This window comes from Coccinella septempunctata, chromosome 8 (assembly GCF_907165205.1).
Source record: "Coccinella septempunctata chromosome 8, icCocSept1.1, whole genome shotgun sequence".
Classification (NCBI taxonomy): Eukaryota; Metazoa; Arthropoda; class Insecta; order Coleoptera; family Coccinellidae; genus Coccinella; species Coccinella septempunctata.
The window spans coordinates 4655322-4727410 of NC_058196.1; the positions used below are offsets into that span (position 1 = coordinate 4655322).

Genomic DNA, 72089 nt, shown 5'->3' on the forward strand with positions numbered 1-72089 from the left:
CAAGGTATGGTTGCATAATTGTGATTCAATATTTTCAACAATTCTGATATTCCAATCATCACATTCTTCATCTTGTTTGCTTTTCTAACTATAGAGCTGTTTTCAATAGGATACATTTAAAAACATATCATAATGTCTCATAGCTCTTATTCAATCTGAATGACTGACTCTCCTCTGAACACGAGTTTTTGGACTGCTGCTTGAAATCGAACTAATTGATTACGGTAGTGATATAATGGAGTAGATCATGGATTACCACTTCGAGGTCAAAAAATAGACGAGATCCGATCAAGTTTGCGACACCGATGATGAAATTCGATTCTCGCTGAATTCCTTATTTTTGTGCCTATCTCCTTTTTACGTACATCAATTTTTTGTTGCTCTTTGTATTGTTTGGCAGTCATGTACCTGTTGAGCCTAATATTAACCCATTCGTTATTTACAGGGAACGCCGGCGGGAGCAGGAAAAACAGTTGAGAGCCAGGATGCAAGAAAATACGGGAGGTACACCACTAGTGCTTCCCCCCCTCTTCGGAAATCCAGTTAAGGTGAGCTTTGAACCCTTTATTACATATTTTTACAAATAACCACTGATGTGCTTTCGAGAAATTCATTGTGTTTTTCGATGAGTCCTATCAGTTTCAAGTACCCTTAGTGATATATTCCAGGGTGTTAGTATTATCACCTTCTAGGAAGAACTGCTCACATCAGGATAAAAACAGAAAGAGCTGTTGATGTATTTACCGTCTGATCTCTCACCTTCTTGAAATGTGACCCAGTCTCACAACGGCCCCTTATGAAATCATCCTTCCGTGCATATTTCAATACCCAATCGAAAGTGTATTTTTCAGAATGTCAAAACAAATACTCACGTATTTCTCATGACCAATTTCCACACATTATATCGATCCATTTTCCACAAGCACGAAAGGTTCTGTGAAATGCAAAAAAAGAGATTCAGAACATCTTAGCGCCCATCAGATGGTATCCAATTTGAATATAAAATGGGCCTATGACCCACAATCCGGGATTGGGGATTCTTAAACGCACCTTTTTTAGTTTCGATCCGCCAGTCAGTATTTGTTCTATCATCTTTCCCTATAGATTAATCACAATATTTTAGAAGTGATATTTTATGTAGACATAATGATATGGATCTCTAAGCCCCAACATTATTTCCTGGAGTCCTCGCGTATAAATCCCCCCATTTTAATTTTTTCGACAACTTCGAAACTTTACAATATCATAACATCTTCGATAATGAAATGATAATTCAAAACTGTATGAGTCATTATAATTTTGAAAAATTATCCTAGTAGCCTTGCTTTAATCATCTTTCAACTGATCTCAATTTTTTTTAATTTTTCTCAGGTTCCTACAAATAAGAATGACCCGTTGGTGAAAAGAATTAACGGCGTACTGGGAGAGTATAGCAGGGCCAAGCATTTATTCGATGGGAAGAAGGTCTTGATCCAGCCTGGTTTCACCACTCTATATGCGGTGCAACCGAGAACACACATGCCACCCCATCAGCCAGCAAACAGGTAATTAAATGTAGAATTCACAAGACCCTTACTGACATTGAGATGTGTCTCAACAACGCTATTTTTCCAACTTATTTCAAATACATATCGATATGTCTCAAGAGAAAGGTGTTCGACCAATGCATCCTACCAGTGATGACGTATGGTGCCGAAACGGTTACACTGACGGCAACGTCCGCAAGGCATCTCAAGATCACCCAGAGGAAGATGGAAAGATCCATGCTCGGTTTGTCCCTGCGTGACCGTGTCAGGAACGAGGTTATCCGCCGAAGAACGGGTGTGACTGACGTTGTGGAACACACTGCTAGGCTTAAGTGGAATTGGGCAGGACATGTTGCCCGTTTGTCAGATGATAGGTGGACCAAACGCCTGATTGAGTGGAGACCCAGAGCCGATAAACGTAGTAGAGGAAGGCCACCTACGCGATGGACCGACGACATTAGAAGAATGGCTGGAAACTGGATGAGGGAAGCTCAGGATAGGAGAGGCTGGGCAGTGATGAGGGAGGCCTATGTTCAGCAGTGGACGCGAATGGCTGAATGATGATGATGATGATGATGATTTCAAATACTTGTCAGGATTGATCGGTAGAATGTCACTGCTTAATTTTTGTGAAGAGCATTATGAAGATGTTATCCTTGACTTCAGTCAAGGAAGATTCAAATCATCTTGATGCACATTTTATCGTGCAACGCGTCATATCTCAATGTGCAGCCCTTTTTGAAATACCCAAACTTTTACTGAACTACTTTATATAAACAGAATACTAATCAATATTTTTCCTTGCAGACCAACTTCTGTTGAAGCCAGGCACGAGTTGATGAAGAAAAATAACCACCACCATCCTGGCTTTCATTTTATGCCCGAGAAGAAACCGATTCAACACAGGCCAGTCGACAGCAGGCCACACGAAAGCGGCCCTTTTCAGGGCCACCAGGTCAACAAAAACAACTACGAACATAGCGGAAACGGCGCATATCAACAAATGATGCGTCGTCCTATGGCCATGGGTCGTCCTACTGCTTATCGAATGACCCGTCCAGCCGGCCCCGTATCGAACCAACAAAGGCCCTCCGACATCAGACCTCACGAACGCGGCCCTTATCAGGGCCACAAGAATAGGCAAATTAACTACAACTATGCCGCCTACAAACAGAAAGTAAATGGTCTATATCCACTAATAATGCGTCGTCCTATGACCATGGGTGATCCTAGTCATAATCAAGTGAGGCGTACAGCCGTTCCTGTACCGGTAAGTATGAAACACCAGTTCTTCTAAAAATTATGCCTCGCTGTGAAATACGAGCTGAAAGATTTTGGATTTATTTAAATTATTCTATTGCCTTCGTAATTCGACGTACAGCATGTATTATCCTCTCAGCATTTCCATCCAATAAATTTTTTGAGAGACTCAGATTAAATAAATTTCGCACAGCTAACGTTCTGAGTGGTAAATAAGTGAACTCTTTTCAACTCCAAACTCTTTCAAAAATCGTAGTAAATTTCATTATCGAAACGAGGTATCCTTAATACTTACACATGATTTTTATTTTACAGGACAGAAAAACTCTACTTCACCAGAGTCCAGCTTCCTCGAACTTCGAAGTAGACAGGGCTCTGAAGGAAATGATCATTATGAAAGCAAAACTTTCGCCTATTGTTCCAATTTCGGGGTTGGATATTAACAAAAAAAAATTTATCCTCCATCATCCTAAGGCAACGGTGAGTTTGATAAGATATTTTTTTCCTATTTCAATCCTACATTTTTTTCATATTGATAGGGAGAAAAAGAAACCACACATCGATCAAAACTAATTCCTTTTTTCAATTTCAGCTATCAGAGATGCCCCTTTGTAAAGGTTCCTCTATCCCGAGTAAGTACAAATAATTTATCTCCACATTTACGCTCCCAACATTCAACTCATCTGAGAAACTAAAATTTCTTTCGAAACCAAATTTCTCTGATTTGTCTTTGCAATGAAATTTCAACGTATACACACAGACTTCATTTCAAATCTTGAGTCAAAATTCAGGGACGTCGAACGGAACATGAAAATCGCCAATCACGTGATAAAATTGAAATACAATATCACAGGAAGCCTGAATGGAAATCCGCGAACGGGCAGTTTTCAGCCGATGTGATGGTTCTAAATAACCTGATTTTCATTCGAAAACTTGTTCGTTTTCACTTTCGGGGTCTTTCAGCTTGTTGAAACTTTTTGTTTCGTTAAGGTCCATTTTTTCATATATGATGAGATTTTAAGGAATCTGAACTACTGAATTTCTTTATCATTTGGCCGACGTTTCGGACATTATTCAGCTTTTTCTCAAGGCTACAATGTAAATTGATATGAAATGTATTGTCGAAGTATTGCACATAATGCTGCTCAGAACTTTAACTAGGAAAACTTCTGATCACCTATGAGGTAATTGGTTGCGAGAATAGATCTAGACCTTGCTGGCTTTCACCAAAATTCGAAATTTTTATCTAGTAACCATTATTTTTCCTTTTCAGAACAGAATGAAAAACTTTCCGATCAAACCTTGCACAACATCTCTGGGACATCAGCGTAAGTATCTCTCCGTCAAACGCTTTCGAACCGCATCCCAAACCGTAGATTCGCATTCAACTAATCCTCAATTTCTCCTCCAGCGATCTCAGAATACAATTGGCGTTGTCCGATATCAGCGACGACGAGGAATAAGACCATTCTGTAGTGAAAAGAACGCTGTCTAACATAACGGCGATACCACCCGCCAATCACATGGACGTCATCCCGCAAATCCTGAAGGACTATCTTGAGAGAGTCAGCGCCCAAAGCAGCAGATTTTTCAGTGCCCATACTCTGTTATAATTATTCAAATAAATAAATAAGCCAAAAATTATATTTTTTCATTCTTGAAACCATCTAACAATTCAAATTTTCAAAAAAATAAAATAGCGATTATGTTAATTTCATAACAAATATTTTTATGAAGTATGTTCACAACAGAAAATAACTGAAAATTTTTGTTTTTGAAAAATAAGTACCCGCTCAGTGAGATAATTTTCCTTTTTTGTATTCAATCAACTTGTTCACTTCCTCGAAATCAACACTTCCCGTAAGTTCATTTTCTATAGAAGAGCGTACCGAAGAATTATTTGGAGTATTCTTGAATTTTTTCGGAACCTTTCTCTTACCTCTTTCTCTTTCAATACATTCGCAGGAATAATTTCTTTTATTAAAACCATTTCTCCACTCATCGTATGGTTTCAAAATTGTGATATAATATTTTCAACTCTTTCAGTATTTTAACTATAACTATCTTCTTTCTGTTTGCTCATCTAAACATGAAATTATTTTTTTGCTATTCATTCCTTTGGACTTTGCATAGTTGACATAATTTCAGTTTCTCAAAATAACATGCAACTTTTCAACGTGCAATATCTCGCTAACTATTCGTTGAAAGGAGGCTACGGAAAGCATTATTTATCAGGAATAAATGCCGGAGAGGAAAGACATAATAACTTGTATATTGCTTTATTTGAGGTTGCTCAAAACACCTCTTTAAATGGAGAATATTCTCGAATCAAATATATAACCTTGAAACGAATTAATTGGGTTATTCACGAGAGTTACATATATAGCATCATTGATTTTTTATAGAACTTTCTGAGCTCTACAAAAGAGGAGTTGATAATTTTTCTTTATCTCTCATATCGTCTATCTGAGCTGAATTTGCATTATCGATTCTGTTTTCAATTGAGAACATTTCAAAACTTATCGTATGGTTTTATAGTCCTGATTCAATATTTTCAACTCTTTCCATAATTGAATGATCGCTTCATTCTTTCTGTTTGCTCTTCTGAATTCAAATCAATATAAAAAATGTCAATAATAATAATACAAATAATATAATCGTCAGGGCATGTCTGGAGCCGGCGCTGGACATGACAGCATGCGGGACGTCGGTGGCAGGATGTTGAGGAAGCGGGCTCCTGCTGCAGAAGAAGCTACAGCTCCAAAGCAACAACAGCAACCAACGAGTCCAATTCAATTGCCGACTCGAACCGCTGAAGGTGCTGCGCAGGATATTCAGCCAGTGCTTACCCAAGCGGGGTTAGTTAGAAAGCGCATGAAGTGGACAACGTCCATGAATGAAACTATTGTGCGCATATATAACTCCATCACGGGACTAGGGCAGAACACGAACAACTATAGGAAAAGGCTCCATGAGGAATTCTGCAACGCCTACCCAAATATAAATGTCACTGAACAACGGGTGGCAGACCAGTACCGCGTAATTCTGAGAAATGAACTAATACCAATGGCCAGAATCGACGCAATTAAACAAGAACTTCAGCGTCCGCCAGTAACAGAGAGCGACACCAACACCTCTGATGAGATTCACATGCCTGGGCAACAACAGCCAGAAGAAATTGACGCTGAAAGTCCATCTTGCAACCCAAGTGAGGCAGAACACCAGGACGATAGGGAATAGCTCCACCGACAAATTGACTCTGAGATGAGGAGATATTTTGCCGAATTGGAAGGAACAGATCCTCTTCATCGAATAGCACCTCCCCGACTCAATACATCCAAGAATATGTCACTCATAATCGACATCTTGAATAAGGACATTTTACCTGAGTACCTACAGAATGGCAGTTCATTGGAATATCTTCATCTAGTTTTTTACTGTGCAGCGCTAACGACGGCTAAAATCATAGGGGCAAAAATTCGCCGAACGAACAACGATGGTCCAAAATTACACAAATTATATGCGCCACCATGGCAGAAACGTCTTCAACACAAAACAGAGAGACTAATAAGAGACATTGGACGACTGACGGAGTACGTGAACGGAAATCGCGGAAGGAAGGTTGTGAAAGCTGCCAAAAAAATCATGGATAGAAACAGAACACACACAGAACGAGAGACTGAGAATGCTTCAGCTAACCACTGCCTCGACACTCTGAAGCAAAAGCTAAGTCTGTATGCAGAACGCCTGAGAAGATATAAAAGCAATTATAGCCGGAAAAGAGACAACAATTCATTCGAAAAGTCGGAAGAAACTTTCTACCGGTCACTCACATCGTCTGATGGAGAAAATGGTAAGTTACCACCAAAAGAAGCCATTGAACAATTCTGGACCGAACAATTATCAACGAAACCTCAGTTCAATGGAGATACCGGATGAATTGAAGATGAAAAGTCTGAAGCTGTAAAATATGAGCCGATGCAACATGACATAATCACAATTGAAGAAGTAAAATCAGCTATCAGAGGACTACACAACTGGAAAACACCTGGGCCTGATGGATTACAGAACTTCTGGATCAAGAAACTTTGGATCATGCATGACAAATTGACCTCCGCAATAAATGATGTCATTGAAAATCCTGAAAGAATGCCAATATTCCTTACACATGGCACAACGTACCTGTTACCTAAAGGCCAAAGGAATACAGAAGACCCATCCAAATACCGACCAATCACATGTCTTCCAACGATGTACAAATTAATCACATCGTGCATTTCAAATCGAATTCACAACCATTGCGAAAGGAATTACATCATCGCCATGCAACAAAAAGGATGCACCAAAGAGAGCAGAGGGTGCAAAAAACAGCTAATAATTGATTCAGTTATCTGCAATCAAGCGTTCTCCAAGCGAAGGAATCTTTACGCTGCGTACATAGACTACAAGAAAGCATTCGATTCCATACCTCACGAATGGCTCTTGACTATCTTGAACATTTACAAGGTGGATCCCAATATTGTTAAGTTCCTGAAAAACGCTATGTCAACCTGGCGTACTAGTCTTCAAATGAAAGCAGCAGATTGCTCCATTACGACCGGACCTATTCCAATAAGACGCGGAATTTTCCAAGGGGATTCGCTGAGCCCTCTGTGGTTCTGCATGGCTCTGAATCCCTTGTCTCATAGATTGAACTCTACGGACTACGGATTTGCCATCAAAAGCGGCAGTAGAACTATGATGAAACTGAATCATCTTCTTTACATGGACGATTTGAAACTCTTCGCATCTACCAAAAAACAAATGCAACAGATGCTGAAAATGGTGGAAGGATTCTCGGAAGACATCAAAATGAAGTTTGGATTAGGAAAATGTCGACTGCTCAACATAACGAGAGGGAAAATAGAAGATGGTACGTTCAAACTCAGGGAAGGTGCAAAAATTGAAGCATCGAAGGAAGGAGACACATACAAGTATCTGGGCATAAAATAGGCAAGAAAAATCAATCAGATCCAGATGAAGAAAGAACTAACGGAGGAGTTCACCCGAAGATTGAGAAGGATAATGAGAACTGGCCTTAACAGCAAGAATCTGATAAAAGCTATCAATACCTACGCTTGCTCGGCGCTGAGCTACTCATTCGGTATCATCTCTTGGACCACCACCGATTTAGCAGCCTTACAAAGAAAAATAAGGACGATGCTCACTAAACACAATAAACATCACCCCAAAAGCTCAATAGAACGGACCGAGCTGCCACGACATCTTGGGGGTAGAGGAATTGTTGATTTGTCCAACCGTATGACCCAGGAAATTGAAGGACTTCGAAAATATTTTCTGAGCAAGGCTGCTTCGTCAGAACTCCATCGAGTAGTTTGTGTTGCTGATACTTCTACACCGTTAAAGCTACAGCAGGACCACTTGGAAACCGTCGAACACTCTGCAGAAAGTAAAATGCAGAAACTGATTGGCAAACCTTTGCATGGGAGGCACCAGAACGAGGTCAACCATGATTACGTCGACATTTCTGCGTCGAACTACTGGTTGATTTCCGGAAGGTTGTTTCCTGAGACAGAGGGCTTCATGCTTGCCATCCAGGATCAGGTGATTCCAACAAGGAACTACATGAAATATATCGCCAAGGATGCCTCAGTTGCGGATGATAGCTGTCGTTATGGCTGTGCGACACATGAAACTATCCAGCACATCACCGGGGGATGTCAGAAGTTCGCGGGCACGGAGTACAAAAATAGACATGATGCCGTTGCGAAGATTCTTCACCAAGAATTGGCACTAAAACACCAACTTCTAAGTTCGAAAAAGGTTTCTTATTACAATAACCATCCGGATGCTGTATTGGAAAATGAACATCACAAGCTCTATTGGGATCGCACGGTTCTCACAGACCGGAAAATAACCCACAATAGACCAGACCTCATATTGCTCAATAAGGATGATGACACAGCACTTTTCATCGATGTGGCGATTCCAAATAATAACAATCTTCTAGATAGGCACGCTGAAAAAATTTCAAAGTACAGAGATCTCGAGGAGCAAACCAGGAGACAGTGGAAGCTGAAAGATGTCAAGACCATCCCTATTGTCATATCATCTACAGGCCTGATACCGAAGAAACTACTGGAGAACTTGAGGAAACTTCAGCTGGACGAAAATATCTATAGAGTGATGCAGAAGGCGGTACTGCTGGGAACGGCGAGAACTGTACGCAAGTACATGGGAAATTCAGAGGAACACCGTCTGCTCCGACAGGAAGTGCGGACGGAGCAGGAATCCAACTTACAGCAGGGATCCGAGGAGCGACCCGAACCCGACCAACACCACGAGCCCGAAAACCTGGAAAGGGCTCCAACAGAGCTTAATCCTTTTGATATCTGAGATGTCTGGGATAAGTGAATTTTCCTCTGAAGAGGAGTGTGAAAGCCGCAAGGCTAAAGTCATAAAGCTCTGTTTTATAATAGGCAGTGATTTCTCTGAATTTCAGGATTTTCATAATTTTCAATAGAGAATTACTCAATTTTTTCGGAACGTTACTGTAACCATTTCTATACTTATATATCTGCAGTATTTTCTTCGATTGAGACCATTTCAAATTTTAACGTATGATTTCATAGTAAGTAAGTCAGTAAGTAAGTATTTATTGATCCCTTAAGACATATATAAATGTATGGGACAAGTCAGAAAAAAATAGCTACAGATTCATTATTATATCATATCATGATACAACTTAAAATTAAGAAAAGGACACAAAAATATAAATACAGATATCACATTGAATCAAGTTTCTGATCACATAAATATTCATTAATACTGTAATAAGCCTTACGACTTAACAGAGATCTAATGGCTTTCTTGAAACGGATTAAACTTAAGGATTTGAAACAAGCTGGTAATTTATTATAGATTTTTATGCCTTGATAAGTGGGTGAACGTTCATATCTTGCTGTTTTGTGTTTAGGAAGAGTTAAAACTTCTACGTTCCGTGTATTGTAAGAGTGGTGACTAGATAATTTATCCATACTCTGAAATTTTTGTCTAATTAAGATCAGCGACTTATAGATGTAGATACAGGGTACAGTTAATATGCAATTATTAGTAAAGATAGGTTTACAAGAGGCTCTCCTGTACATTTCGAGTGAATCAGACGATCTGATATTAGCATGTAACCAGTATATATCTTTCAATCTTACGCTAGCCATTTTGATCTCTGTTATATTCCCGTTCTTTGTATATATTGTAAGGTAAATGAACTTGGGATAGCTCCGACTAGCAAAGAGCATGAAACCACCTTACCTTTTTTTTATTTGTTTTTGATAGATAGATGGATGGATGCTTCTACTCCGGACAATAACAGTCTATTTGAACAGATGGGATTTATTCCACTCTTATAACAATTATTAAGATATAGAGAAATATACAACATATATAAACAAGAGTTGGCCAAGCAAGGAATATTAATTTAACAACAAGTTCAATTATTCACAGTTCGAATCACATGTGATCCCCATACATATGTGTGAAACTTATCTTGGGAGTTTCATGTCGAAATTTCCATGGTGGCTGGTGGTCGTTGCCAAAGATAACCATCTTCTCTGTTTCTCCTCAGAAATAATGTGTCTGTCGCAGTCTCCTTGTATCTTCAAGATCAATCTCTCGAAGAGTCTTCAGCAGAAATGTGGAGTTCTAACTCTCTCCAAAAATGTGTGTCTTTCCAAAAAGATGTGTCTCTCCGAAAAATGAAGGAATGTGAAGTTCTCTCAAAAAAAAAAAGAATATAGAGTTCCAACTCTCCACAAAAAGCTGTTGAAAACAATTTCATAAATATTTGAATCGGTAACGTTCCACAATCTCCAGCGATCTCTGACAATATTCATTCACATAATAAGTAGTAATTTAAGAGAAGAAAAAATGTCCATGTGTTCACAGGAACACACTGGCACAGATAAATTGATAAAAAAGACTCAAAAATATACGTCGGAGAAATCCAGAAATTGTGAAGTGAAAAACTAATTAATGAATAGAAAGCAAGTTGAAACAATTTAGAAGGTAATTTGATTCATTAGATATTTCTGGGAAGCATGTGAAGAACTACGTGTGAAAATGGCGGCTGAAAAACTTACGGTATTTCTAGTGATTCCTTCTACATAAAACAAATGAATTGATAAAAATCAAAGTGGAACAACCTTTGTCTGGTCAATATAACAAAGACACTTACCGATTCTTATAAATCGCCACACATAAATAACTGACTAAGAACTGAATTTTGTTCGGCAAGGTCAGAATCTATTCTTTAAAGAAGTTTATACAACGCTGTCCGAGACTAGAAAACGAGAGGTTCCCGGTCACTGCAGAATGAGCTAGTATGTGCGCAGCGCATGGTAGGGGTCGATATCATCGATCGAGCACGTATACAGGAGCTCTCAAAGTCATTCGTATTAAATTTTCAATTTGGAGAATTGTGCCGTTACACACCCCCTTTACCCGGTAAAAAATTTTGAAAATTGAGAAATTGAGAATTTTTTTTTTTTTTTTTGATATATATATAATTGACAGCTAAAAATTATAATTCCGTCTAAACATTGACCAGACAATGGTGTATGAAGTTAATATTTCTGTAGGGGACAGTGCGAAAGTATAGTGTAAACTCGAACACTTTATAAAATATCTAATACGCCACAGTGTTAAGTGAAACAGGAGATACCAAGGTACCTCCTGGACATACCCTTTAATGAGACAAAATAGAACAAAAAGTAATGAATTTTTATGGTTATTAGTAATTATGCCAAAAAAAGAAGGGTATGAGGGTTTACTTATACAGAGGATATCACCCCAAACTCTGCCGCCGAATTAATGCTCGACGTCCATCCAAGTGAATTAAACTTTCCGCCCCCAATACAAATCTGCTTTCCGCAACTTGACGGAGTTCAGGAATCCATGGATCATGACTGTGACTGAGAGCCAGAGAGGGTGTTAGGTAGGCTTTCAAGGACAGCATTGCGTTCACTTTTGGTCAAAGGTCACCTCGTGTACTGTCCAGTCCCAATCACGACCCAAGAAATCCATCCCCTCATCAAGTGCATCCATCAGAAGTGCAGAGGAAACTTTCAGTTTAATTCTGTAAAAAAATATATGCTGTATTCAACATTGAAAGTTAACGAGATATAGCTATAAGATATTATCGATAGCAACAAAAAGAAATAGGAACAAATGAAGAATACAACAATGTCAAAACCGGTAAATATTAAATTCCAAACGATAAGGTGAGAGAAATCAGTTGAGTCGATAGAAGGGAAAGAAACATCCAGTCCTGCCCGCAGAGAATTTCACAGCTCTTGCCGTAACAAATTATTGCAAACAGCACTCAATGATTCAAATCAATATTATGTCGAGCTGAAAGAAAGAACGTGGATTCTTGTACGCCGAGAATTTCGCAGCCTTGCCGCAACAGATTAATACGTACAATCCTCAATCGCTCCAATTAACATATAGACAAGATATTCCCCCAACTTCAACACAAACAAACCGAAGACACTCAACTGATGATAGAGATAGGTAGAGATATATGTACTCTTATCGTTATTTCGATGAAGATAAAGGTAAAAATATGTAGTTCTGTTTTTGTCTTGATGTTATAGACTTGACGTGTCGCCATAAGTGACCCTCCCAACCAAGCATGGTGTACCTTTCAAAAAAAATTTCGAGTTGGACGATATATTGAACGGGAAAGGAGAAGGCAACACCACGCCGCCTGAGAATCTGCGAAAAGATATAACTCGAAAGAGAAAAATCTTTCACAAATTCCACCGGCCCAAGATACGTGAAAACAAGAAAACCAGAGAGATAGTAATTGTAGATATAATATTGTTAGATATTGAGGCAATTAGGTAAATAAGGTATACGTCTACAGATTGATCGAGGATAGCAAAAAAAGGAAACATAGGTAGTGGGCGCCAGCAAGGATTACTTGCGATATGAATCTCACGATTCATCAGTTAGTCACGGAATCCCAGAGATCCCTTAATTAAAATTGAGATATCCAAAGTACATTCACAGTTACGCTCAAATTCATAAATATTAAATATTGCATAACAGCGATGAACCCCAGCGAATTAACAGGCATTCAGACCCCTTTAAGAGATGAATATGAGTAAAGAGAAGGTCTTGTAATGCCAAAAAAACAATAGAGGGAAGGAGTAATAAGAAAAAGATATAAAGGTACAGACAAGGGAAATGATCAATCTGCAGCGTTATCGTCTGATGGGTCAGCATCATCCTGTGTAATATCGAGTTTAATATGTGAAACATGGAAGTCCCCGAGATTATTTCCGTTCAAGTCTTCTAAGTTATATACGACCGGTGACAAAACCCTTTTGATTATACAAGGAACAAATTTAGGCGCTAATTTGGCAGAAAACTAATTTGTCGCATCGGAAAGGACAAAATTTTTCCTCCAAACTCTATCACCAACACGAAATCTGACATCTCTTCGCCTTAGGTTGTAACGTTGTGCGTTTACTTTGTGAGCGTGATAGATTCTTTTCCGGACATCTTCATATAAATCAGGCAACTTTTCCTGAGAAAGAGGGTCTAATACCTTTTTTTGTATAGATACTATATTATTCGCGTTTTCCGCAATTTGTCCGTAAAAAGCACCATCAGTGGGTACATTCCTAGAGAAACAGAGGTATGAAGGTGAAAGGTCTGTAACCTCATGTCTGGCTAATCTAATAGCCTGAGCTATCTCGAAGATATGTTCGTCCCAGGTTCTGTGATCTTCATGAATGAATGATCTAATGGCTGTAGTAATGGTTTTATTCACTCTTTCGGTTGGATTAATCTGAGGAAAATAACGTGCATTGTACCAAGTTTTTTGTACATGGTATTTTTTTACTAGTGCCTTGAACTCATTAGATGTAAACTGTACACCGTTATCAACAACTATTATCGGCGGTACACCAAATAACAGAAGAACTTGATTTTCAAGAAATTTACAAACGGCTTTGGTAGTTGCACGAGCTAAAGGTTGAATTAAGACAAATTTCGTGAACCAATCAGTAACAACCAGGGCGTATTGATTACCATTTTTAGATCTGGGGTAAGGTCCTAAAAGATCTGCAGAAATTAACTGGAATGGAAAACTGATATTTCGATAATTCCCTATTCGACCAGCTTGAGGCAAATTGCCAGATTTACAAGAGGCACAAATCTTACATTTCTGGATATAAAGTAAAACTGATTCGCGCATTTTTGGCCAATAGTACAAGGACGAAATTCGGGATAAAGTCTTGAATACACCTAAGTGACCGCCAGTTGGGTTGTCGTGGTATATTTTTAAAATTTGGTCTCTATTCGCAGTGGGAACAACAATTTTCCACTCAGATAAACTATCGGATAACACCGACTTACACAGGACATGCTTATATGTATAAGACATTATTGTTAACTTTAAAATCTGGATAAAGACAAGGCTTGGACGTCACTCTGCTGAGCATCTCACGGTACCATTTATCAGGTTTGAGCATAGATAAGTCCAAAACTGCAGCTTCCAATGCCTCAGGGATTCGAGATAGAGAATCCGGTACATTCATAAGTACTCCCGCGCGATGTACAATTTTGAACCTGTGACAAGATAATTTCATAATCCACCGAGCTATTCTAGGTGAGGGATTTTTCATCGTACTGAGCCAAATGAGAGATGAGTGATCTGTTATCACAGTGAACTCGGTACCTTCTATATAAGGGCGGAAATGATCAATAGATAGGAGCCCGGCAAGCAATTCTTTTTCAGTGGTCGAGTATTTTCGTTGGCATTTATTAAGGGTGCGACTGAAATACGCGATAGGATGTTCTAAACCGTCTTGTTCCTGAAAAAGGACTCCGCCTACTCCAACATTCGAAGCGTCACAAGCTAAGCAAAACCTTTTACTAAAATCTGGACTAGCTAAAATAGGTGTAGTTGTTAATGCCAACTTTATTTGAGAGAAGGCTTCGTCTGCTTCCTCTGTCCACACGATACCTTGACCTTTTTTTCGACCCTTCAACAAGTCCGAAATAGGACTACACATGGTCGTGAAGTCCCTCAGGAACCTCCTATAATACCCAATCAATCCAATCAACCGTCTTATTTGTGTAGTGTTCTTAGGAACTGGATATTCTAAAATTGACCGGACTTTTTCAGGGTCTGTTCTGAGGCCCTTTTCGTCGACCACAAAACCGAGGAATTTCAAAGAAGGACGACAAAACATACATTTCTCGAAATTTACAGTTAAATTAGCCTCTTTGAGTCTTTTATAAAGTCTTCTCAAGGTATTTAAGTGCGTATCAAAATCAGGCGTGGCAATAATGATATCGTCAATGTAATAAAAAACGTAAGGTTCCAACGATGGACCAATGACCCTATCCATCAACTTGCACATTGCCTGAGCAGCATTATTAAGACCAAAAGGTAAAACTTTGAAGCAGAATAGACCTATACCCGGTACTGAAAAGGTTGTTTAAATTTTGGATTCTTCGTCCAAAGGTATTTGAAAAAAAGCGGATTTTAAATCTATGGAACTTAAAAAGGAGGCATTTTTGATTTTACTAATAATTGCATCGATGAGAGGCATCGGATAGCTGTCTGGGACTGTTACAGAATTCAACTTCCTACCATCAAAAACTGCTCTATGCGTGCCATCTTTCTTTGCAACAAGCCATAGGGGAGAAAGCCATGGTGCGCATTCGGTCAACGGTTCGATCACATCGAGTTCTAACAATCTGTCAATTTCTTTATTAAGGATGGTTTGCATCGCAGGAGATAACGGATACTGTCTTTGTCTTATAGGACTACCTTCAGTTTTGATATGATGAGTAAGTAAATGAGTTCTACCGATTTCATGTTCAGGGCCGATAAGTTTGAACAACTCAACTACTTCATTTAGTTCTTCTCGTTGAACTACAGATAAGTTATCTGAAGGCTGAATAGTGTGGATAGCTGCAGAAGAAAGTGAAGATGTATCATAAAGAAATTTAGAAAAGTCTATTTTAATATTGAAAAGTTTAAGAAAATCCATCCCCAGGATCAATTTATGACTGATTGAGGGCACTATAAGAACTTTCAAAGTTTTTGAGATATCATTAATAGTAATAGGCAGTAAAACATATCCTAATGTATTCTGTAAATTTCCGTCAGCTGTTGTTAGGCTCACAGAGACGTCGTAATCAATAGCCAAATTGAGTTTTTGTAAGATATAGAGAAAGGATGAACCGAGAATTGAGACATTGCTGCCACTGTCAAGCAGAGCCGATACTTTTTCATCTTCAACAGATACGTTCAGATAAGGCCGATTGTCTTGAGCACGTCTATCTAGTAGGGGTTGAACAGAGACGCTATTGTTCAATAAGGGTTTTTCTGGTTGTAACTGATCGACTTCAGGTGCTTTAGCAACATTATTCGAGTTGTAGAATTTTTCAACAGTAATAAGCCAATCTTTCCAAGAGTCATGATCAAAGTGATTGTTATTAAAAGATCTTAATGTTTTTTTGTTGTTCCGTTTTGATTTGAAATTTGATTTTTTGTGGCAGTCTGAATTGGATTTGAACTTTGCCGATGGCCACCTTCTGCCATAGATCCACCAGCTTGTACATTTTTTTGACATTTTTTAAAGGAAAGTTTCGTCTTTCCTTCAGAGCCACAACCAAAGCAAAAAATTTTTTTAGGCTCCTTACATGTCGAATACTTATGTCCAGTTGAGCGACAATTCCAACAAACTACACTAGAGGTTACTTCGGAAACAGCTAACTTCTTAGGAAACTTGCGAAGTAAATCGGAGGGTAAAGCATCTTCAATACGTTTGCAAAGAGAAACTAATCTAGGCAAGGTATCTATATCTTGCAAAATCAAAGCCTTAATAAAATCAAGTAGTAAGTTAGCTCTAATAATAGAAACAATCTGTTGTTCAGAAGGTCGGGCCGTTAATCTGTTGAATTGTGATTCCAGAGAACTAATAAAAATAATTACAGATTCACCCGGTTGTTGTTTCCTAGATTTGATTTCGTCCATCAGAACTTGGTCGTAATTAGATGGCAAAAAAGTCTGTTTCAAACCGGTTATTAATTCGGACCAATTTTTGAAACTTTTTCTGATATAATGATTGTGCCACCACGTCCACGCGTCCAATTGAAACAAATCTGAAGCTGAGTCAAATAAGTCTTGGTCAGTACAACCTCGTGAAATTTTAAGTGAATCAACTAAATCGAGAAATGGAACTAAAGGTTCCCCACTAAATACAGGGACTTTTTTCGATGAACTAGGGGAAATATTTTCCAACGCTACATTTGGACTATGTAAAGAATTCTTAATAGGAGTCGATGAAGCTGGAGGCTCATCAAAATGTTTATCAGCTAAATCTGATTCCAAACCGAAAAGTTCTGTCTGCAAGACCTGTTTAATTTCTGCTTCTTTATCGTTATTAGGTTGCAATCTACACAATCTACCCGAACAATGAACCAACCTGGATGTTATTCGGTTATACTCATCTCTAGAAGAGGTTGCTCCAAATTTACCTTCTAGTTCAGAAATTTCTTTGAGAGAAATCTCAAGTTCAGCTACATTTTCATCAAAAGTATAGACATCAACTAAAGCAACAAAACTACGGTTTGCTCCTTCCTGGGAAAGAGAACCTCTCAAGGTCTTACGATTTCTCTCAACTGAATCAGTTACCTTCTTACCCAAATGAATAGAAACCTCATAAGTCAGCTCATGAGCCTTCAAATAGTTTGGATTAATAGACATATCGATAAAGATATAAACTACTTTCAAGTCTCACTTCCCGATAAAGATAAGATAATGGAAATGAGAGGTGAATAAGCTTGCAAACGGTAAATAAAGAGATCAAAGTAAAAAGAGGAGAACAGAAATCACCTGTGATCCGTAAATTTCAATTTCGAAAATCTGTTACCAGTGGTTCAGACTATCAGTGCAAAGCAGAAGCATCAAGAAAATCGTGCCCCACGTTGGGCGCCAATTGTGTAAGGTAAATGAACTTGGGATAGCTCCGACTAGCAAAGAGCATGAAACCACCTTACCTACCTTTTTTTTATTTGTTTTTGATAGATAGATGGATATATGCTTCTACTCCGGACAATAACAGTCTATTTGAACAGATGGGATTTATTCCACTCTTATAACAATTATTAAGATATAGAGAAATATACAACATATATAAACAAGAGTTGGCCAAGCAAGGAATATTAATTTAACAACAAGTTCAATTATTCACAGTTCGAATCACATGTGATCCCCATACATATGTGTGAAACTTATCTTGGGAGTTTCATGTCGAAATTTCCATGGTGGCTGGTGGTCGTTGCCAAAGATAACCATCTTCTCTGTTTCTCCTCAGAAATAATGTGTCTGTCGCAGTCTCCTTGTATCTTCAAGATCAATCTCTCGAAGAGTCTTCAGCAGAAATGTGGAGTTCTAACTCTCTCCAAAAATGTGTGTCTTTCCAAAAAGATGTGTCTCTCCGAAAAATGAAGGAATGTGAAGTTCTCTCCAAAAAAAAAGAATATAGAGTTCCAACTCTCCACAAAAAGCTGTTGAAAACAATTTCATAAATATTTGAATCGGTAACGTTCCACAATCTCCAGCGATCTCTGACAATATTCATTCACATAATAAGTAGTAATTTAAGAGAAGAAAAAATGTCCATGTGTTCACAGGAACACACTGGCACAGATAAATTGATAAAAAAGACTCAAAAATATACGTCGGAGAAATCCAGAAATTGTGAAGTGAAAAACTAATTAATGAATAGAAAGCAAGTTGAAACAATTTAGAAGGTAATTTGATTCATTAGATATTTCTGGGAAGCATGTGGAGAACTGCGTGTGAAAATGGCGGCTGAAAAACTTACGGTATTTCTAGTGATTCCTTCTACATAAAACAAATGAATTGATAAAAATCAAAGTGGAACAACCTTTGTCTGCTCAATATAACAAAGACACTTACCGATTCTTATAAATCGCCACACATAAATAACTGACTAAGAACTAACTGAATTTTGTTCGGCAAGGTCAGAATCTATTCTTTAAAGAAGTTTATACAACGCTGTCCGAGACTAGAAAACGAGAGGTTCCCGGTCAGTGCAGAATGAGCTAGTATGTGCGCAGCGCATGGTAGGGGTCGATATCATCGATCGAGCACGTATACAGGAGCTCTCAAAGTCATTCGTATTAAATTTTCAATTTGGAGAATTGTGCCGTTACAATATGTGTATATATTTTTTAACTCATATTGTTTGATATCATGTAATATAAGTGACAATGCAATTGTATGCGCGAAATTGTCTACCTCGATTTCTGCTCATATTCTGACCACAGAGCAAAAGCGATGCCGGCGAAAACACACTTCGACCAGTCAGTTCGTTTCTGATCACTCTAAAGAAATCAGCCACACTTAAGTCGACAGCACGCTCTACGCTGCTCTACGTGACATACACAAAATACACGTGCTCCCTACACTAGCCTACTGGTAAGTCTACTCGCATTATTGATACTTAACGCTCCCGAAAATCCCCAGACTGGTTTGCCGACAGCGAAACTCATATCGCACCCCTTTTGGACGCAAAACACAAAGCGATGAAAACCGCAATTAACAAGCCTGGCGATGTTGCAGCCCAAATAGGTTTCATAAACATAAAACGCGAGGTCCGTCAAGAAATAAGAAAAATCAAGGACAGCTGGTGGAAAGAAAAAGCTAGGGAAATACAAGCTTACGCCGATAACCATGACTACAGGCGTTTTTTCGAAGCTATTAAAACTGTTTACGGTCCAAGCAGAAAAGCTAGCTTTCCTATAAGAGATGCTCATGGAGCTATTCTAACGGATGATAGAAAAATTCTCGAAAGATGGAAGGAGCATTACTCACAGGTCTTGAATCAAAATAACGACTCGGATTTATCCATTTTAGACCTGCTTCCCGCGTATAGTCCGATGACATCACTTGATGACGAAATTTCAATGTCGGAAATCATAAGCGCGATTAAAAATATGAAGAATGATAAGTCACCTGGTCTAGACGGCATTCCGGCGGAGATATTCAAAGCCTTGGATGAGGACATTGTCAATAGTCTCCTAATACTATTCCGCAAGATCTGGGAACAGGGAGATGTGCCACAAGACTTCAGAGACGCTTTAGTTATCAACCTCTATAAGAACAAAAGCGATACGTCGAATTGCAACAATTACAGGGGCATATCGTTGCTTAATGTGGCCGGTAAAATTCTCTCGAAGATTATGGCTAATCGTCTGGTTCCACTCTTAGAGAGGCTTTTACCTGAATCCCAGTGCGGCTTTCGACCAAATCGAGGTACGGTGGACCTAATTTTTACACTGCGACAGCTACAAGAAAAGGCCCGTGAACAACAATCAAGGATTTATACAGCCTTCATCGATTTAAGCAAGGCATTCGACTCGGTGAATCGGAGAGCGCTCTGGAAAATCATGGCACGTCTAGGAGTACCCGAAAAATTCCTAGCAGTGTGTAAAAGCCTTCATACCAACAACACCGCTAGAATACAGCATAATGGCTCTACAACCGACCATTTCTCAACCAACTCTGGAATAAAACAAGGCTGCGTATTAGCGCCTTTACTGTTCAATATTTTCGCCATAGCTGTATCGATAATTGCTGACATGAGCATGCCCGTAAGAGGTGTTGGGATAAGATTCAGATTTGATGGAGGCCTGTTTAACCTGAAGCGCCTCAGAGCAAAAACCCGTACCAAGTTTATCACGGAACTTCAATATGCAGACGACTGTTCACTCATCGCTAGCAGCTCAGAGGATCTACAGATAATGATGGACACCCATAAACATATATACGAAGCTTTAGGCCTTAGACTCAATATTGACAAGACCAAAATCCTGGTAAGTCCGCCAGAAAGCCTTCAAACAGATATCAGCCTGGACAATGAAACTCTAGAACAGGTCGAGCAGTTCAAATACTTGGGAAGCTTCATAAATACTAGGGCTAACCTTGACACGGAAATACACAACCGTATCAATTCGGCATCACGGGCATTCTGGAAGCTGAAGGACAGAGTGTTCCAAAATCACGACCTCAATCTGAAGACCAAGACAGCTGTTTACAGAGCAGTGGTCCTCCCAACGCTTCTTTACGGAAGCGAAAGCTGGACTCCCTACAGGCGACATATTAAACAGCTTGAACAGACGCAGCAACGTCATCTAAGACAGATAATGCACATCAGATGGTTCCACAAAGTTTCGAATGCAGAAGTCTTGCAGCGCGCGAGTTGTACAACAATTGAGACTCAAGTGGCGAGGGCCCGACTCAGATGGAGCGGCCACATTCTGAGGATGCAAGACACAAGACTCCCCAAAATAGCTCTATACGGCGAACTCACTGAGGGAGCCCGGAAACCAGGAGGCCAGTATAAGCGGTTTAAGGATACACTACATCAATCCCTAAAATCAGTTAATGCTAATCATAACTGGGAACAACTAGCGTTAGACAGGTCACAGTGGAGGTCTTTGGTCCACAGTTATAATGGAGAATCGAGAAGAATACAGCGGCGGCCAGATCTGGTTGGAGACTATCCATGCCCTGAGTGTGGAAGGATCTGCAGGTCACGGTTGGGTCTCTTTAGTCACAGGAGGGCACACAGTCGCAACTAGCACTAAGAAGTTACAAGTCTGTTCAAATTTTTTTTTTTTTTTTCCTTCTTCTTTTTGTAGATTTATTCCCGGTAACGGGATACAGCAATGATGATGATGATGACTTAAAGTGTTTGTCAGTAATTTGACCATTGCTAAAGGTTTGTATTTCTCAGTGCATATATCTCAATTGTTGTGAAAATTAGCCACACTGTAAAACTGAATTAGCGATCCGAATCATCATTACTTCCATTCATCAATTGAATTTATTTCATGGTCCTTCGAGCCGGATATTGCTAATGTTTTTGTTTTTTCTTTTCTCTTCAATTTTCACAACGTTGAGATAATCTTGTCTGGGATTTCCAATTCTGAAGTAACGGCGTAGGAATATTTGCTTTGCATCGAGTTTTTCTATTTCGAGCTTTGCAGTTGCATTGTAGTATTTTTTTTAATTTTATTATTGCTGATTTCTCAAAATATATACACATATCTGAACAACTCAATTACCAAACAGGAATTTTGGATCGATTAGGCACTTACTGGTCTGCTCCATTCTGCTCGTGCTTTCACTTCGTTGGAGTAACCTCGCTTACTTAAGGGTGATCATCCCGACTATAGCGCCATTTTTAGTCAATGATCGAATAGTGGTGTGTATCATTCAAAAATTCTCGTTTCCTTATTCATTTCTCGTTAGTTCCGCCAGCCAAATCATTCAATATGCCTCTTTCAATCGAAGAAAGAATCGCTCGTGCAGACGCTTTGAGGGAAATCGCGATAAACCAATTGGTATTAATCGAAACTTGCGCATTCAATGCACAACAGGACGAAAGCCATATTACAAAATTCGCGATGGCCTTCAAAAATCTTAAAAAACTGCAAAAGGACTTCGAGAAGCAACATCTGGCAATCGCGGTCGCCTTAGCAGGAGATTCTGCGAAATTACAGGCACAATCCGAAATTATGAACGATTTTTGCGCTAGGTGCCTCGAAATAGAAACAACCTATCATACGCTCATAGCAGATAAACAGATAGATCAACGTTCTAGAACCAATACAACAGCGTTTCAAAATACCTCAATCGCCAACACCAACGATTGCATCCGCCTACCGCGAATTGAATTAAAAGAATTTTCGGGTAGCATCCAGGAATTCCCGTCTTTCATTGAACTGTTCGATACCTTGGTTCATGGCAACGACAGGCTTTCCGAGATAGAAAAATTTACGTACCTGATCTCTAAAGTACACGGACCACCGCATGCCCTTATTAGAAATCTACCGATCGTGTCGGCAAACTATACAGTCGCTTACAATGCGTTGAGGGACAGGTACGACAATAAAAGACTAAGAGCGGTAAATTCCTGGAAACAGCTAGGTTGTCCCAAGCTTCAAAAGGGCGACTTTAAATCTCTGCGATATTTACTAGACACCTTCTCAGAAAACTTGGAAGTTCTGAGAACCATGCGGTATGATGTGGACAGCTGGTGTTTCATCTTGTCAAATATGTTGCTGGATCGTTTGGACCCGAATACTAGACGGGAATTCGAGAAAGGTCATGCTTCGAACGAAATTCCGAGATATGTCGACGTGAGGAATTATATTTTGGCACAGTTCAAAGCTTTAGAAACCTTCTCGTTGTGTACAAAGGCTCCGGGTGAAACGCCTAAAAATCAAAGCGATACGAGTAGAACAACCCAACGCAACGCTTTACTTTCAAAAACGAAAAGGGACGTAGATAAACCTATAAAGAGCACTCGGTGCAGTTTATGCGAGGGTGAACACTCCATACATAATTGTGCAGAATTCTTGAATATAAACGCCTCTGAACGTTTCCAGGTAACGAATCAGAAGAGATTATGTGTGAATTGTTTATCCAATAAACATACGTCGTCAAACTGTCCTTCCAAATATCGGTGCAGACAATGCAAAGGGACTCATCACACCCTTTTGCATTTCACTGAGAATCTCGAACGGTCCAACACTAATGCAGAACAAGAGCCGACACACCAAACGGTTGCTATGTTCACGAAAGGTGAACACGAAGTTTTATTGTCCACCGCGTTAGTGAGCGTTCGCGATGCCTTCGGTAATATTCAAACAGCGAGAGCGGTTCTAGATTCGGGTTCACAATCATGCTTCGTCACAAAAGGTTTCGCAAATAAATTAGGTCTCAAAAAAATTAATATAGCTGCTACTCTACATGGCCTCGACAGAATGCATATGCCGGCTAAGTCGGGCATTCACTGTGTGATCTCTGGCGAAGATTCTACAGAATTTCAAGCGGATTTCATTATTTTAGACCAAATTTGTGATTCATTGCCTGTCACCGGGTTCAATAAAGACAAAATCCCATATTTACGTGGCTTAAAACTGGCAGATCCGAATTTCAACAGAAGGGATAAGTTTGACATGCTTTTAGGCGCCGAAATATATCCTCTTGTTCTTAAGGAAGGAAGAATTGTATTGGATGCAGATTCACCGGTTTGCGTAAATACTTCATTCGGTTGGGTGGTAACGGGCAAACTCGCCTCTCTTCAAAAAACTCAGTGCACCACCCAACGTCCCATTAAAACCTTTTTTGCGAAATATACGACAAATGACCAACTGAATGATACTCTGCGACTGTTCTGCAAAAACCGAAGAAGTCCCCGAAGCAAAAATAGAGAATCCAGAGGATGCGTTTTGCGAGAATCACTTTATTCAAAACATTAAACATGATGAACGCGGCGGATTTACGGTTTCCCTACCCTTCAAAATAAACGCACCCGATTTTGGAGATACTCGTTCCCTCGCAATGCGGCGATACTTGTCATTAGAAAGACGATTGATGCAAAATGCACAGAGTCGAATTGCGTATACAGATGTCATCAACGAATATCTGAATAAAGGTCATATGACAGAGGTAGAACCACCCACAGTTACGGAACTGAATTGCACGTTTTATATTCCGCATCACGCCGTCCTAAAGGCAGATTCTACATCTACACCACTCAGAGTGGTCATGGACGCAAGCAGCCACGTTCCGGGAAAGATGTCACTCAATCAGGCGCTATATAGTGGCCCTAGATTACAACGCGACCTAGTTGAAATTCTGATAAACTTTAGACTCCACAAGTATGTTATGCTTACGGATATCAGACAAATGTTCAGAATGATACAAGTGGAGCCCCGGCAAAGACAATATCAACGTATACTGTGGCGCCCTCATCAAGACAGTCCGATTACCAATTGAACGTCCTCGTGTTCGGCATCACGTCATCTCCTTTTCTAGCAATCCGAACGCTCCTGTATCTTGCTGATAAATATGAAGATTTCCCGTTAGCTTCACAAATTTTACGTACGCAAACTTTCGTGGATGATATTACTTTCGGAAGCGACGATCTAGATATGATTGAAAACATGCGCGATCAACTTATTGGATTGCTTAGCAAAGGTAAATTTGAACTGAGGAAGTGGGCATCCAATACAAGATCCCTTTTGGACGGATTGCCTGAAGAACACATTCAGAATATAGATTTTTCATTCGATTCCGAAAGTAACGTTTCCTTGAAAATTCTTGGTTTGAAGTGGTCCCCAGTAAAAGATCAATTTTTCTTCACGTTTAAAAACTTCGATTCGAAATGTACTAAAAGAACAATGCTCTCGGAGTTGGCACGCACATTCGATCCGATGGGAATTTTGACCCCCATCACCTTTTACACGAAGATACTGATACAGCGGTTGTGGACGTTAGGCCTGGGCTGGGATGAAACACCGCCAAAGGATCTTGTCGATAAGTGGTCACATTTCAAGAGAGACCTCACGGTGCTATCTTCCTTCGCACTACTAAGGCATATCGATTTTCGCGACACGTATTCATGTCATTTAATTGGGTTTTGTGATGCTTCCATAGAGGGAACATGTGCGGTCACTTATTTGAGAATTAAATACAGAAGTTCAGCAGTCAAGACGCATTTTTTGTTAGCGAAATCAAAGGTTGCCCCCTTACAATCAGTTTCTTTACCTAGACTGGAATTAGATGCTGCGGTTCTTCTAGCAAAATTGTTGAAGTACGTAACAGAGGTACTCAAAGACAAGATATGTCTGACGGATATCTATGCCTTCAGCGACAGTTCCGTGGCCCTTTCTTGGATTAAAAATTCACCGCATCTATGGAAAACGTATGTCGCAAATAGAGTGGCTTTCATTCAGGAAAGAGTCCCACCTAATAAGTGGCATCATGTATCCTCCAAAGATAACGCAGCCGACTGCGGCTCCAGAGGAATTTTTCCGTCTGAATTATTGTCACACACATTGTGGTGGACAGGTCCTCAGTTCCTTTTAGACGAACCAACATCCTGGGTGAAGAATATTCAAATTCGCGATAAAGATTCGATTGAAAGCGAGCGGCGAAAGATAACACTAAGCGTTCAAGTGAAGCAACCGAACATCTTAGACACGTTGCTTGATAAATACTCATCTCTCCACAGAATTAAACGCGTTCTTGCCTATATCATCCGTTTCAAGAATAGATGCCTGAAACGCCAGCATGTAACAATTGGGGAGGTAGATTGTCTCACACACGGCGAGTTGCAAAGTGCTCTCGTTTCAATCATAAGGCACGAACAAAGAAAGTATTTCGGTGATGAAATATTAATGATAAAAAACGAAGAAAGGCTACCTAAATCGTTGAAGGTTCTAAATCCCTTCATGAAGGACGACGTAATAAGAGTCGGTGGCAGATTGCGTAATGCGGACATGCCGTACGACAACAAATTTCCGATACTCATACCTAGTAAATCGGTTTAAGCCAAATTACTCATTACCGAAATACACGTTCAGTAGGTATATGCACGCAGGTATAGAAACAACTTTATCTCTCTTAAAGAGAAATTATTGGATATTGGGCGCCAAACGAATCACTCGACGTATCGTCGGCAACTGCATACCGTGTTGGAAGGTTCGTCCCACAAGTTTTCTTCGGCCAATGGGCAATCTTCCCGATTTTCGAGTAAAACAAGCACGACCTTTCCTTAACACCGGAGTTGACTTAGCCGGACCCTTCATGATAAAAATGGGTAGAATTCGGACCAACAAGACTGTTATGTTTATGTTTATTCGTATGTTGTGCAACGAAAGCTATTCATATGGAATTAATATCGGAACTCTCTTCGGATGCCTTTCTAGCAGGTTTCAGACGTTTCATTGGCCGGCGCGGGATTTGTAAGAATATTTATTCGGTTTGCGGAACAAATTTCATCGGTTCCGATAAATATCTCAAAAATATTTATGCCCTCGTAGCAGAAAAGGAAGCCATCCGTTGGCATTTCAAAACGCCGTCAGCGCCACACATGGGGGGACTCTGGGAAGCGAATATTAAGGTGGTAAAAACACATCTGAAAAGGGTTACGGGATCTCAGATCTTGACATACGAGGAAATGAACACGGTGCTCGTGCAGATAGAGGCGGTTCTGAACTCGAGACCATTGACTCCTTTGAGTTCCGACCCGAACGATTTGTCTGTTTTGACACCAGCGCACTTTTTAATTTCAGAACCACTAACAACCATCCCAGACCCAGATACCTCAGATGTACCCATAAACAGATTAACTCGTTGGCAACTGTTGGTTCGCATGCGTACGGATTTTTGGAAAAGATGGAAAACCGAATACTTACACACCCTTACTCAAAGATCGAAATGGCACTTTCCAGATAAGTCAACGCCCATAATAGGCGACATGGTTTTGATAAAATCAGATAATGAACCCCCACTAGAATGGGCTTTGGGAAGAATAACCGAATTAAATTACGGCACAGATGGTATTGCGCGAGTCGCCTCAGTGAGAACCGCGAAAGGTATATTGCGTAGGCCCTTGGTCAAGCTGTGTCCCCTGCCCACGTATTGAGTCGTTGAAGAATATCTTCCTTTCTTCAAGGGGGGGAGGATGTTCTATTCCCGTTCTTTGTATATATGTGTATATATTTTTTAACTCATATTGTTTGATATCATGTAATATAAGTGACAATGCAATTGTATGCGCGAAATTGTCTACCTCGATATCTGCTCATATTCTGACCCCATCTTGCTGACTCTGCGCAATGAGGTCAATATTGCCAGACTTAGGCCAGTCAAGAAAGAAGAAGAGTGCAGAGGCCATGCCCCTCTTTTAGACCACAGAGCAAAAGCGATGCCGGCGAGAACACACTTCGACCAGTCAGTTCGTTTCTGATCACTCTAACGAAATCAGCCACACTCGACAGCACGCTCTACGCTGCTCTACGTGACATACACAAAATACACGTGCTTCCTACACTAGCCTACTGGTAAGTCTACTCGCATTATTGATACTTAAAGTGTTTGTCAGTAATTTGACCGTTGCTAAAGGTTTGTATTTCTCAGTGCATATATCTCAATTGTTGTGAAAATTAGCCACACTGTAAAACTGAATTAGCGATCCGAATCATCATTACTTCCATTCATCAATTGAATTTATTTCAGTTGGAATATTTGTGAGCCATATTTGAAATGAAAATATCCTTAATAAGTGAATCACGTAATGATCCAAATTCACATTCGTTCGATAAATTATTGAGACATGTGAGAAACGTGTCGATAGTTTCAGATGTTGTTTGTTTTCTTGAAAAAAAATTATGTCTGTTGACGGTTAGATTTCTTTTCGGAACGAAATAATCGGTTAATAATTTTATTACTTCATCGTGTTTGACTGATTTTGTATCTTTATTGAAGGAATTGAAAACTTCCAGGCCATCTGCTCCAATATTGTGCAGTAAAATTGCAACTTTTCTTGTTTCGGTTTCCGAATCTAAATTAGTTGCCATAATATAGATTTCGTACCTTTGTAACCATTTTTCCCATGTTGTTTTCATGTTCTTGTTTCTGTCCACTTTTATAAAAGGAATTGTCGACGACATACTTCTGCCATGTTCATCTAACCTCGACATCGGCTTTTCTTCATCTCCTTTCATCACGAAGGTTGAAGACGACTTTTACTGAATTTATATTTTGTTTTAAAGAAAGAATAGAAAGTATTCGAAATTCTCTCTTATTTTTGGGTTTTTACACCTGACACCATGTTATTTATTATATTATATTGCTGGATGGTAACTGACAGACGACTTGACTTTGTGGATGACTTTATTGACTCTCGTTATTGACTGACTGTACAACAGGTTCATAGACCGGAGCGCATTACAATCTGTGACGTCATATGCGCAGTTACATATATAAGGTATTCAATAGACATTGCATATCGTAACAATTCTGTACCTGTCACCTACTCAAAGTAACAAATATTTTACTGTATACTTCAATACGTCAATGGTTTTGAATAGGGTTTTTTTTGCTTATCAAGAAATGGTAGTCCCGTAGATCAGTTATGGCACTTTTTTGGTTTCCATGATATTGTTCTGGTTTTTTTTACAGATAAATCCCCTTTGTATTTGTCAAGAGAAATGAGATTTCGATAATTAAGTATGAACGTTGACTTCTATTCTATCTGTCTATTATATTCGTCAATGTAAACTGTTCTTTGTTTCAGGCTCAGGTAATTTCTTTTGAAATTAATTCATTTTAAGGAAACATCCTCTACACATCCATATAGCTCATGGAAAACTTCGAAAAACCGAATAAAAAAGTTACTTTCTTCCGTCATGAATTTCTTAAAATGGATTGCTGAAATTTATTAGAGAAAATAACGAAAAATTCTGGTTGCAGTAGCCTTTTTCTTGTGGTTGAAACTGGAATAATAATATTCACGAGAGTACTGAAGCTGGCATATGGAATAATGAGAAAACAATATAAAAAATTACGGTGCGTAGCGTAGCGTTAGATCTATGACGCCATTATAACTAGTGAAACTGAAAAGAGCAAATTTTTCCAATTATCTGTAGGATATAAATAGTAGATGAATCCCTAAAACAATGTTCTTGAATGACAAAAAAAAGCAGGATTGGAAATTATCCTGGTTATAGTGAACCAATGTCTCAATAAATGAGAGGATGAAATAACTCAAAACGAACGAAATTAATTCAGGAACATAATACACATTGATACAAAAGTGGACAAACAAATCAACAGTTGTTGGTTTTCATATATCTGAGTTGATTTCGTTTATTTATCGACCTTATTCGAAGGCTCACTTATTTGATATCCTCCTACTTAATTTTTACTGATAATTAGTATATCTGGTCATATTTTGAAGTTTTAATTTTTTTTATACCGTACTTGGAACGGGACCTAACGTTGTCTTGTGAGTACACCTAACAATTTTTAATTTTTTTTCAAACCTAATGTTTCATTTAGAATACACTCTATATCATGAATGATTCATTATATCAGACTTGCACTCTGAATTAATACATAACCTATTGCTTGATTGCAGGTCAAGAAGCGTTCAGTGGATTTTTTTTTGCATAGTACTTGAAACAGTACTAACTGTTAACTTTTATGATCCCCTATCAATTTTTATTTGTTTTCAAAATTAATGTTTCATTAAGAATATGCTGTAAATTCAAATATCAGACTTGCACTCCAATATTATGAATTTTCTATTTCTTGATCGCAGGTCAAGGAGCGTTCAGTCTTTTACGCATAGTACTTAAAACAGAACTGTTGTCTTTTCTCTACATCTAACAATTTTCAATTTTTTTCGAAGTTAATATTTCATTTTGAATATAGAGCGCGGGCTGGAGTTACAAATCCTACAAAAGTTTTCATTTTATAGGTTTCTCCTTCTTCCTAAAAATCTCAATGTAGTCATTCACATTGAAAAGTTTGATATTAGGATCTTCTTTTCTTCTAATAGATGTCATATTCAGAATCTCCTTCAGAATGAAAGACCTCGTCAAGCGTTTTCTCAGATTTCCGTTCGACACATACTGCTTTTTTTCTCCAACATCGGAATTTATTTTCTTCACGACTTTTTGGCTATGTTCATCTTGATTACCTTCTCTTCTTGCAGCGTGAGTGTCGGATTTTTTCTGTGGATCTTTTCCTCTTTTTCGTTCTCCTACATGTGACTTCAGAAAATTCCTGATTTGAACTGTTCTCCTCAAGTCAATTTGTTTAGACTTCAATTTTTCCAATCCCATTCTCAAGATCTTTTTTCTGTCCACCTCGTCTTCCACAATGAAAAAAATATTTAAGTATGAAACGATAAAATTCGATAGTATCAAAGTTAAAAAATGTAAACCACAACACAATATTTGCAGCACGAAGCACATTCACAACTGAATACTTTGTACATCTATTACGCTGTTATATAGCCCCTCTACCATCCCTCCCTAGCACCCCACCACCCAATTGCCCGTTCCGTCGTCTGATTCGATATTAGATTGCTGTGACTTAAAATTTCTATGGAATCAACGTATTACATTCGTTCAATTTAACTGTCACACGTCGGACTGTTTGTTGATTCATCCTTAACTTCCTATGACCAATTTTGAAGTGTTACTTTTATTAGTTGTATGATGAGCCTTGAGAAAGGAACAAAATAGTTCCGAAACGTTGGCGAATTCATAAGAGATTGTTTTTCAACCTGTCCAAAATCCTGCGATATTTTACTTATTGTGTTCAATCCATTATTTATGATACCTAAAAAGAACATATAAAATATTTTGTTATTTTGTGATACTTGAGCCTAACACTAAAAATACCTAAAATTATAGAGTGTTTTATATAATTATGAAGTTATGAAACATATGCGAATTTAAATGATAATTGTACAGAGTATTTTTCTTACAGAAAGAATATACTATATTACTGTTTATTTTTTCAAACGTTTCTGATATTATGAAATGATAAAATATCAACAATTGAAAAGTATAAGTTATCGATACAGATAATAACTATCTGGATAAGCAAGTATTGAAGCGCATTAGTATTTCAATTCTTAAGTTTGTTTCAAATCTCGCTGCTCCAAACAATATTTCAAAATTAATAATTTCTAGAGAATTCTTTTTCATCATTTACATTCACGTTGTAGATGGTATACACTTTTTTCCTGAGGAAATAAAAACTATAGAAAGAATGTCCCTGAATAGATTTAACGACTCTGATGTAAATGCAGAAATCCATGTAGGTTCCTATATATAAGTACAGAATCGTTATTTTTCATTTTCACCCTAATTATACGGAGCACTACTATCTACTTCATGAATTTCATTTTCAATGTCTTAACCGGGAAACCGAAAAATTTTGAGTATATAATCATGAATAAATAAATAAATAAATAAATAAATAAATAAATAATTAAAATGAAATATTCTCATATTATAAGAGCTAAAAACTTGGTTTCTTGAAAAACGGCATGGATTCCCCATCGAGTAACATGTGACTCAGGTGACATGACATTGAATTTTCCAAGATTTCCAGCTTTCAGTATGCTTTAACGATAGAATGGTGCAACATTCAGGAATTGTTGTCGAAGCCATAATGTATTTTTAACAGCATATCCACCAAAAAATTCTTTCGTTTCGTACTTTCATCGAAAAAAATTTGTTTAAATGAAAACCTCTATTTTAGTCGAATTATGATCCATCCTATCCTTACTATGCCCAAAATTGACAAGGTATTCCTGGATACGGAATATTCTGCTATCGTTTTTCAAAATGGGGAATTATACGGAAATAACTTGATATTAGTCCGAAAGTCACACTAAAACATTTGTAAGGCCTCACTATCTCCAAAATTCAAGACGAGAATCGGAAATTATATTCACGCCCAGTACGAAAAGAATATATCAAAAAATACGAAAAGAAGATATCAAAAAAAAAATAACCAATGCAAATGACATTCAGTAAAGTGAAAATAAAATATCGCCAAAATAATGTCGAAATTAGACATAGTCAAACTTATGCAAGTTTTTGGCCGTCCAACTTCATTTGCTGTTTAGATTAGATATTTTATGATTTCTATGCTGATCCAGCTATCGAAAATATTCGAAATGATTATGAAAAGGCCGTTTTATAGAAAAAAGTTCTATTTTGAGATGCTGGGGTTCGAATATAAATCGATAAAAATTGGAATATTTCCGAAAAATGCATCAACAATCAAATATCTCATTTCGAAATACAACTTCAAAGTTCATGCTATACAATTTCTTGTTATCGCAGGTAGTATTTATGACCAAATTGGTCCTTTGAGGGTGGAAACGTTAAGGGATAGTTTATTGTATTGGTTATACTGTACCTGTGTTATTCTGTACCTGTCACCTAATCAAAGTAACAAATATTTTACTGTATACTTCAATACTTCAATGGTTTTGAAAAGGGTTCTTATTTGCTGATCACGAAATAGTAGTAAACACCACTGTTGCATCTACATTATATTTTCAAGAAATCAACATGGATATTTGCGCGGTAAAAGCACCACCACGGCTCTCTATGAGTTGACATCAGGTATTGTTGAGACGCTTGAACAGGGTGAGGTGCCTGTTGGACTTTTTCTGGACTTATCCTAGGCCTTTGATTGCGTGAGTCACCAGAAATTGTTAAACAAATTGAAACTTTATGGCATTCGTAATAACCAACTTGAATTATTGCCTAGTTACCTGAGCAATAGGATGCAGAGAGTTTCAGTTAACACTGGCGATAAGGTTCACACGTCCAAAGATGAGATTATTGATATGGGTGTACCTCAGGGGAGTATTTTGGGGCCCCTACTTTTTATTTTATATATAAATGATGTGCCTTCAGCACTGTATAATATTGTCCAAACATTGGTTAATATTCTTATGTTTGTGGATGACGCAAATGCACTTATTAGAAAGGAAGACATAAAATCCTGCATTGAGCAAACGCGGACAGTTTTTGATCTTATCAGCAATTGGTGTAGTCGAAACGGGCTCCTTCTCAATGTGGATAAAACTGAGTGCATTATTTTCAGGACTAATAGATCTAGGGAAAATTTTCCAGAAAATATCCAATTCAATAATACCATCGTTGAAATAGCACAATCCACCAAATTCTTGGGAGTTCATGTCGATAATAAATTGAATTGGTCCGAACATATACATCAGTTGAGTAAAAAACTAAATAGTGCTCTGTATATGATAAGGGTGTTATCCCGACATGTAGACAGGCAACTTTTAAGATCCATCTATTTCTCAAGTTTCGATTCCTTACTTAGGTATGGAATAGTGATTTGGGGTTATGGTTCTGATGGCTGTAAATTATTTGTTATTCAAAAATACGCTCTAAGATCTATGTTGGACTAAAATTTGGAGAAACTTGCAGAGGGCATTTCAGACAGAATGGAATTCTCACTTTTTATGGATTATACGTTCTGGAAAGCATACTTTTTATGAAAAAAAATCCACATTATTTTGAGGATTTAAAAAATTATAATAACACAAGACATACTGTACCCTTTTTCTTTCCAATACATAAAAGGACACTAACTGAAAAAAACACTAAGTATATGTTTATAAAATTCTATAATACTGTACCTAAGAATATTTTGAATATAGTGAATTTCGCCAAATTCAAAACAGAACTCACAAATTTAATTATAGATATCGAACCTTACTCGATTTCAGAATTTTTAAACTATTCCTATGTGAACACTATAGTATAATTTGTTTTTGTTTTCTATTGTTGACGGTTTCTCATTTTTTTGTATATTTGTATTGAAAATTCTGAGAATAAAGTTGTTGTTATTGTTATTGTTATTGACTTATGAACCTCTTCTTGATTTTGAGTAAGAGTTCATTTCTATTGGTGTTTTTTGATTTGTTGAATTTACGACAATATGTATGTACAATGTCATCGTGTATTGTTATGGGGGAGTGTATTCTGTTCATCTTCTTTGTAAGATCCTCTATTTCTCTAAATTTTTTTATTTATAGTTTTAACATTGACGTTTGGGATGCCTTCGATTGGTTTCTTCGAATGGTTGGGATATTTTATGGAACATTATAAATGATCTTCAGCATTGCAAGCAGTACATTTTGGTATATTGGTTGACTAACAATGGGACATTCTGTGAGTTTCCGGACATTTTGAGCATTTTGGTGGACTTTTGAAATTTTCAGTTGTATGATCAAATAGTAAGCATTTGTTACAAGGTATCGGTGCTGGTTCTGGTGCATGACAGCGGAACACCAATTTAGTTTCAGAATAATATCTTCTGCATTCGGGAATTTGGAGTTCCAAATAATCGCCATTTGAATTCTATATATTTCATTACTTTTGAGTTGTTCCTCTAGCAGATGTTGATGGTGCATTATTCGTGTTATCTATTTCCATGTGTTCAGGTTCATTCGATTTCTTTCCCTTAATTATTGTGGTTGTTTGAAAATGATATCTGGAGATTTGTTTTCATCTTTCTTTTTCGCAGTCGCAGTCTTAACATTCTTCCACCCTCGTTTCCTCTTGGAAGCGACCTCTACCAACAAAAGGCTCAAACTCTTCCTTCAGTGTGGGAACCCAAAATGATGAAGTGCATCAGAAACTGCAAGATCCAGCTTTCTGGCCGGCTGGTGTGATAATCCGAGAATTTAATTTCAGGAATTTTTTTCAGAGGGGTATCAACTTGAACGAACTGAAACAGCGGCCAACAGCTTCTCAGGAAAAACACAAGACCTAAAATTAATCTTACAGAATGTTCAGTCCATGACCACTTCATTAAATAAAATGGAAATAATATTAACAAGCTCTAATGCTCATGTGACAGCAATAACAGAACACTGGTTATCACAGGAAGAACTTCCACTCTACAATCTTAGTTGTTTCAACTTGGCTTCTCATTTCTGCCGTTCTCGTGGTGAACATGGAGGGACAGCAATTTATTGTAAATCCTCACTTAAGTTTTCTACTAGGTATGATCTGGTAGATCTGAGTGTACGCAAAATTATTGAATGTTCTGCTATAAATCTATCCTCTTCCACAGGAGAAATTGTCATAATCTGCATTTACAGACCACCTTTGTCCAATTTTAATATATTTCTTGAACGACTTAGATCAATGCTTATCAGAATCTGTGAAACTGGTAACAATTTCATGATAACTGGTGATTTTAATATAAATTTGTTTGAAAACAGTCCTGAAAAGGTTGAGTTTGGTGCCTTGCTTGGAACGTTTGGTATTAATTTACCAAAGCCTCAAGTAACTCGTCCTGCATCTGGCGGGTGTTTGGATCTTATAATAACGAACATGGAAGGAAACTGTCAAACTTTCGAGGATCATATTTCAGATCACTCAAGTGTAATATTTTCAGCAAACTTTTTGAAACCTTCATATGAAACAGATATTTACGATGAAAGAAGTATATTTAACAACAATAGAGCTGATAATTTTATAAGTATGGTTCAAGGTGAGAATTGGAATGATTTGCTCTCTGATACAGATGATTTGAATACAGTCTGGGAAAAATTCTCGAATAAATACAGAGATATCTACAGTCAATATTTCCCCAAAACAAGGCTCAAGGTTAACACAAAAATCCGAAAATTTCCACTCACAGATAACATACTCCATCTGAAAAAACAACTGGATAACCTTTTTCTTATTTCTAGTATAAAGCCACAATTTAAACCAGCATACTTCGAAACGAAGAGAAATTAATAGGGCCATATCACGTGCTAAGAAAGACCATCTGAACAACTACATAATTAATTCTTCGAACAAAAGCAAATCCGTATGGAATATTATCAGGGAACTATCTAGTTCCAAGGAAAAACAGGCCACACCCTCCCATGATGATACATTTAAGTTGGTCAATGATTTTAATCAACTTTTTGCTACGGCTTCATCCAACCATCAGCATGAGATGTCTAAATATACTGCTTATAGAATACAGAATAAAAAACCAGCAAAATCATGTTTTGCTTTTGAAGTGACACAAGATGAGGTAATCTCGGTAATAAGATCCATTAAAAATTCAAACACATATGGACATGATGGAATTCCCATGAGAGTGATAAAACTAACTGCTCAGTATATTGCAGAGCCTTTAGCTGTAATAATAAACAGAGCACTCATAGAAGGAGTATTTCCAGAAGACCTCAAAATTGCAATTATACGACCCATCTATAAGAAAGGTGATAAAGATGAAATTTCCAACTACAGACCAATTTGTCTACTGTCCTCTTTTTCAAAAATATTCGAAAAAGTCATCGTTAATAGGATGATTAATTTTTTCAAAAAGTTTCAGATTATATCACCTTACCAGCATGGATATACAACAAACAAGAACTCTGAAACAGCTATTTTTGAACTCCTACAATCGGTAGTTGAAAATTTAGAGAAGGGCAATATTCCGTTAGCTCTATTTGTCGATCTATCTAAAGCCTTTGACTCTGTGGATCACGAGATATTACTGGACATGCTAGAATGCTGTGGAATCAGAGACAATCAACTACAACTGATTAGAAGCTATCTTCAGAGCAGAAAACAAAGAGTCACAATTACTATTGAGGGAGTCTCTTTCACTTCAGATGAGATTAATACGGTACTTGGGATACCTCAGGGCAGCATTCTGGGACCCCTTCTCTTTATAGTCTATGTTAACAACTTATGCTGCATGATATTAGAACTTGGAATACCGTGTAAACCAGTTACCTATGTTGATGATAAAAACTTTGTCGTTGGATCTACAGATACAGATGAGCTGATGAGGTTTGCCAGGCTCATTTTATGTAAGGTCACAGACTGGTGTCACGAATTCAAATTAACTATGAACATCGAAAAAACAGATAGCATGATATTTGACATTGCCAGAACAACCAGAAATTACCCTGAAAAACTCAATTTTCAAAACACTGAAGTCATGATTAATAGTGCAGTGAAATTCTCAGGAGTAATACTAGACAGGAATATGAATTGGCTACCACATATCGAATATATAAGAAAAAAGCTCAACTCTAACATCTATACCTTTTTGAGACTAAGGAATCAAGTTGATCAGGATATACTGAAGGTCCTATATTTTTCAAATTTCCAATCAATATTGTCATAAGGCATCATTTTCTGGGGAAATTCCCCCTTCATCAACCGGATATTTATTACCCAAAAGTGAGCTATGAAAACAATATATAGACTGACCTACAGGCAATCCTGCCGTGGAGTATTTAAGAAAAATGGAATTATGACAGTCTACGGATTGTATATTTACAGGCTGCTGCTTTTCATTAGAAAACACCATGGCTACTTCTCAACATGTGAGAATACAAATACCACAAGAAAAGTGCATCCTTATATCTATCCGATTCACAGAACAACGGCAATGAAAAAGACTGCTTTCTACAGTGCAATCGAACTCTTCAATACCCTGCCTAGAAAATTACAAACTACAACACTTACAAAAAGTTAATTTTCAATTTCACTGTTCAATGTGAACCATATTGTATTGATGAATTCATTCAATTTTTCAGTACATAGGTTTCTTGAGTTGACTTGTTTCACAATTTGATCATAGTTACTGTGGTGTAATGGCTGAAATTAATAAATTCTATTTCTATTTCTATTTCTATTTCTATTTCTATTTCTATTTCTATTTCTATTTCTATGTCTATTTCTATTTCTATTTCTATTTCTATTTCTATTTCTATTTCTATTTCTATTTCTCTTTCTATTTCTATTTCTATTTCTATTTCTATTTCTATTTCTATTTCTATTTCTATTTCTATTTCTATTTCTATTTCTATTTCTATTTCTATTTCTTTTTCTATTTCTATTTCTATTTCTATTTCTATTTCTATTTCTATTTCTATTTCTATTTCTATTTCTATTTCTATTTCTATTTCTATTTCTATTTCTATTTCTATTTCTATTTCTATTTCTATTTCTATTTCTATTTCTATTTCTATTTCTATTTCTATTTCTATTTCTATTTCTATTTCTATTTCTATTTCTATTTCTATTTCTATTTCTATTTCTATTTCTATTTCTATTTCTATTTCTATTTCTATTTCTATTTCTATTTCTATTTCTATTTCTATTTCCATTTCCATTTCCATTTCCATTTCCATTTCCATTTCCATTTCCATTTCCATTTCCATTTCCATTTCCATTTCTATTTCTATTTCTATTTCTATTTCTATTTCTATTTCTATTTCTATTTCTATTTCTATTTCTATTTCTATTTCTATTTCTATTTCTATTTCTATTTCTATTTCTATTTCTATTTCTATTTCTATTTCTATTTCAGATCTTCTTCTTCTCCCTCCGAAGTCCCGTAGGATGTGGACCCGCCGATCTGAGACATTTCATAAAGGCAAAAATCCTCGAAGTCTGCAGCGTTCACCGGGGAATTATCGTCGATTTTCTTTGCTTACCATAAACAGCTGTCGATTTATTCACTATCAGTTACGCTTCGTATCAATAAGAACGTAATTTAGAAGCACATGTGCTCAGCATGAGAGCCAAACAGAGACTGTACGGAGAAATATAGTAGTAGATAGTATACTATCTACTTCATGAATTTCATTTTCAATGTCTTAACCGGGCAGCCGAAAAATCTTAAGTATATAATTAAAATGAAATATTCTCATATTATAAGAGCTAAAAACTTCGTTTTTTGAAAAATGGCATGGATTCCCCATCGAGTATCATGTGACTCTGGTGACATGACATTGAATTTTCGAAGATTTCCAGCTTTCAGTATGCCTAAACGATAGAAAGGTGCAACACTCAGGAATTGTTGTCGAAGTCATAATGCATTTTTACCAGCATATCTACTAAAATATTCTTTCGTTTCGTGCTTTAATCGGAAAAAAAATTTTTAAATGGAAACTTATATTTTTAGTCGAAATATGTTTTATCCTATCCTTACTATGCCTAAAATTGACAAGGTATTTCTGGATACGGAATATTCTGCTATCGTTTTTCAAAATGGGGAATTATACGGAAATAACTTGATGTTAGTCCGAAAGTCACCCTAAAACATTTGTAAGGCCTCACTACCTCCAAAATTTTAGACGAAAATCGGAAATTATATTCACGCCCAGTACAAAAAGAAGATATTGAAAAAAAATAACCAATGCAAATGACATTCAGTAAAGTGAAAGTAAAATATCGCCAAAATAATGTCGAAATTAGACATAGTCAAACTAGTCAAAGTAACAAATATTTTACTGTATACTTCAAATCGTTAATGGTTTTGAAAAGGGTTTTTTTTGCTTATCAAGAAGTAGTAGTCCCGTAGATCAGTTATGGCACTTTTTTGGTTTCCATGATATTGTTCTGGTTTTTTTTACAGATAAATCCCCTTTGTATTTGTCAAGAGAAATGAGATTTCGATAATTAAGTATGAACGTTGACTTCTATTCTATCTGTCTATTATATTCGTCAATGTAAACTGTTCTTTGTTTCAGGCTCAGGTAATTTCTTTTGAAATTAATTCATTTTAATGAAACATCCTCTACACATCCATATAGCTCATGGAAAACTTCGAAAAACCGAATAAAAAAGTTACTTTCTTCCGTCATGAATTTCTTAAAATGGATGGCTGAAATTTATTAGAGAAAATAACGGAAAATTCTGGTTGCAGTAGCCTTTTTCTTGAAAAACGAAGTTTTTAGCTCTTATAATATCAGAATATTTCATTTTAATTATATACTTAAGATTTTTCGGCTGCCCGGTTAAGACATTGAAAATGAAATTCATGAAGTAGATAGTATACTATCTAATACTATAGTTCTCCGTACAGTCTGTGTTTGGCTTTCATTCTGAGCACATGTGCTTCTAAATTACGTTCTCATTGATACGAATCGTAACTGATAGTGAATAAATCGACAGCTGTTTATGATAAGCAAAGAAAATCGACGATAATTCCCCGGTGAACGCTGCAGACTTTGAGGATTTCTGCCTTTATGAAATGTCTCAGATCGGCGGCTCCACTTCCTACGGGACTTTGGAGGGAGAGGAAGAAGATCTGAAAGAGGTCGCTCCCAAAAGAAAACGAGGGAGGAAGAATGTTAAGACTGCGACCGCGAAAAAGAAAGATGAAAACAAATCTCCAGATATCATTTTCAAACAACCACAATAATTAAAGAAAAGAAATCGAATGAACCTGAACGCATGGAAATAGATAAAACGAATAATGCACCATCAACATCTACTACAGAAACAACTCAAAAAACAATAGACACCCAATAACGAATGAATAATAATCCAAGAAAAAACATAAACAAATACTTTTCACCAAAACTGAATCAAATTGAATTCACACAATACCCGATTTTTATTTAAAATCATTCCTGAAAGTAATGAAAAAGATAGAATTCAAATGGCAATTATTCGGAACTTCAAATTCCCGAATGGAGAAGATATTATTCTGAAACGAAATTGGGATTTCTTTTGAAGTAAAGTACTGATAAAATACAACTGGAAAAAACCCTGAACGAATTAAAAGCAGAAAAATTACGAATAATTACAGGAGAAATAAATGCGTTCGAGACAATACTCAACAATGGTCTATTTTATATAAATTGTCACTACATGGTGTTCCGCTGTCATGCACCAGAACCAACACCGATACCTTGTAACAAATGCTTACTATTTGATCATACAACTGAAAATTTCAAAAGACCACCAAAATGCTCAAAATGTCAGGGAACTCACAAAATGTCCCATTGTAAGTCAACCAATACACCAAAATGTACTCCTTGCAATGCTGAAAATCATTCAGCATGCTCCATAAAATGTCCCAACCATTCGAAGAAACCAATCGAAGGCATCCCAAATGTCAATGTTAAAACTATAAATAAAAAAAACTAGAGAAATAGAGGATCTTACAAAGAAGATGAACAGAATACACTCCCCCATAACAATACACGATGACATAGTACATACATATTGTCGTAAATTCAACAAATCAAAAAACACCAATAGAAATGAACTCTTACTCAAAATCAAGAAGAGGTTCATAAGTTAATATAATGTAGATACAACAGTGGTGTTTACTGCTATTTCGTGATAAGCAAATAAAAACCCTATTCAAAACCATTGAAGTATTGAAGTATACTGTAAAATATTTGTTATTTTGATTAGATGACAGGTACAGAATAACACAGGTACAGTATAACCAATACAATAAACCATCCCTCAACGTTTCCGCCCGCAACGGACCGATTTGGTCATAATTACTACCTGCGAGAACAAGGCATTGTATAGCATGAACTTTGAAGTATTTTGAAATAAGATATTTGATTGTTGATGCATTTTTCGGAAATATTCCAATTTTTATCGATTTATATTCGAACCCCAGCACCCCAAAATAGAACTTTTTTCTATAAAACCGCCTCTTCAAAATCATTCTGAATATTTTCGATAGCCGGATCAGCATAGAAATCATAAAATAAGTAATAGGTAATAATTATGACCAAATCGGTCCGTTGCGGGCGGAAACGTTGAGGGATGGTTTATTGTATTGGTTATACTGTACCTGTGTTATTCTGTACCTGTCAACTAGTCAAAGTAACAAATATTTTACTGTATACTTCCATACGTCAATGGTTTTGAATAGGGTTTTTTTTGCTTATCAAGAAATAGTAGTCCCGTAGATCAGTTATGGCACTTTTTTGGTTTCCATGATATTGTTCCGTTTTTTTTACAGATAAATCCCCTTTGTATTCATCAAGAGAAATGAGATTTCGATAATTAAGTATGAACGTTGACTTCTATTCTATCTGTCTATTCTATTCGTCAATGTAAACTGTTCTTTGTTTCAGGCTCAGGTAATTTCTTTCGAAATTAATTCGTCTTAATGAAACATTCTCTAGACAATCTAGACATCCATATAGCTCATGGAACAACAATTAAGGTGACTTTTTCGAGAACTTCGAAAAACCGAATAAAGAAAGTAATAGGTAATAATTATGACCAAATAGGTCCGTTGCGGGCGGAAACGTTGAGGGATGGTTTATTGTATTGGTTATACTGTACCTGTGTTATTCTGTACCTGTCAACTAGTCAAAGTAACAAATATTTTACTGTATACTTCCATACGTCAATGGTTTTGAATAGGTTTTTTTTTTGCTTATCAAGAAATAGTAGTCCCGTAGATCAGTTATGGCACTTTTTTGGTTTCCATGATATTGTTCTGGTTTTTTTTACAGATAAATCCCCTTTGTATTCATCAAGAGAAATGAGATTTCGATAATATAGTATGAACGTTGACTTCTATTCTATCTGTCTATTCTATTCGTCATGTGAACTGTTTTTTGTTTCAGGCTCAGGTAATTCCTCTTGAAATTAATTCGTCTTAATGAAACATCCTCTACACATCCATATAGTTCATGGAACAACATTGAAGGTGACTTTTTCGAGAACTTCGAAAAACCGATTAAAAAAGTTACTTTCTTCCGTCATAAATTTCTGAAAATGGATTGCTCAAGGTGAACTCAAGGTAAGTTTATGATATTTAAAAAATCTGAATTTCTGAAGCCTATACTTTTTACATTTTGTTTGATGCTTTATGAATTTTTGATGCACATCTTCTTCATTCGCAACAACATAATTCTGAATAATTATTCTCAAAAGTAGCTATCCACTGGAATTAGGTGTAAACTTCCTTAATATTATGTCAAATATGTAATCTTTCGTTCAATACATCCTAGGTTTTTTGATTTTTCAATGAGAAATCCTGCTGGTTCATACAACATACAATTTTGAAATATTATCGTTTTTTCCTATAAGGCGAATAGAACTTTTTTTCGAAGAAAAAGGTATTTATGTAACTTGATAACACAAGGAAAAATCGATTCATAGTTCATGCTATGGTGATTTTTTTTTTCAGAAGGGCCTATAATGAATTAATCCGATTTTTACTTCTTCTTTTTATGTAGAGTTCTGGAGATATTGGACAAATAACTGGAGAACGAAGAAACAAAGCGTCACAAAGGAAACAAACTGTCGAGCCCTATTTGTTGTTTTAGGAGGGTCTTGTTGAATTTGAGATGCATCTTCAATTTCCTTCTGCACGTAAGGATTTCGATATATTTTTTAAATTATTTCATGTATTAAATGTGCGTTATCCTGGTACATTGCACTTATACAGTGCTGTGTTTTTGACATTGTTACGAAATCAAATGTTATTCCTCCTCATATATTCGCATTCGAATAAATCACAGTCTATACATAGATGACCTTAAACTATATGGTGCCAATTTCGAACAGATAAAGAGACTCCTAGAAATAGTGTCGCTCTTTAGCGATTCCATCGGTACGAGTTTTGGGGTGGATAAGTGTGCGACCCTGGAAGTGAGGCGAGGAAAAATTCAAAACACAAGCCTTGGAACTACATTAATAAATCAAACTACCATACCATCCCTGAACGTGGATGATTCATACAAATATCTCGGAATAAAACAGGCTTTAGATATCAAAACATCAGAGATGAAAGAACTGTATCGTGAGAAAATACTTAGAAGAGTCAACATGCTTTTAAGATCAAAACTGAATTCTAGATCTCTATTTACTGCCATCAACATCTGGGCTATACCAACGGTAGCGTATTCTTTTGGCATTATAACGTGGTCGACAACCGACCTACAAGAAATGGACAGAGCATTGAGACGTATGCTCACGAAACATGGAGTCCACCACCCTCATTCCTCGACGATAAGACTATATCAAGGAGGTCGAGGGCTACCAAGCCTGGAGAAAATCCATCAAGAGAACATCACTACATTAAGAAATTACTTTCTGAGAAAAAACTCACCTTTCTTCCAGGCGATTCGGGAGGCAGAGAGTATATTGGCCAAACAGGAAGAAACCTCAGAGCTAGGATTGCAGAACATAAAAGAGACTGCCAATTAATGAAACCCAAGTGTGGCCTGTCCAAACATACAGTAGAGACAGGACACAAGTTTAAATTTGACGATTGCAGGGTCATAAAATCTTGCCCAAACCAAGAAAAAAGATGCTTCCAAGAAATGTTGGAGGTACAATTTAAAGAAAATACTCTGAACATTCAGAGCGATACAGGGGAAATAAATTCCATTTACTGCAATTTAGTACAGCTCATTAAGAAAAAACATAATAATATAACAAATGGCTCAGAGGTTCCTTCTTCTTCTTATCCCTCTGGTGTAGGTTAGTACCGTTTTTGTCAGTGGATTGTTTGTTTCTTTCTGTTATTCGATGTTCTGTGAACATAACCTGTAAGATAAGCCGTGCCATTTACCGACAGTGTGGTAAAAGTTTTTGTTGAAATATATGAAATATAGCAAGAATCTTGTAACTCATCTGCATCAATTTGCACAATCCTTGAAGGTTGGAGTGTTTTTCATAAAGATTCGTCAGATGTTTTCTGAGAACCTAATTTCAGACCATAGTATTTTGCTCGGATGGAGCGAGGCTTTTGTGAAACCTCACATTGAGTGAGTTAAACTTAAAAAATGTTTTTGTATTTGTGTTTTTAATGGCTTTGTTTTTTAATATTAAAAATTTTCAGACCTCTGATGAAGCTACACAGAAAGTAGCGAAAGCTTAGGAATCAATAAAGAGAAATTAACTAATAGTGGCCTTTTTTGACTCAGTTTGCACCCGATAACCAATCTCAATTTCAAAATAAATATTGGAAATGATTCAAAGTGAGAATGTAAATAGATTCGACGGATAGTTGTATTTATTTCTTGGGAATACACCGAGAGATAAATTTGAAGATAATATTTACTTCACCAAAATTTATTCTTTCCTCAAAACCAGTAATATATCAATTTTGATTTGATATGATATACTTGTTTCAACACTTGTGCAAAGTTGGATTGAGTAGAAAAGCTTCTTTCATTCAAGTATTCAGTCTCTTTCCTTCAACCGGACAAATCACTAAGATCAAGAGGTATACAAATTCATTCCGAAAATTTTTCTACACTCATATGAAATATTTCAAATTCTCATTTCAAAATGTGTACTATACTCTCAAGGAATATGTAAATTTTCTTGAGTAAATATTAACTGTTTTATTAGATTCGAGTATATTATCTACTCATTTGAAAAACTAAATATATTTGAATTTTGAGAATAAAGTGTACTTAACTCAACACTATTATATTCTTGCTTATATATGAATCTATCATTAACTTCAAACAAATATGATCCATTTGGTTGAAGAAAAGATTTTTTTGCGTAAGGTTAGATCTATGACGCCAATATAACTAGTGAAACTGAAAAGAGCAAATTTTCTCGATTATCTGTAGGATATAAATAGTAGATGAATCCCTAACAGTGGCGGCTTGTCCTATGAGGCAGGTGAGGCAGTGCTTCACCAAATAAATGCTGGAGATTACACGTATTAATCGAATATTTTATTAATCCATTTCATCATCTTTTCAGTCCAATTTTTGAATTTTCCCATCATACCGTACGGCATTCTGTTTTCAATAATAATCCTGCTCAATCTTACGATTCTTCTATATTCATCCCACTTCCTCTTTGAGAAGTAAGAGGTTTGAGGCATGCCTACGCGCTTCCTTGTCTAGCGCGTGATTTACATCGATGCGACGCGAATATATCCTCACGCCTTTGAAAGCGGCTTCTGCTTCTAATGATCATTTTGAGGCATGCCTCGGCTATCGTACGGCGAACATTCCATGTCCTCGGCAAACTGCAATTATTCTGCACTGTTCAGGAAGCGGGAGATAGCGCTTGTATCTTCCAAGAATACGTGAAGTTTAAAAGAATTATCAGGCAAAGAATTATTTTCCTATGTGTAGATATGTATACAGGGTGTTTCCGAAGGTGAGGCTTTTTTTTCAACGGAATAGAAGTGGTTAAAATGAAGCGTTTCACCAAGAATAAAATATCCGAAACTTTCAAAATGAAAAAGTTGAAAAAAAAAATTTGAAAATTATTACTGAAATAGATCCTTATACACCTTAGACCGTTTGTTAGGTGAATTATCGCAAAGCAGTGAGAAAAAACTTATCTGCTGATTCGACCATGTGTTTTCGTTTAGGATGTTGGCTCGTTCGATATTTACGTGGTAATGAAAATGGAAACTTAGGATTGCCGAATTGTTCTCATTATTTTTTAGTAACTTTAGTCCGTTTGCAACAGCCGAGAATTCTCTAGAGAATTTACTCGAGAATTCATGCGCCGTGAATTCTTTACCGTTACATACGCACTTTCTGTAGAATTCACTGTTCAGGTGCATACAAAATAATCTCTGCACTTTTCATACCAAAATTTGGTAGAGAATTCTCCAGAGAATATTCAAAATCTCACCTATAAAATTGGTTTAAATTATTCACGAATTTTCTCACAATGGGCATCACAATCTTCTTGTTCGAACATTCCAACAATCGTCCTGAAAATGAGATGAAATGGGGAAATATCATAGCACTTTTTCAACATAACTACCATAGCGATTTCAAGAAACTGCCTCGATTTTCTAATTTTTTTTTTCATCCTGAATGTAACGATATACCAATTATGATTATCTCAAAAGTGACCTGATGCATCTAATCCGATGAACTTGGTTCTGAACCATCCATTGACCAGCCATATGTTTATATGTTGTGTTTCGTTTTTGCGATGACGGAGTCAGCTTCCACAGTCCCGTACTTGAAATTTAATGAGATTTCGTCGAACTTCTGGGAGTTGTATCTCAGCCATCTTGGATATTTTATGTAGACAAGACAATTTTTGGTGAAACGACTTATTTGATGAGTTCCAAAAAAAAGCCTTACCTTTGAAAACACCCTGTATACAGTAGTGTTCGCTTACAACGGCTCCGTTTTCAGCGAACTTTCGCATATAACGAACCAATTTTTAGAAAATAAAAATAATAGTTAATTCCTGATATCTATTTACATTTATCCTTTATTGCGAACTTTGCTTTTAGCAAACCGTTTTTGGCGATCCCTTGAGGTTCGTGTTTTTTTCTGATATGCCTCACCATCTCATAGTGTCACGGGCCGCCACTGATCCCTAAAGCAATGTTCTTGAATGACAAAAAAAAAGCAGGATTGGAAATTATCCTGGTTATAGTGAACCAATGTCTCAATAAATGAGAGGATGAAATAACTCAAAACAAACGAAATTAATTCAGGAACATAATACACATTGATATAAAAGTGGACAAACAAAACAACAGTTGTTAGTTTTCATATATCTGAGTAGATTTCGTTTATTTATCGCCCTAATTCGAAAGCTCACTCATTTGATATCCTCCTACTTAATTTTAACTGACAATTAGTATATCTGCTCATATTTTGAAGTTTTAATTTTTTTTTATACCGTACTTGGAACGGGACCTAACGTTGTCCTTTGAGTACAGCTAACAATTTTTAATTTTTTTTCAAACCTAATGTTTCATTTAGAATACACTCTATATCATAAATGATTCATTATATCAGACTTGCACTATGAATTCATACATATCCTATTGCTTGATTGTAGGTCAAGAAGCGTTCAGTGGATTTTTTTTGCATAGTACTTGAAACAGTACTAACTGTTAACTTTTATGAACCCCTATCAATTTTATTTCTTTTCAAAATTAGTGTTTCATTAAGAATATGCTGTAAATTCAAAATGAATCATTATCAGACTGGCACTCCAATATTATGAATTTTCTATTTCTTGATCGTAGGTCAAGGAGCGTTCAGTCTTTTACGCATAGTACTTAAAACAGTACTGTTGTCTTTTCTCTACACCTAACAATTTTCAATTTTTTTCGAAGTTAATATTTCATTTTGAATATAGAGCGCGGGCTGGAGTTACAAATCCTACAAAAGTTTTCATTTTAAAGTTTTCTCCTTCTTCCTAAAAATCTCAATGTAGTCATTCACATTGAAAAGTTTGATATTAGGATCTTCTTTTCTTCTAATAGATGTCATATTCAAAATCTCCTTCAGAATAAAAGACCTCGTCAAGCGTTTTCTCAGATTTCCGTTCGACACATACTGCTTTTTTACTCCAACATCGGAATTTATTTTCTTCACGACTTTTTGGCTATGTTCATCTTGATTACCTTCTCTTCTTGCAGCGTGAGTGTCGGATTTTTTCTGCGGAACATTTTCTCTTTTTCGTTCTCCTACATGTGACATCAGAAAATTCCTGATTTGAACTGTTCTCCTCAAGTCAATTTGTTTAGACTTCAATTTTTCCAATCCCATCCTCAAGATCCTCTTTCTGTCCATCTCGTCTTCCACAATGAAAAAAATATTTAAGTATGAAACGATAAAATTCGATAGTATAAAAGTTAAAAAATGTAAACCACAACACAATATTTGCAGCACGAAGCACATTCACAACTGAATACTTGGTACATCTACTCCGCTGTTATATAGCCCCTCCACCATCCCTTCCTAGCACCCTACCACCCAATTGCCCGTTCCGTCGTCTGATTCGATATTAGATTGCTGTGACTTAAAATTTCTATGGAATCAACGTATTACATTCGTTCAATTTAACTGTCACACGTCGGACTGTTTGTTGATTTATCCTCAACTTCCTTTGAACAATTTTAAAGTGTTATTTTTATTAGTTGTATGATGAACTTGAGAAAGGAACAAAATAGTTCCGAAACGTTGGCGAATTCATAAGAGATTAATTTTCAACCTGTCCAAATTCCTGCGATATTTTACTTATTGTGTTCAATCCATTATTCATGATACCTAAAAAGAACATATAAAATATTTTGTTATTTTGTGATACTTGATTCTAGCACTGAAAATACGAAATATTAGAGAGTGTTTTATATAATTATGAGTTTATAAAACATATGCGAATTGAAATGATAATTGTCCAGAGTATTTTTCTTACAGAAAGAATATACTATATTACTGTTTATTTTTTCAAACGTTTCTGATATTATGAAATGATTTCTAAAAACTTGGTTTCTTAAAAAATGGCATGGATTCCCCATCGAGTAACATGTGACTCTGGTGACATGACATTGAATGTTCCAAGATTTCCAGCTTTCAGTATGCTTTAACGATAGAATGGTGCAACATTCAGGAATTATTGTCGACGTTGATTTCAATGCTGATCGATATCGAAAATATTCAAAATGATTTTGAAAAGGCCGTTTTGTAGAAAAAAGTTCTATTTTGAGATGCTGGCGTTCGAATATAAATCGATTATTAATTGGAATATTTCCGAAAAATGCATCAACAATCATTTATCTTATTTCAAAATACTTCAAAGTTCATGCTATACAATTCTTTGTTTTCGCAAGTAATAATTACGACCAAATCGGTCCGTTGCGGGCGGAAACGTTGAGGGATGGTTTATTGTATTGGTTATACTGTATCTGTGTTATTCTGTACCTGTCACCTAGTCAAAGTAACAAATATTTTACTGTATACTTCAATACGTTAATAGTTTTGAATAGTGTTTTTTTGCTTATCAAGAAATAGTAGTCCCGTAGATCAGTTATGGCACTTTTTGGTTTCCATGATATAGTTCTGTTTTTTTTTTACATAAATCCCCTTTGTATTCATCAAGAGAAATGAGATTTCGATAATATAGTATAAACATTGACTTCTATTCTATCTGTCTATTCTATTCGTCAATGTAAACTGTTCTTTGTTTCAGGCTCAGGTAATTCCTCTTGAAATTAATTCGTCTTAATGAAACATCCTCTACACATCCATATAGCTCATGGAACAACATTGAAGGTGACTTTTTCGAGAACTTCGAAAAACCGATTAAAAAAGTTACTTTCTTCCGTCATAAATTTCTGAAAATGGATTGCTGAAATTTATTACAGAAAAAAACGAAAAATTTGGTTGCAGTAGCCTTTTTCTTGAGGTTGAAACCGGAATAATAATATTCCCAAGAGTACTGAAGCTGGCATATGAAATAATGAGAAAACAGTATGAAAAACTACGGTGCATAGCGTAACGTTAGATCTATGACGCCATTATAACCAGTGGAACTAGCAAATTTTTTCAATTATCTGTAGGATATAAATAGTAGATGAATCCCTGGAACAATGTTCTTGAATGACAAAAAAAAGCAGGATTGAAAATAATCCTGGTTATAGTGAACAAATGTCGCAATAAATGAGAGGATGAAATAACTCAAAACAAACGAAATTAATTAAGGAACATTCGATATAAAAGTGGACAAACAAAACAACAGTTGTTGGTTTTCATATATCTGAGTTGATTTCGTTTATTTATCGCCCTAATTCGAAGGCTCACTCATTTGATATCCTCCTACTCAATTTTAACTCATAATTAGTATATCTGCTCATATTTTGAAGTTTTAATTTTTTTTTATACCGTACTTGGAACGGTACCTAACGTTGTCTTTTGAGTACACCTTACAATTTTTAATTTTTTTTTCAAACCTAATGTTTCATTAAGAATACACTCTATATCATAAATGATTCATTATATCAGACTTGCACTCTGAATTCATACATATCCTATTGCTTGATTGCAGGTCAAGAAGCGTTCAGTGGATTTTTTTTTGCATAGTACTTGAAACAGTACAAATTTTTTTCGATGAAAGTACGAAACGAAAGAATGGGGAATCCATGCCATTTTTTAAGAAACCAAGTTTTAGCTCTTATAATATGAAAATATTTCATTTTGATTATATACTTAAAATTTTTGGGTTTCCCGGTTAAGACATTGAAAATGAAATTCATGAAGTAGATAGTAGTGCTCCGTATAATTAGGGTGAAAATAAAAAATAACGATTCTGTACTTATATATAGGAACCTACATGGATTTCTGCATATACATCAGAGTCGTTAAATCTATTCAGGGACATTCTTTCTATAGTAATTTGTCGATCGTATTCCTTCAACTAGAGATTGATAGTGGTCGTGGGATCGGAATAAATTTCACAAAGAACTCCAACTTCTTCTATGAGCGACGTTTCGCAACTTTATTGTTGCTTTCTCAAGCTCTGAAAAACATACAGACAACAGTGAATATACAAACATTACACAACATTAAAAAAAAAATTCTCTACCTAGAATTCAACTGTGTTCCTCTAGTCCATGACAAAAAGATCGCAATAACATGTAGGTAAAACAGGTGACAGCGACACACTCCTTCCCGTCGTCAAATTCATACTGAATTTCATATTGTTGAATATTTATTATTATAGTACATCTGAACGGAAAAGAAATGCGCCTCCGTCATCGCTTTCATAAGAAGAGAAACATGAAAATACCGTTGAACAGAGAATTCACAAAATCTCACGAACTGGACAAATATTGGACAAACTAACTATTCTACTTTGAACATCAATATTTCTTGAATAAAATCAAATTACACCTAAAACAAAAAACAAAAAAACTACCTGAATTTAATATTTTGTCGTGCGTATATATTTAGTATGTTGCTATATATAATGCTAAGATTAGCGCAGTCACTTCTTAGGTTGACAGTGTCGGCCAAGTTTATTTGGATCATCTCCCCCACGTTGCGTTTAAACCAATTGGCCTCCCGATCTAGCACTGTGACATCTTCGAATATAAAAGAGTGTCCAGTTTCAAAATGGTGTGATGCTAACGCTGTTTTGTTTGGTTTATTCTGATTCTGGTTTTTACAATCGTTGGTATGTTGGCTTATCCGTGACTTTAGGTACTGTTTGGTCTGGCCAATATATGATTTCCCACAAGAACATGGTATCTTATATATTACGTTTGACAACGATAATAACGGTGTGGGATCTTTCAAACGCGTGTATAAACACTTGGTGGATCTGACATTGTAAAAGGCCAATTTGGTATTGCTGTCGAACACTGTACTTATTCTCTGTGAAAGCCCATCAATGAAAGGAAACTTGTTAAACTTACACGGAGTCTTTTCTGAGTTGTTAAAGGCCCTATGTTGTCTGAAGTAAGAATTTAAGCACTTATTCACGAAGGTATTCGGGTAGTTGTACATCTTGAGAATGTTTTTAATAGTTCCCAAATTGGAGTCATGAAAGGTATGGTGACTGAGGTTCATCATTCTGTGAAGTGAACCCTTAACAGTACTCAACTTATGGCCAATAGGGTTGTAGGAGTGGTAATTTAAAATTCTGCCCGAGCTAGTTGGCTTGGTGAACCAATTCGTAAGTAGGGTTCCACACTCTTTTCTATGTACTTCAACATCTAGAAAGGCTGGTTTATTATCTCTTTCTGTCTCCATGGTAAACTGAAGTTTTGGGTTGAATGCATTGAAGTAATCTAGGATGGTATCGAATTCCTCCTCGGGCACTGTTGTGATCGAATCATCCACGTATAACCAGAAGAAGGGAAGAACAAAAGGTAAGTTCGCCAACACCGAAGACACCAACTCATCCATTGCTATCTCTGCTAGAATTGGACTAAGAGGGTTGCCCATGGCACTTCCGTCTAGCTGTAAATATATGTTCCCTCCAAAACTGAAGTAACTCGAATCGAAATAAAACTCGATCATTTCTAGAAATATCTTCTTTGGAATGTTCGTATATGCGGATATGTAAGACCATCGTTTAGAGAGTGTGCTCAGAACTAACCCTTTTGGAATATTTGTAAAGAGGGAAATGACATAGATGTCATTAGAATGAAATGAGCTTGTAGTGATAAGGCAGCTGTACATTGTTTAAGTACTTCACAAACTCAAATGAACTTTTCACCTTGTAATTGAAAGTTGTTGTTACTGGTAAGAGTATCTGATGTAAAAAGGTTGCCAAGTTATAACAAGGGGCGTTAACACAGCTAACAATTGGTCTTAAGGCAAAATTTTCTTTATGTGTTTTTCTCAACCCGTAGATCTTAGGGGGGACCGAATTGTGAGTCATAATCTTCTTGCTAAGTGTTTTTCTTATAAACTGATTCTCTACCAACTTTTTTGCAAACTCATTCACACGTTTTTGATATTTCATCATTGTCAGACGGTCAGACAAGGGGAACTCAACAGTTATCATGCTCAAAAAGGACTATGAAGAGAAAATGCAAGAAACGCTTAGTGACAGAAACATCTATAAACCAATCTGCAGAGATCCTACCATGAAATATCAAAACGTGTGAATGAGTTTGCAAAAAAGTTGGTAGAGAATCAGTTTATAAGTAAAACACTTAGCAAGAAGATTATGACTCACAATTCGGTCCCCCCTAAGATCTACGGGTTGAGAAAAACACATAAAGAAAATTTTGCCTTAAGACAAATTGTTAGCTGTGTTAAAGTCCCCTTGTTATAACTTGGCAACCTTTTTACATCAGATACTCTTACCAGTAACAACAACAACTTTCAATTACAAGGTGAAAAGTTCATTTGAGTTTGTGAAGAACTTAAACAATGTACAGCTGCCTGATCACTACAAGCTCATTTCATTAGATGTCATTTCCCTCTTTACAAATATTCCAAAAGGGTTAGTTCTGAGCACACTCTCTAAACGATGGTCTTACATATCCGTATATACGAACATTCCAAAGAAGATATTTCTAGAAATGATCGAGTTTTATTTCGATTCGAGTTACTTCAGTTTTGGAGGGAACATATATTTACAGCTAGACGGAAGTGCCATGGGCAACCCTCTTAGTCCAATTCTAGCAGAGATAGCAATGGATGAGTTGGTGTCTTCGGTGTTGGCGAACTTACCTTTTGTTCTTCCCTTCTTCTGGTTATACGTGGATGATTCGATCACAGCAGTGCCCGAGGAGGAATTCGATACCATCCTAGATTACTTCAATGCATTCAACCCAAAACTTCAGTTTACCATGGAGACAGAAAGAGATAATAAACTAGCCTTTCTAGATGTTGAAGTACATAGAAAAGAGTGTGGAACCCTACTTACGAATTGGTTCACCAAGCCAACTAGCTCGGGCAGAATTTTAAATTACCACTCCTACAACCCTATTGGCCATAAGTTGAGTACTGTTAAGGGTTTACTTCACAGAATGATGAACCTCATTCACCATACCTTTCATGACTCCAATTTGAGAACTATTAAAAACATTCTCAAGATGAACAATTACCCGAATACCTTCGTGAATAAGTGCTTAAATTCTTACTTCAGACAACATAGGGCCTTTAACAACTCAGAAAAGCCTCCGTGTAAGTTTTACAAGTTTCCTTTCATTGATGGGCTTTCACAGAGAATAAGTACAGTGTTCCACAGCAATACCAAATTGGCCTTTTACAATGTCAGATCCACCAAGTGTTTATACACGCGTTTGAAAAATCCCACACCGTTATTATCGTTGTCAAACGTAATATATAAGATACCATGTTCTTGCGGGAAATCATATATTGGCCAGACCAAACAGTACCTAAAGTCGAGGATAAGCCAACATACCAACGATTGTAAAAACCAGAATCAGAATAAACCAAACAAAACAGCGTTAGCATCACACCATTTTGAAACTGGACACTCTTTTATATTCGAAGATGTCACAGTGCTAGATCGGGAGGCCAATTGGTTTAAACGCAACGTGGGGGAGATGATCCAAATAAACTTGGCCGACACTGTCAACCTAAGAAGTGACTGCGCTAATCTTAGCATTATATATAGCAACATACTAAATATATACGCACGACAAAATATTAAATTCAGGTAGTTTTTTTGTTTTCTGTTTTAGGTGTAATTTAATTTTATTTAAGAAATATTGATGTTCAAAGTAGAATAGTTAGTTTGTCCAATATTTGTCCAGTTCGTGAGATTTTGTGAATTCTCTGTTCAACGGTATTTTCATGTTTCTCTTCTTATGAAAGCGATGACGGAGGCGCATTTCTTTTCCGTTCGGATGTACTATAATAATAAGTATTCAACAATATGAAATTCAGTATGAATTTGACGACGGGAAGGAGTGTGTCGCTGTCACCTGTTTCACCTACATGTTATTGCGATCTTTTTGTCATGGACTAGAGGAACACAGTTGAATTCTAGGTAGAGAATTTTTTTTTATTGTTGTGTAATGTTTGTACATTCACTGTTGTCTGTATGTTTTTTAGAGCTTGAGAAAGCAACAATAAAGTTGCGAAACGTCACTCATAGAAGAAGTTGGAGTTCTTAGTGAAATTTATTCCGATCCCACGACCACTATCAATCATTCTTTCTATAGTTTTCATTTCCTCAGGATTACCGTGGATCTAATAGACCTCTAGGTCGTAGTGCAAAGGAATTCCCCTCCAGTATACCATCTACAACGTGAATGTAAATGATGAAAAATAATTCTCTAGAAATTATTAATTTTGAAATATTGTTTGGAGCAGCGAGATTTGAAACAAACTTAAGAATTGAAATACTAATGCGCTTCAATACTTGCTTCTCCAGATAGTTATTATCTGTATCGATAACTTATACTTCTCAATTGTTGATATTTTATCATTTCATATTATCAGAAACGTTTGAAAAAATAAACCGTAATATAGTATATTCTTTCTGTAAGAAAAATACTCTGGGGAATTATCATTTAAATTTGCATATCTTTTATGCTATTATTATTATTTGGATGCTATCAATAATTTGAAAAACAAAAAAAGCATTGGAATCCATTTCATTTCCACCAAAATCGTGAAATCAACAGCTCACGTGATAAGTGAGCATTTCGCCCATCTTATAAACTTGTCGGTGTCCTTGGGAAAATTCCCCAATATATTAAAGGAATCCATTGTAATTCCGGTACCCAAATGTGGTAACTCGGAAGAAATCGCGAACTATCGTCCGATTTCAATTTTGAGTGTTCTATCCAAGATATTTGAAAAAATCGTATCCACTAAGATGTTGAATTTTCTGAACAAATACAATCTTCTCAATAACGCCCAGCACGGCTTCAGAAGTGGCCGTTCTACTCTTTCCGCTGCACTCAAGTTTTTTGAGTCAGTATATCATGGCATTGATCAGGGTTTACAGGTGGCTGGATTATTTTTCGATCTTTCCTGCGCATTCGATACACTTTCTTTCGATTTCATTTTGAGTAAAAGCTACAGTTTAGGTTTCAGGGGAGTGTTTCTGGACTGGTTGCGTAGCTACCTTCACCAGAGGACTATGCGTGTAAAAGTTGACGACAGTTATTCCGCTCGATTCCCAATAGATTGTGGTGTTCCCCAGGGCTCCGTGCTGGGACCACTACTTTTTCTATTATTTATTAATGATTTGCCTATTCACTTGAGATTATTTCTTTTGGTGTTATTTGCCGTTGATACATCGGTTGTGGTCTCAGCGCGGAGTTACGAGGAACTTCGCAGTGCTTGCGAGGAAATTATTGGCCAATTCATCAATTGGTGTCGGTCCAACAGAGTTGTTGTGAATGTCAATAAAACTGTTTACATTCATTTCGGTATTAGGAAAAACACAGTAGAGACTGTTGTACTAAATTACTCCAACTTCAATTTAAAATCTGCTGAAGAATGTAAATTTTTGGGAGTCTATATTGACAGGAATTTAACCTGGTCTACTCATATAAGTTTTCTCTGTAAAAAGCTCAATAACTCTTACTATGCCATCAATAGAGTGAAAGACATGCTACCTGTCAGCTCATTAATGCAGATCTACTATAGCCTAGTATATAGTCAACTCTCTTATAATATCTTACTCTGGGGAAACTGTGTAGAATTTAACAGAGCTTTCATAGCTCAAAAACGGATCATTCGTTTGATATTCAAATTAAGTTCTCGTACATCATGCAGACCAGTTTTCGTTGAAAATAATTTGCTTTCTCTACCATGTATATATATATATATTCAAATGTTTAATATATGCTAAAGAAAATTTTCTGAATTGGACGAAATTATGTGAAAACCATGAATATAGTACAAGGAACCAAGAAATTCTGCTTATACCTAAGCATAGAACAAAAAAATTTGAGTATTCTCCCATGTACCAGAGTATAAGATTGTATAATTGTTTACCTAAAACTTTGAAGGCTCTCAAATTGCAACCATTCAAAAAGAAAATCAAGGATTTGTTAATTAATAAATGTTACTATTCTACTGTAGAATTTTGTAATGATTGTCCGTCATTTATCATTGATTGATGAATTTTTATTTTGACCTGTCCTATACACTTTGTTGTCTAAAAGGATCAATAAACTATTATTATTATTATTATTATTATTATGAACTCATAATTATATAAAACACTCTCTAATTTTTCGTATTTTTAGTGCTAGGCTCAAGTATCACAAAAAAACAAAATATTTTATATCATCACTGGTATTCGTGTCATCTTTGCCACTACATAGTTGATTATTTAATATTTTATATGTTCTTTTTTAGGTATCAAAAATAATGGATTGAACACAATAAGTAAAATATCGCAGGAATTTGGACAGGTTGAAAAACAATCTCTCATGAATTCGCCAACGTTTCGGAACTATATTGTTCCTTTCTCAAGGCTCATCATACAACTAATAAAAGTAACACTTTAAAATTGGTCATAGGAAGTTAAGGATAAATCAACAAACAGTCCGACGTGTGACAGTTAAATTGAACGAATGTAATTCGTTGATTCCATAGAAATTTCACAGCAATCTAATATCGAATCAGACGACGGAACGGGCAATTGGGTGGTGGGGTGCTAGGAAGGGAAGGTAGGGGCTATATAACAGCGGAGTAGATGTACCAAGTATTCATTTGTGAATGTGCTTCGTGCTGCAAATATTGTGTTGTGGTTTACATTTTTTAACTTTGGTACTATCGAATTTTATCGTTTCATACTTAAATATTTTTTTCATTTTGGAAGACGAGATGGACAGAAAGAAGATCTTGAGAATGGGATTGGAAAAATTGAAGTCTAAACAAATTGACTTGAGGAGAACAGTTCAAATCAGGAATTTTCTGAAGTCACATGTAGGAGAACGAAAAAGAGAAAATGTTCCGCAGAAAAAATCCGACACTCACGCTGCAAGAAGAGAAGGTAATCAAGAAGAACATAGACAAAAAGTCGTGAAGAAAATAAATTCCGATGTTGGAGAAAAAAAGCAGTATGTGTCGAACGGAAATCTGAGAAAACGCTTGACGAGGTCTTTTATTCTGAAGGAGATTCTGAATATGACATCTATTAGAAGAAAAGAAGATCCTAATATCAAACTTTTCAAGGTGAATGACTACATTGAGATTTTTAGGAAGAAGGAGACACCTATAAAATGAAAACTTTTGTAGGATTTGTAACTCCAGCCCGCGCTATATATTCAAAATGAAATATTAACTTCGAAAAAAATTGAAAATTGTTAGGTGTAGAGAAAAGACAACAGTACTGTTTTGAGTACTATGCGTAAAAGACTGAACGCTCCTTGACCTGCGATCAAGAAATAGAAAATTCATAATATAGGAGTGCAAGTCTGATAATGATTCATTTTGAATTTACAGCATATTCAAAATGAAACATTAATTTTGAAAACAAATAAAAATTGATAGGGGTTCATAAAAGTTGACAGTTAGTACTGTTTCAAGTACTATGCAAAAAAAATCCACTGAACGCTTCTTGACCTGCAATCAAGCAATAGGATATGTATGAATTCAGAGTGCATGTATGATATAATGAATCATTTATGATATAGAGTGTTTTCTGAATGAAATATTAGGTTCGAAAAAAAATTAAAAATTGTTAGGTGTACTCAAAAGACAACGTTAGGTCCCGTTCCAAGTACGGTATAAAAAAAAATTTAAACTTCAAAATATGAGCAGATATACTAATTATCAGTTAAAATTAAGTAGGAGGATATCAAATGAGTGAGCCTTCTAATTAGGGCGATAAATAAACGAAATCAACTCAGATATATGAAAACCAACAACTGTTGATTTGTTTGTCCACTTTTATATCAATGTGTATTATGTTCCTGAATTAATTTCGTTTGTTTTGAGTTATTTCATCCTCTCATTTATTGAGACATTGGTTCACTATAACCAGGATAATTTCCAATCCTGCTTTTTTTTGTCATTCAAGAACATTGTTTTAGGGATTCATCTACTATTTATATCCTACAGATAATTGGAAAAATTTGCTCTTTTCAGTTTCACTAGTTATAATGGCTTCATAGATCTAACGTTACGCTACGGACCGTAATTTTTCATATTGTTTTCTCATTACTCCGTATGCCAGCTTCAGTACTATCGCGAATATTATTATTTCAGTTTCAACCTCAAAAAAAAGGCTACTGCAACCAAAATTTTTCGTTATTTTCTCTAATAAATTTCAGCAATCCATTTTCAGAAATTTATGTCGGAATAGAATAGAATAGAATTCATTGATCCTCTAAGACATACAAAAATGCATAGGACAAGTCAACAATGAAAAAATGAAACAAATAGTAAATTATTTTACACAAAAATTTACATCCCCCAAGAATTCCCCAACAGAATAATGTTATGTTTAACATCCTAATACTAGGTGGTAGGTGATTATACAATACGATTGCCTGATAGACAGGGCTTGCTTCATATTTCGATGTTTCATGAAAAGGAATGCTAAGTGTGGTATCATTCCTTGTAGAGTATGTGTGGAAGCTAGAGAGCTTTACCATCAAATGATCATTTTCACGTTGGTATACTAAACATCTAAGTATAAACAGAGACGGCAAAGTGAGTATATTATTCACTTTGAATATATTTCTGCAGGTATCCATTGGTTTTAAATTGAAAATTAATCGTAAAATTTTTTTTTGCATAATAAACACCCTATGAGAATCAATAGAGTTACCCCATAGTATAATATTGTAATTCAGTAAACTGTAAACTAAACCATAATAAACATTCATCACAGCCTGACAAGGAAGTGAATTCTTGATCCTGCTTATAGCATAGAGAGAGCTTGCTAATTTCTCACAGACATAATCACAGTGATCGCTCCATCTCAGTGAGCTATCCAAGTAAACACCTAAAAATTTAACTTTGTCTACCGATACAATAAGATGGTCCATGCATTTGACAACAATAGGTTCACAATCATTAATTCTATTCTTAAATCTAATGCACTCAGTCATTCCCAAGTTCAGAATTAAATTATTAGCTTTACACCAATTTAGAAACTTACATACTAGTGAACTAAAAATATCTGATAGATCGCTCAGGTCTCTGGCTGAGACCGCCACTGATGTATCGTCAAGGAAAATAATTATGATTTCAGGATCTATGGACCCAGGTAGGTCATTTATGAAAAGGAGAAACAGCAGCGGTCCCAACACTGAACCCTGAGGTACTCCATGATGAAGATCATATTTCTCAGACCAGCAATTCTCTGTCTTAACATATAAGGATCGATTCTTCAAAAATGACATCAGCCATTGGAGAAAAATACCACGAAAACCGATATTGTATAGTTTGATCTCCAAAAACTCCAAATTTATAACATCGAATGTTCGGGACAAATCAAAAAATATGCCAGCCAATCCCTCATCTAATTTTTTATAGATAAAATCAACCATCGAAAATGCTGCTGTTTGTGTAGTTTTTTCCCTAAAACCATGTTGGCAGTCGGTAATAATTCGGAAGCGAGTCAGAAATGACATCATGCGATTTAGCACAATTTTTTCAAAGAGTTTGGAGAAAACACTTAACACCGAAATGGGTCTATAATTGTCAATGCAGCAAGGATCATGCTTTTTAAAAACGGGAATCACAGACGCCACTTTCAAAAGATCTGGGAATTTACCAGTTGTAACCGATAAATTAATAATACAAACAAGATGTTCAGCGATATTATCCACTATAAACTTCAACACGGAGATAGATACTCCATCAATACCAGTACTCTTTTTATTTTTCAAGCCTCTAACAGTACTAACTAATTCCTCAGTCACAACCGGATGAAAAAAGAAAGTGTTTCCCGACAAAGCTGAGGTCGTACATGAAGATGACAAAATATTTCCATAATAATCCTGGAGAATTCTTTCGACAACTGAAGCAAAATGGTTAGCAAAAACATTAGCAACATCTCTTGGCTCCGTATAACTTTCCCCACAATAATTTATTTATACTGCTATTTTTGTACTTCCTTTTCTCCCAGTAATGCTATTTACCATATTCCATACCGCTCTATTACTATTGCTGGAAGAGTTTATGACCTCCGAGAAATAACTAGATTTAGTGCGCCATAAGAGTTGTCTAAAATCTGACTTTGCTTTTTTATAGACTTCATAAGAACCCACAGTCTTCATATTTATATTTAACCAATCTAAATTTTTCAAATTCTTGCTTGCTTCCCTCACTTCCTCATTTATCCAGTTTTTCCTATTCTGATTTGAATTCCCAGACTTCACAAGCGGACAATTTATTTCCAGAGAATACTGTATTAACTGTGCAAATATAACGAAGGCATCATCAATATTGGTGCATTTATATATTTATTTATTTATTTATTTGCCAAATAGGACATCTACAGGTATAAAACCCAAATTGATGTCCATAAATTACAAAAAAAGTACAATCAAGTAGGACACAGATAAAAATTAAACTACATTTATCTATTTAACAATAAGAAACCCACAAAACACTCCGGAGAACCAATTATTCTCTCAACCCTTTTTTTTTTTGTTTTTCTTTTCTTTTAATTTCAAAATTCAGAATATGCGGAAATATTGGTTACAAATTATGCCAACTAATTCTATAAGTTTCTCTTCTAAATGCATTCAGTGTGAGGTGAAAGATATCGAGGTTGTTGAATCTTTTATTAAAAAGTGCAAGCATTCTATTAATCGGTGAATTATTTCTCAAATTTGTTCTATTTCGAGTCAAATCAAAAGTAGGGTTATTCCTCAGCCGTCTAGATGGTATATGAATTCTCATCAGATACAACAAGTCTGGGGAATCGACCAAGCCCCTCAACACCTTGAATAAGAAAATCATATCGGATTGCTTTCTACGACTATCCAGTGAGAGAAGGCCAAATTTACTCCTCAAGCCCCCAGTGCTCGCCAAGTTGTCACGAGAACCCTCAACTCTGTAGTCCAAATATCTTAAAAAATTATTCTGAATGACCTCCAAACGATGCTTATATACCTCATACTGGGGACTCCACACAGTTGATGCATAATTCAATCTGCCATAAACGTAAGCGAAATAGAGAGCCTTTAGGGCACTCACAGACGAGAATTGTCGACAAGTTCTTAAAATAAACCCAAGCATACGATTGCCCCTGGCGACAAGGGACTCAACATGAGGTGCGAAGGTCATTTTGCTATCAAATATGACACCAAGTTCCCTTATCTCCTTTTTTTTATGGAGCAATTTACCCCCAAAGTTATAGTTGTAATCCACTATATTGAAATTACGGGTGAAGTTGATGAAGGAACATTTGTCCAAGTTCAACTGCAATCTATTTGTTTTGCAATAAACGAAAAATTCATCAAGATCATTCTGGAAAGCAAGACAATCGTTAAAAGTCTGAACTCTCGCAAAAATCTTAAAATCATCGGCGTAAGCCAAGAATTGACAAAATTTGAAACAGGTCCCCACGTCATTCAGAAAGATTAAGAATAAGATAGGTCCCAGATGGGATCCCTGAGGTACACCTGAAGTTGCTATATAAGGCTTAGATTTATAACCATTCACATAAGTGATCAAAACCCTACCGCTGATGTAGGAGGACAGCCACCGAAGCAGATCCCCGTGCACACCGGCCTCTGACAGCTTCAACATTAATATATTGTGATCTACTTTATCAAATGCTTTGCTGAAGTCGGTGTACACGGAGTCGACCTGGACACGCTCATCCATAGCAGATAGTATATACTCGGCATAAAGAACAAGGTTTGACTCAGTAGATCTTTTGGGAAAAAAGCCATGTTGTTGGTCAACTATGAAAGACTTAAGGAACCCGATCAATAACATCGTTCACTATTTTCTCCAGAATTTTACCGAAAATATTCAACTTACAGATGGGTCGATAATTTTCTACTTTACTTCGATCTCCCAGTTTAGGAATAGGGACCACATAAGAAACTTTCCATTGATCAGGAAATATGCACTCCTTAAGAGATGAATTGAACAGGGAGCATAGTGGAACGCATAGATTTTTTGAACATCTCCTGATAAAAACTGAAGGAATTCCATCAGGACCCGCCCCCTTGCTTTAATCCAGTTGACAAAGAGCTCTCGCTACGCCTTCTTCATCTACCTCAATTTCAGACAACACATTATTACACAGATCATTGCTCTTATGCATTGAAAACTTTTGTTCACAAGGCTGAAAAACGCCACGAAAATATTCGGCAAACAGATCTGCCACACCCTCGCCCTCAGCAGTTTTACCATCAAAACTCACCAAATAAGGAATCTTACTACTACGATCTTTCAGAGAAACAAGCTGCCAGAATCCTGTTGTATCATGAGGTATCAAATTTTCTATGGTCTCTAAGTTTTTTTCATAGTCATTCTTTATACTCAATTTACATCTTCGTCTTAAATACGAGAAAACTTTATAGTCCAATTCAGTAGAAGATATCTTCCACTTTTTATGAGCCCTATTTTTATCCTTTATAAGTTTTATTGTGCCAGGTGTATAATATTGAGGAAAATTATTATTAATTTTTTTTTTAGGTACATGTTTTTCAATGATATTATATATTTTAGAGTAAAATAAACCGATACAATCACCAACTTCACTGTTTGAAAAAAGTGAGGACCAATTAATTTTTTCCAATTCAGTATTGATATTATTATAATTAGCCCCTTTGAAATTGTAAGCATAAGTCAATTTGGAATGAAGGATCTTAACATTAAAAAAGTTCAACAGCAGTTCTACACTAACATGATGGGGATCTTCTGGGACTAAAGGATCAGCCGATTTAATGACCCTTTCAATGCATAACTTGTTATCAAAAATTAAATCCAAAATTCTGTTATTAACATTGGTGAATGAGTTGAACTGCTTAAAATCACAAAAATTCACTATATCTAGCAATCGACTAAACCTGGAATCAATTCCTTTAGGTATTAAATACGAATTATGGGGTTTGAACTCCAATGTAATATTTGGCATATTGAAGTCGCCACAAATTAATACAGTATTATCGAAAAATATATTGGAGAGAAATTGAAGCTTTTCAACGAAATAATTAAGTGCTAAGTTATCATTTGGTGGTAGGTACACACAACATAAATGAACCTTTTTTTTATCTACTGATGTAATGGTAACCCAGATATCCTCTGCTTCACTCTCCCACTCCAGTTTCTGATAAGACTGAATACCCCGTCTTACTGCAATTAAAACTCCACCGCCCTCACCTCTTCGAGAATATGAACTTGCACGATCCCTTCTATAGACTTGGTAATCATCGCTGAACAACTCGGAATCCGATACGCCTTGATTCAACCAAGTTTCACTGACACAAAACACATCGTTCGCATTGCATGCAACACCTCGTTTAAACACATTCAACTTCGATTTCAATCCCCGCACATTCTGGTAAAACACAGTCAAGTGTTCGAAAATGAAAACCCAAAATGTCTCGAGTCAGCAGACGAGCTGAGAACTACATGGACACAATCTGACCCTCACTGCTTATCTGCTTCACGGAGGAATCATCATCTTTTCGGACCAAAATACTGCCATTTCTGATCCAGACATATTTATAATCTCTCTGTCGGGCAGTCTCCCTCACCTTTTTGAAAAGTATCTTATTTTCTGGGGTTAGATGTTCGTTGATGTAAATTCTCGCGTTAGGGATCTCATTGATTATTAGGGCTCCATTAGAAGAATTCCTTCTAGCTTTCGCCGCTGCCAGTACACTATTTCTAGATTTGAGAGAAACATATTTTATGACGATATTTCTCGGCTTACCAGACTCAAAGGACTTGACCCTATGGGCTGATTCAACAACATCCCTTGAGAGTGGGATATTTAGTGTTTCATGTATAGAATCGACTATGGAATAAATGTGTCGTCTGGTTGCAAAACCGGCCAACTCCTCAATTTTCGGAGAAAATTTCTGTTGATTTTACTAAGTCCTTTACTAACATTTCCACCCATTGGCAATGAGAAACCATAACAAAACCGGTCAACTCCGTGCGTTTTGGGGGTTAGAAAACTCCAATGTGCTGCAAAAGCGGCCACATCCACTCGTCAGTGTTTTTCAAAACCGGTCATCTCCAAATTCAACAGGTAGGCAGGTGGCACTAGTGTTTCCAGTGCAAGGGGAGGTATTCTACAGAAATGAGCTTGGAGCCAGAAAGTCGGTGGTGAATAGCAAAAGAAATATTATGAGCAGTAGGCTTGATGCCGTAGCTACAGGTACTGTAATAAAGCCCCTGAAACTTCGTGATATCCAAAAATTACTGACGAAACATTATGGACCAGATTGGGACAAAGACGACAGATTAATTTTTTACAGAAACATTTTGGCTGACTTGGGTAACGAGGAAGTCTACGAGGAAAGAGATGACGAATCCTTGGAGAATAATGACGTCATCATGTGCGAGCCTGAAGATGACGATTCAGCCCCTCGAGTGTAAAGTTTCGTTTCAACTATGTTATATACATAATTATATATTTTTGTTATAAGTTAACTCAACCTAAAATAAAGTTCAGTTACACAGAAACATTGTGAATGATTTTTCTTGGCTAAAACCCCGCTATTTGATGTCAATTTTATAGATATTTTAAGCTTTAGTTTGTTGCAAAACCGGCCAACTCCAAAGTGGGTTGCAAAACCAGCCAAATCCTAACTATAATTTTGAATTTCCCCCTCCCAGCACCTTCCCCCAGATTCTCTTATGGTGCTCTAAAACCTACTATCCTAGTGACACATTAATAACAAGAGATTTGGATCCTATCTCCAATTCCCTAGTTTTGACAAAAAATCGTCTCTCCTGAAAAATTTTCTGTTATGGGGATGACCGGTTTTGCAACCAGACGACACAAATATTCTCATTCTTTTTCTCTGGATATCCATGAATCTCGATGTTGTAAGCTCTGGCAGACTGTTCTAAATCTGCTACTTTTTTATTCAATAATCGAACTGATTCTTGCAGATCTTTATTTTCTTTTTTCAGTGAATCCATAGATTTCATTTGATTACTAAAAGTCTTCATAGCTGCTTCAAAATCAGTCACTTTGTCCGAGCAAAACCCAACGGACTTCTTAAAGTCTTCCATGTTATTTTGAATGCTTATGAGTTCAGCTTTTATTTCACGCATAAATTTCAGAACATCGACATCGGGACCACCTGTAGAAGAATTCAAACGACCTCGACAGGTTGTGCACATCCAATATACATCCTCCGATCCGTTCAAAATATGCAACTTATCTGGAGATATATTTGCACATTTGGCGTGATAAAGATTCGCACAAGAACCAGCGCACTGGATACTTGGTGTTATACTGTTTACTACTGTTTTACAAACGCCACAAACAGAAGTCATCTTCGATTTTTCAGAAACACCTGATGATTCAGATACTTATGACTAGCTTTCCACCAACTAGATAATTACTTTCCGAAGTAAACAATCACAAATTACGAACTTTAAATCAGCAGTAACCTACAGATGTACCGTTCGCATCGAGCGACAACACATGAATGTGTTATTGCATAAAATTTATTATTGAAATGAATTCGGTTGAATTTGATAATGTTTCATGGTTAACTTTCCTAACTAGAACAGAATTATCAATACATTCCTTGATTTCAGATGTTATTTGCATCTTATAATTGAGTGAAAAAACCTTATGATCTCCTAAAAAACCATTGAAAATGTCAGTTTCAAAATTCTCAGACGAAGCATTTGTTAAAATGTAATCTAATTTAGTTGAAGTTGTGATTCCACTCACATCAGTAAAAACTCGAGTGGCGGTCATAGAAGTAACTTTCAGATCGAAACAACGCAACAGATCATCAAATAGATGTTTCCGTGAGCAATTTGACTGGAGATAATTGATATTGATATCCCCACAAAGGAAAATGACATCAGCAATTTTGTTACAACGAGCAATAACAAACGCCAGCCTATCCAGAAATAAAGCAGCAGCGGTCCCAACACTGAACCCTGAGGTACTCCATGATGAAGATCATATTTCTCAGACCAGCAATTCTCTGTCTTAACATATAAGGATCGATTCTTCAAAAATGACATCAGCCATTGGAGAAAAATACCACGAAAACCGATATTGTATAGTTTGATCTCCAAAAACTCCAAATTTATAACATCGAATGTTCGGGACAAATCAAAAAATATGCCAGCCAATCCCTCATCTAATTTTTTATAGATAAAATCAACCATCGAAAATGCTGCTGTTTGTGTAGTTTTTTCCCTAAAACCATGTTGGCAGTCGGTAATAATTCGGAAGCGAGTCAGAAATGACATCATGCGATTTAGCACAATTTTTTCAAAGAGTTTGGAGAAAACACTTAACACCGAAATGGGTCTATAATTGTCAATGCAGCAAGGATCATGCTTTTTAAAAACGGGAATCACAGACGCCACTTTCAAAAGATCTGGGAATTTACCAGTTGTAACCGATAAATTGATAATACAAACAAGATGTTCAGCGATATTATCCACTATAAACTTCAACACGGAGATAGATACTCCATCAATACCAGTTCTCTTTTTATTTTTCAAGCCTCTAACAGTACTAACTAATTCCTCAGTCACAACCGGATGAAAAAAGAAAGTGTTTCCCGACAAAGCTGAGGTCGTACATGAAGATGACAAAATATTTCCATAATAATCCTGGAGAATTCTTTCGACAACTGAAGCAAAATGGTTAGCAAAAACATTAGCAACATCTCTTGGCTCCGTATAACTTTCCCCACAATAATTTATTTGTACTGCTATTTTTGTACTTCCTTTTCTCCCAGTAATGCTATTTACCATATTCCATACCGCTCTATTACTATTGCTGGAAGAGTTTATGACCTCCGAGAAATAACTAGATTTAGTGCGCCATAAGAGTTGTCTAAAATCTGACTTTGCTTTTTTATAGACTTCATAAGAACCCACAGTATTCATATTTTTATTTAACCAATCTAAATTTTTCAAATTCTTGCTTGCTTCCCTCACTTCCTCATTTATCCAGTTTTTCCTATTCTGATTTGAATTCCCAGACTTCACAAGCGGACAATTTATTTCCAGAGAATACTGTATTAACTGTGCAAATATGACGAAGGCATCATCAATATTGGTGCATTTATATACATCCATAAAATTTATTATTGAAATGAATTCGGTTAAATTTGATAATGTTTCATGGTTAACTTTCCTAACTAGAACAGAATTATCAATACATTCCTTGATTTCAGATGTTATTTGCATTTTATAATTGAGTGAAAAAACCTCATGATCTCCTAAAAAACCATTGAAAATGTCAGTTTCAAAATTCTCAGACGAAGCATTTGTTAAAATGTAATCTAATTTAGTTGAAGTTGTGATTCCCCTCACATCAGTAAAAACTCGAGTGGCAGTCATAGAAGTAAATTTCAGATCGAAACAACGCAACAGATCATCAAATAGATGTTTCCGTGAGCAATTTGACTGGAGATAATTGATATTGATATCCCCACAAAGGAAAATGACATCAGCAATTTTGTTACAACGAGCAATAACAAACGCCAGTCTATCCAGAAATAAAGAAATATTCCCATTTGGAACTCTATATGTACTAATAACACAGAACTTCTTATCACCCAGAGAGAATTTTACACCACAAACTTCAAAGTGCATCTCAACGGAATACTTTGAAATACCGATATCACTCACTGAAAACCCAGATTTCACATAGATAACAGTACCACCCTGCAAGTATTCTTGACGACAAAAGGAAGCTGCTCGATAGTACCCATCCATAGCCATCGTAGACATCTTTTCCTTATTGCACCAGTGCTCTGCAATGCTTAACACCAATGGACGTTGATAATATAATAATAATTCCAAGCAATCAATCTTATTGTTGAGAGATTGAACATTAATTTGAAAAATCTTAAATTTTTCTACTGATCCGATGGTTTTCTTTCCATCCTTTTCGTTCTCCCAAAAAAATGATGAACACTAGCATTAATAGGCCAATTGGTTGGATCACAAATTTTTTCTGATTCGCTACATGCAATTAAGACCTTAAATGATGCATATACTTCGGGATATTTTGACTGCAAATGCTCGCATTTGACGTTTGTGAAGCTCTTACATAGGAACTTCTGAAGATCCGCCGCTGTTGTATTCGGTTTCAACCTGGATACGTGATATGCCTTGACTTTTTCAACCCCTTCGACCATATCTGCATTAGTACTTGATCCAACCACTAATGCTGGACGAGACTTTCTCTTGGATTTTCCTGACTTGACTTGTTTCCATGCAATAAATTCAGCCTCAACCGAGTTCGAGTGTATTATTTCTTTCTGTGTTGTTCTTGCGTATTTATTTTCCACCGTGCTTTGTTTGTTTTTGGTTTTCTCCTGACCTTGGGCCAGAGTGCCAGAGATTGATTGTGACGTATTGGTAGGGAGAACATGATCGGCAGAAGTACGCATGGGTGGCATCCGCACAGAATTATTTATTGGTATTCGAATTATATCTTCCTTATCTGAATTGATTGCTTTTTCACGTCGTATGTTAGCTGAATCTTCACATGGACGAAGATTTACTTCTTTCACATTGTTTTCCAGCACAGAAATTTTATATTTCAGTAACTGATTATTCTCCTCCAACAATCTATTTTTTCCTTCCAATTCCATATTCAATTTTATGTCCCAAAAATAAGTGCAATCAGAACTCAATTGACATGTTTTTCAGCATCTTAATGTTAAGTTATTGGTTGAGAAACTATTAATAGATAGAAGAAGAAGTTAATTGAAAAGCAATTGGTGGGTTTCAGCGGCTTCACTTTGAGTGGTTGATCAATATTGAAGAAACATTAATTTTATTCCAGACTTATGTCCCACCCTGCAGATATAATCTGATTTTCTTTATACAACCGCAGTCTATAAAAGTTTAGGCTTGTTTTTGGAGAAAGAATGTACTACACTTCTTTGTTTTTGCCAAGCTTTTCAATAATAGTTTTATTCTTCTTCGGGGTCTTTCTGTAAATACCGATAACAAATTTATTACAACACAAAACTTCAACGTCAATACGAATCAAAATTTTAACACATCTCCAATTTTGATTTTGAGTGATAATGTAATAATTTTTTTTTTCTTTATTTCACCATTCCTCCTTTTACTATCACAAGATCTTGTGACAGGGTGCAAAGTTTGTTTGGATTTGCTACCACTCCAATTATTCATCAATCCAAGAAATTTAGAATCCACTCAGATTATCAAAATTTACGAAATGAATCGAAGAAAACTGATAAACACGTACGTGTACCCCTTTCTCTTATTCTACGATACTGACCTAATTCAATTCAATATGGGAACAGCGATGCGGATGCCATTCTTATATCCCCACTCCGAGGCTCGGCCGGCCGATCTACGCGTATTCAATTCAAGAAGCTTCGAAATCACCGTGCCCTTATTAATTCACTAGGAATTACAAATTTTTGTGGTCAGAAAATCACTAAAGTACTTTTATTCCGTACGAATACCCTTTTTCAAAAATCAACTATTCATTTAGTGAACAAAAAATTTAACTCTCACTATAATTAGGGATATATTTTCATTGACTAAACTACTCTTAAACGGTACGAATACGCTCTTTTCTAAAATAGACATAATATTTAATGATTAACTATTCATTTGATGATATAATATCTTGCAATAGAGTCAATAGAAAATGAGGAAATCTAGAAATATGAAAACTAAACGCCCAAACCATAGCAAGGTAGGCCCAACTCGTTCGGGCCGACCGTATATGTATCTAGCAGCGACGTAATACGATGTTCAACTTGGTGATAACTGCGTGCGACGTAGGTGCTGTACGGTACCATAACTTGAAGCGTTTCGCTAGGCTCCTGCGGCTGGCCGACCTAGCGTGTTTAGCGTAAGGAAAGAGAACTTCGAAATAAAGTAATTCAGGGCGATTGGGGCGTCATGTTGATCGAATCAAGTTGTAGTACGTTATACTAGGGAATTAATCGAGATTTGAATATCGAAATTGATCATTTGGAATAAGTTTCGAAGAATAAAACAATTATAATTTTTTTCTATTTCTCGATTATTTTTGGGTCGGCCCGGCCGACCCTGCATACCCTGACGAGCCGTCATTGGTAGATACTTCGGGTAATGAGAATATTAGTTCTTCTCCACAACACTTTTTACATTTTAGAGCACAACTACGATGAAAAATATTCCTGCATTTTTTACACTTTATACCACTTTTTGCAATAGTATTTTTACATTCTTCACATTTCAAATGAGAATCACGCGAGTTAACAATCGAAGCATCTGTCGTTGCCCGACGACATCTCGACACCAATTCAAGAAGTTGCCGAAGAAAGTAACTTTTTTATTCGGTTTTTCGAAGTTTTTCATGAGCTATATGGATGTGTAGAGGATGTTTCATTAAGATGAATTAATTTCAAAAGAAATTACCTGAGCCTGAAACAAAGAACAGTTTACATTGACGAATAGAATAGACAGATAGAATAGAAGTCAACGTTCATACTTAATTATCGAAATCTCATTTCTCTTGATAAATACAAGGGGGATTTATCTGTGAAAAAAACCAGAACAATATCATGGAAACCAAAAAAGTGCCATAACTGATCTACGGGACTACTATTTCTTGATAAGCAAAAAAAACCCTATTCAAAACCATTGAAGTATACAGTAAAATATTTGTTACTTTGACTAGGTGACAGGTACAGAATAACACAGGTACACAATAAAACAGGTACAGAATAACACAGGTACAGTATAACCAATACAATAAACCATCCCTCAACGT

At 36.3% G+C, this 72089-nt stretch overlaps 1 protein-coding gene and 1 long non-coding RNA gene across 2 annotated transcripts; both read right to left on the bottom strand.

The window, feature by feature from the left end:
• Nucleotides 1-17939: 17939 nt before the first annotated feature.
• Nucleotides 17940-18834, bottom strand: LOC123318967. The gene is made up of 2 exons (XR_006538430.1): nt 18796-18834; nt 17940-18380 (listed from the first exon to the last, which is right to left on the bottom strand). It is a non-coding gene; the product is annotated as an uncharacterized LOC123318967 (long non-coding RNA).
• A 32827-nt stretch (nt 18835-51661) lies between these two features.
• LOC123318225 lies at nt 51662-52771 on the bottom strand. Its single transcript, XM_044904841.1, has one exon. The coding sequence runs from the start codon at nt 52769-52771 to the stop codon at nt 51662-51664; it is 1110 nt and encodes a 369-aa protein (XP_044760776.1).
• Between the last annotated feature and the right edge of the window lie 19318 nt (nt 52772-72089).

Excerpts from the sequence above, each read along its gene's own strand:
- LOC123318225 (XM_044904841.1), bottom strand. The coding sequence starts at position 52,771 with ATGATCGAGTTTTATTTCGATTCGAGTTACTTCAGTTTTGGAGGGAAC.